This window comes from Mercenaria mercenaria, chromosome 12 (assembly GCF_021730395.1).
Source record: "Mercenaria mercenaria strain notata chromosome 12, MADL_Memer_1, whole genome shotgun sequence".
Classification (NCBI taxonomy): domain Eukaryota; kingdom Metazoa; phylum Mollusca; class Bivalvia; order Venerida; family Veneridae; genus Mercenaria; species Mercenaria mercenaria.
Window position 1 is genome coordinate 56,067,978 of NC_069372.1, and position 72,089 is coordinate 56,140,066.

At 36.1% G+C, this 72,089-nt stretch overlaps 2 protein-coding genes and 1 long non-coding RNA gene across 3 annotated transcripts; 1 reads left to right on the top strand and 2 right to left on the bottom strand.

The window, feature by feature from the left end:
* The first annotated feature begins 26,019 nt into the window (after window positions 1–26,019).
* LOC123534082 (uncharacterized) lies at window positions 26,020–42,008 on the top strand. Its single transcript, XR_008366504.1, has 3 exons — window positions 26,020–26,511; window positions 26,630–26,824; window positions 41,862–42,008. It is a non-coding gene; the product is annotated as an uncharacterized LOC123534082 (long non-coding RNA).
* On the bottom strand, window positions 26,820–45,091 carry LOC123534076 (Na(+)/citrate cotransporter-like). Its single transcript, XM_045316133.2, has 14 exons — window positions 44,795–45,091; window positions 41,988–42,137; window positions 40,990–41,105; window positions 40,396–40,517; window positions 37,519–37,653; window positions 35,346–35,523; window positions 34,810–34,941; window positions 33,570–33,653; window positions 33,061–33,171; window positions 32,090–32,184; window positions 31,473–31,582; window positions 30,760–30,921; window positions 29,996–30,133; window positions 26,820–28,622 (listed from the first exon to the last, which is right to left on the bottom strand). Exons 1-14 carry the CDS (start codon window positions 44,906–44,908, stop codon window positions 28,494–28,496), a joined length of 1,776 nt encoding a protein of 591 aa, XP_045172068.2. The 5' UTR covers window positions 44,909–45,091; the 3' UTR covers window positions 26,820–28,493.
* A 5,617-nt stretch (window positions 45,092–50,708) lies between these two features.
* LOC123534079 (uncharacterized) lies at window positions 50,709–53,759 on the bottom strand. Its single transcript, XM_045316136.2, has 3 exons — window positions 53,229–53,759; window positions 52,175–52,311; window positions 50,709–51,038 (listed from the first exon to the last, which is right to left on the bottom strand). The coding sequence occupies exons 1-3, from the start codon at window positions 53,729–53,731 to the stop codon at window positions 50,710–50,712; spliced, it is 969 nt and encodes a 322-aa protein (XP_045172071.2). The 5' UTR covers window positions 53,732–53,759; the 3' UTR covers window position 50,709.
* Between the last annotated feature and the right edge of the window lie 18,330 nt (window positions 53,760–72,089).

Genomic DNA, 72,089 nt, shown 5'->3' on the forward strand with positions numbered 1-72,089 from the left:
ATCCGTTTCGGTCACATTTAAATCTATAAATGCATGTCTTGCTACTTTTGCATAAATTATTTGTAAAATTTTAGTTTTGTCTTCCTTTAAATCATATTTATTTGATAACGGAGCTCTGAATTTATTTTCTTTTTGTTGGATTTAACGTCGCACCGACACAAGTTTAGGTCATACGGCGACTTTCCAGCTTTGATGTTGGAGGAAGACCCCTATGCATTATTTCATTACGAGCGGGCACCTGGGTAGAATCATTGACCTTCCGGATGCAAGTTGGATTGCTTCTTCACATGAACCCACATTGATGAGGAGCAAGTAATTTGAAGTCAGCGATCTTAACCACTCCGCCACGGAGGCCCTTACAAAGCGCTGAAGGGCTTTTCCTAATCAAAAATGGTACTTCAAGTCAATTTAATTTTTAAGGCAAACAAAACAAATTATATTCTACTCTATACAATTTTAACACCATGTGTAAGATAATATTAACAAAACACCAGTACACAGCAACCGCATTTATTCACACAAAATTGATTACAGAATATAAATTTCATATATACGAGCTGTGTGAGATGGGTATATTTTCTTCGCCAATACAATAAAATACGGCAATGGTTAACGTATAGTAAATTTGCTCAAGGCAATACTTTAATATAAGGAGTAACAAACACATCTGACAAAGCTTACAAGATAAAGAATAAAGCCTCACAAAACACATTTCATTTCTCACAAATTCTATATACAGTTTTACGTGACAAGCAATAACATTTTAACATTAATTTGATAACAAGATTGTGACATTAAGAATACAAATATATATCGCCGGATAGTCAAAATCTCGTATCTCAACTTTTGCAAATTTTACAGGAGAAAGAAAAAAACTTTTTTTTTTTTTTTTTTTTTTTTTTGTTTGTTTGTTTGTTGGAAATTGCAGACACATATGTTAATTTGAATGAAAATTAGAAACTGAGCTTTGTAATACTAGTGAAAAACCTGAATTCATTGATCTCTACCATTTTCTTTCATTTGCCGATATACGACCTTTTGACCAAACATTTTGCTTTAGATACGATTTTTTACTCCGTACAGGACCACATTAGACACATATTAATTGAACGCTTTTTGAGTTTCTTATTGTTTCTGTTGCTGTTTATACGATTAGCTTAACACCAGAGCTACTTGTAAATGTATGCTTATGGAAGAAAAAGTCATAAATGCGTGTGTATTTGTCACTTTCATTTCTTAAAACGTACATTTCAAGAAAATGGTTTAAATGACCGTCTTCCAAGCAGACTAGTGTTTATTCACTACTTTGCATCATCTTAGTACAATTGGAAATACAATTTACAAAATAATTTTAACAAGAATGAACTTGTAAAAAAACAGACTAAATAGTCCATGGTTCTATCCTTACTAAACTACATGGATTTAAAGACTGCATTATAAAAGTATTCTTAGACAACGTCTTATGTTAACTTTCTTAACAGATTGCCTTCTTAAAAGATCTAAGTTTTGAACAACTTAATGAAACATACATCAAATTTCAATGATTTGAACAATCACAAGATTAAAGTACACTTTGCTTCGAGTCAAACCACCTGGCACAAGACCAGAAAGAAAATGCTCCTGTACACATTATACCCTACCCCTAGGTATTCTATAAGAACCATGGTCATGAACGGGAAAATATACTTACCCATTTTAATCGCGCATTTCATACATAAAACGTGCAGTTCGATAAATATGTACTACGGATATCAAACAAGTGGTAATTTATGTACCATCGTGTACCGGTCACATTTCTTCAATACTTTTTATCTTAGAAAAACAACACGTAGTTTCTAGTTTTTTCAACGTTACACAAAAAACTTGCTTGAACTTCCCTGGTGAAGTTTCGGTCTAGATTATCAAATCATTCTGATTGGCTGATGTGAAAATGTATGTCAGTCGTCATTTTAGAACACGTGTACGATAAAATGTGTATATGCAGCATAAATGTGCAAAATGAATTAAATAAACAGAACAGATGTTTACCAATGTATGATTTCAAATTCAGAATCATATCCAAGATGAATTTCATTCATTATTTCGAATTGTATCTTAAAACTTTGAATATTTTGCATTCTGTTTTTGTTTGTTTACATTTCGCCTAACATGTGCACACTGCCGTGACCTCAAGACCGGATGTTCATTAGGGGAGTTCACGCAAGTTTTTTTCTGTAGCGTTGACGAAAGCATAAATATGTTGAGTATCTCTGTGATATGGAATGTTGAGATAATGTGACTGGTGCACAATGGAGGATAAATTATCACTTGTTCAATATACCAGGTACCCATTCACCGAACTGCCCGTTTTAGATGAGAAATTTACGATTGAATTGGATTACAATGTAGTGCACTTTCCCGTTCATAACCATGGTTCTTATAGAATACCTAGGGTACATGTACAGAGGCATTTTCTTTCTGTTCTGGTGCCAGTGAGTCAAACATACACTGAAACATTCATAGCCCTTAATAACAGTATAAGTTTAAGGTTACACGTGGTTTAAATTGTCATAAAATGAATGGTAGTCTTGTGGTATTACTGGCTTGAGTTCCATAAGATTTACGAATTTTGACTGTTTTATTGAAAGACTTCCACGGTGTAGCTGAGAAGTATCATTTTCTATGACATCTGACTTTCGGGCTCGTCTTGGCAAGTCAATGAATTCGTCGCCGAACATAAGCTTCACCTTAACTTCACCAGAAGGACTACAGCTGATGGCACGTATTTCAGTCACAACTGGCTCGCCAACTTTTGTTCCTGATCTTATAGGGGTGTAAAATGAAAGATCTGAGTACTTCTTAAAAATGTATGATCTACGTATCGGAAAGAATATGGATGTGTTGAGCAAGCGTCTTCAATTACCTCGACGTAATTTTGCGGCTCATGAATATTTTTTACGCTTTAGTTTTCGCTCAATTACATTGTGCACAGAATGTATTTCCATCTAAGTGTGCCCCTTTTCCAAATATTTCTGGGTTATGTGGATATTTCATTGCAATGTGACACAAGACATTGGTGAGAACAATATTTCGGTTTTGATAATTGCGCCTATCACTGAAGATTATAATGTGTTTCATAGAATTGTTATTCCTTTCCTGCAATACTGATTCTATATAATCAGTAATGCATGTTGCAAACGAATTTGCGTAAAGGTCAACTTAACCTTCATGCCAAAAGTAACACTTGACTTTTTTACTATTTGTATCCATTACGATAAAGTTATGACATGCTAATTTTGTCCTAAAATAGAGAGCGCTAGCTAGGACACAGTAGAACAGACTGCAAATCCATGGTTATGATTTTAAGACTGGAATCTGTGCCGGCGCTTTCGTTATCATTTTCCTTTTCTGCCCGTGCAGCATTTATATCATAACAGTTTTTATACGCCCGAAGGGACGTATTATGTTATGGTCCCGGTGTCCGTCTGTCCGTCCGTGCGTCCGTCCGTCCCTCCGTTAGCAATTTCGTGTCCGCTCTGTACCTTTTGAACCCCTTGGAGGATTCCAAAGAAACTTGACACAAATTCACTTAGGAGTGAAAGGTCATATATGACTTTGCTGTGTCCGCTCTGTAACTCTTGAACCCCTTGAAGGATTTCAAAGAAATTTGGCACAAATGTTCACCACACCAAGACGACATACAGAGCGCATGTTTTGAATGTCTCATTTCAAGATCAAGGTCACACTTAGGGGTGATGTCATATATTACTTTGCTGTGTCCACTCTGTAACTCTTGAACTGCTTGAAGGATTTCAAAGAAACTTGGCACAAATGTTCACCACACTGAGGCAACGTGCAGAGCGCATGTTTTGGATGATCCGCTTCAAGGTCAAGGTAACACTTAGGGGTCAAAGGTCATATATGACTTTGCTTTGTGTATATTGCTCTGCATTGCAGTGCTCTTGTTTTTATTTGGCAGATCCTTTTTTGTTCTCTTACAATATTTTTTTTAATTACTTCTCTTTTCTGTTACTATAAATGGCTTATTTTGAAACTTTTTTATTATTAGCCGTAGGGAACAACTGAGACCGCTTTTCTGTGGTACAACATGGATGGTACATCCAATTTTTAGATGTATTTTGACATAATTTTACCTGGTAAGATTTTTTTGTGGACTTAGATATTTTATTTTTTTTTGGAATTTCTTTTTTTTTTGTTGTTGTTCCTCTCCTTTGGGCTTTAACAGTCAAGTTCTTTAAAGTTTGCCCCCATCCTTTGATGTAACCCTTCGGGCGTATATTGCCCCGCTTGGCGGCGCTCTTGTCATATTTGTCACGAGATGTGTACAATCAAATGTATATAAAGGCTACCGCTACCATATCTACAAGCATCATCTTCGATATACAATATGTTTTATTAAAATATTTATTTCTGTTTCTGTAACACACCTTTTGCGCAAACCTAATACGCATATTAAGCAAAAAGGAATATTATGCAAGTGCTATAATAGATCTACACAAAACTCACGATATATCTTATGCTCTGGCATATTACACCTTGACTCTACTGTTTTATAAATAGTAGCTAAAATATACTTCATTATAATCAAACCTGCTGCTCACTGATCGCTGGCTACTTTGACACATTCAAATGCTGGAACAGTCTTAACATGTACAATGTTGCTTTAGAACAAACGTTACATTAACAAATGACAAAAACATAATTATGAATAAGATATAATGTAATGTTACGTATTTCAATGGCTTTCTAACATATATAGTTCTGATTTATTTCTGATGCATAAACATTTGGTAAATGTAAACATACTTAGTCTAGTTTTATAATAACATTTGATATATTTACGCCTAAATGACTCGCAAAGGAAACATTTAAATACAAAAAGAAATTCATCTTCTATATCATCGCTGTTACATATCTGACAAAATCTTAAATTTCTACCTACATCAGCCAATCCTTATTCTCAGACTATGGGCAGACAGACGAAGTTTTGTTTGTGCAATGCGCAGGTTGCGAGACATCCTATTATATATTAAATAACGTTCAATTTCTTATGGTTTTAATTTTTCAAGTTTATAAAGTCATTGATAAAAGTTTGCTTTTCCTGGATAAATTCGTCTATCAGACGTTGTTTAAACATAGAAATAAATGCTGATTCTCCACTCATTAGATGGTTATTGTTCATTTTACAATGTCATTCCATTTACACCAAATAAATGTATGTTGATCATGGTGGTTTTGCCACTGACCGTTCCTTGGCGGTGCCCCACTGTATTTGTTTGTTTTGTCCTTTTGTGTGTGTGTGTGTGTGTGTGTGTGTGTGTGTGTGTGTGTGTGTGCGCGCGCGTGTGTGTGTGTGTGTGTGTGTGGTGCGAGTGCTGTTTGTGTGTGCCTTTGGGGAGGCTGCGTTTTTGGAACGTGGCTTTCCCTGTTGGATATTCTTCCTTGTTTCTAACATGGGTAAACCAGTTTATTTTACCCTCGGTGGATTCATTAAGGTCGGAGTTTACAACACCTTTGTTTTTGTAATACCATTGCTCTGACATAGTTGTACATTATTTTACAATACGCACATACACATTAATGTATAAAAGGGTACCGTCCCAACTCCCAATATACAGAGCAATGCATGTGGATTGCCTTACACCCAAAACATGTCTTGAAAAATTAAATATGTAAAGTTTCAACTGTTTAGACTTATCAAATCTTCATATTTCTCAGCCGTATCTAGTTGTGGAACCAACAAAGGAATCAAATAGTTGCAATGCTAATTTTGGTAATGTTTCATTATTTTTTTTGGCAAACATCATATTCATAGCGTTCGGGCCTTGGTGTTTAATGTAAAATTACTGTATAATTCAGAGTAAACCCTAAATAATAAAATTCATTTACAGTTGGTTCCATAATATAAAGATTCTTCTCTAAGCCAACCTTCATGTTTTCTAAACACAACACATTCGCTTTTGGCAATATTTACATCGAGGTCCCAAGTGTTAAAATAATCATAAAGTGTGTCAATAAGTAACTGCAAATCAGCAAGTGTTTCAGATAAAATTACCATATCGTCAGCTTATAACAAGAAAATAAGACATATTTAGCAGTTTTATTAGGATTATATTGGTCTAAAAATCATCTAGATATAAACAAAAGCGTAGAAAAAGTAGAAAAGAAAAATTAAGTTTCGAGTTTTTGATTGCCTGCATTAAAACAAAAAATGATAAGTGTAATAAATTACCTATGATTCTAACATGACTCGGTTTAATTTCCAGTTAAACAAAAAAGAAATTCAAGCTCTGTATAATCTGCGATAAACAACGGTTGACGCGCGGACCGGTAAGAGAACGCAATGACGTCAATTATGACGTCAAATTGCCACATGACGTCCAACACATAAGTCCTCGCGTAAATGAAGTCCAGAATAATATTTATTAAAATATATCAATGAACATGTCAGAATGAAAACAATCAAGGCCTTCTTGTGATTTATCGTCTAATTCACCACGGTTCGTCGTTCAGATGCTTCAATATTTAACATATGAACTCTGAACCGTGGTAGATCAGACGATAAACTCCTCGAAGCCCTTGATTATTTGTTAAATATAACATATTTTCAGTCAGTTACTCGATTAAAGACTAATTAAATTCCCTAGATATATTCCAGTTTTCAACTAAGATAAGATAAGATAAGGTATGTTTATAATAGTCTCACTCTGCATGCATTGAATACAAATATTAAACACTATAAAATTTGACAGGTCGCTCGATACTGGGTAACCAAAATATACGGACATTTTATTTTCAATAAACTTCTGGACTTTTATCAAGGTCAAAGTTTAGATTCAAAATACGTAAAATGTCTTCGAAAGTGATTATCTTCAATAATATAAATCTTTGGTAAATTTAATTTGTACGCTATAAATAACACTACAAATAAAAAAGTTACTTACAAAATACATTATTTTCAATACATATACGGTATGTTCAACCGGTTAGCACGCCTTCAGACGTTTGTATATCTAAGTTTTAAGGACATTCGGTGTATTCAAAACATTCATTTTACAACGTACACTTGTGTAAACGTTGAAAGCTATTTCGAAAAGCGCTCTGAAGCGTAAGGCACGAAATTGAGATGCAATATAAGATAAAATATACTACTTAAGGAAAAGCTGTTCTTATGTCACAATGATTTTATGAGTGAGTTGTACATGCATTTTCTAGACATTTGAGAAATCACTTTAGAGCTGCATCGACTTGAAAACGACTAAGAAAACCACTGGCACCAGAACAAAAAGAAAATGCCTTTATACATGTTATACCATACCCCTAGCCTTAGGTATTCTAAAAGAACCATGGTCATGAACGGCACAATATATTTACCCATTTTAATTGCGAATTTCATACCTAAAACGCGTAGTTCGATAAAAGAGTACTATTGATATTGAACAAGAGGTAATTTATCTTTCATTGTGTACCGGTTACATTTTTTCCAATATTTCTAACTTAAGAGAAACAACGCGTAGTTTATACTTTTTCAACGTTACACAACAAAACTTCGATGAACTTTCCTAGCGAAGTTCCGGTCTAGATTACAAAACCATTCTGATTGGCTAATGTGAAAATGTATGTCAGTCGTTGTTTGACTACACGTGTACGTAAATAAATGTATATGCAGCATACATATGCAGTGTGAATTGAGTAAACAGTACAGATGTATGCAAATGTATGACTTCAAATTCAAAAATATACATAAGATGAATTTCATTCAGAAATTCATCATTTCGAGTTTTATTGTAAAACTGTGAATATTTTGCATTCTGTTTTTGTTTGTTTACATGTGCACATTGCTGTGACCTCTAGACCGGATGTTCATTAGGGAAGTTCACGGTTTTTCTGTAACGTGTCCGAAAGCATAAAATATGTGGAATATCTCTGCAATATGAAATATTGAGACAAAGTGACTGGAACGCGATGTAAGATAAATTACCGCTTGTTCAATATGCTGAGTACCTATTTACCGAACTGCCTGTTTTAGGTGAGAAATGTACGATTGAAATGGGTCAGTGCACTTTCCCGTTCATGACCATGGTTCTTATAGACTACTTAGGGTTAGGGTATTACATGTACAAGGGCATTTTCTTTCTGTTCTGTGCCAGTGAAGAAAACTACAAGGCAGGAAATCTGTTGATAAGAGTAAATATATCTGCTCCGGTTTTAGGACAAATTAAAAGCACTGACGTTTTGTATGAATCAAGGCATATAGTCATTTATTGATCAGTTTATCATTTTCAAAGATTTTATTCAACAAAAAAAAGTAGCAACTGATAAACAAAAATTTCAGGCAGTGGGAACCCACAATCAGCCTAATATGAATTAACTGTGGTTATTTGTTTAAATCTATTCCTATGTCGTCTTTATACATTCACTAATATTCAGTATACATGAAATTATTAGTACAGTAACTAGAATCATGCAATGTATCACAAATTTTTGTAATTCATATTTTTTATATTACAGGAGGAAGTGTTCTCTTCCACAAAAACGACGGATGAACACAAATTGCATCAATCGGCCCAGTTGAGGATATCGGGACATTCTATATTTACCTACGACTAAACTTCTATTTATAATATGACTACATATGCAATAGTAGCTAGATTTAAATCTATTTTTGAAGGGAATGAAATGAGAAAAACGCTTGAAACTGGCTCTCTGAGCATTGTAGAAACCTATCATACTAGGAGCTGAAAAATGAATGTTACAAGAGTCCAGAAATTATGATTTTAGATTTTCAATATCGTGTATGTATTGTAATCTGAACTGATAGACTACAGTCTATAAAAGGAGTTGATGATATTATTTCTGGTAATAAGCAGTTAGTCTGGAAGAAATGTGTTGCTCTTCAAGTTTAAGTAAGTCCTGATGACTAACGTGTCTATCTGACATGTTTACTTACAAAAGCTGTACTTACAACGAACCAGTATGTATAAGTTTAGTTGTACATTTGTTTTGTATAGCTATAGTGTCATGTTATTCATTAACCTAGGAAGGTTATGACCTGTGAAACGCATATAATTATATAAATGATATATAAATGAATGACCAAATAGGTCGTTCTCCCACCACTTCTGACGAAGCTTGGATCATAGTCTTCAGCGCATATGAAAAAGGTCGTTTTGTTCCAGTCCTTTTCTACAGGACCTCTATTCATGTTGAAAACAGGCAAATTTAATATGTACTCATTTGTCCCTAATGAAATGTTCTTTGCTAGGATATGTATCTCACCAAACTGAATATCCACGCCAGACAATGGAACACGTACCTGAAATATTGAGACATATTTCATATTTAAAAAACATTACTTATAATCGAAGGACTTTGTAAACAAAGATTCACATATTATATCTTCCATATGTTTAAGTAATATTTTTTCTACATGTTAATGTGTGTTTTAGGCCATAAATTCTAAGACAAACATATTGAATCAATGAAAATGCAATTAAGTAGTTGAGTTTTTTAGTTTCTACTTCGGTATGGAATCGATGGGTGTGTTAAAAGCGTGCTGGTGCAGGTCTTCATACGCACTACAAAACCAAACATGTATTTTAAATCCGTATAGAGATTACTCCGCGATTATTTCATGTACTGTCTATCTGTTCTTCTTTCATTTGCATCATCAAATTGTTAGACTATGTGTTACAAGTTTTCGAACTTACCATTTTTCTGATAAGAAAAAAATAGTGGTTGTGGAAGTAACAAACCTTAAATTTTACTGTCGTAATTCGTCCTCTTGGATTTAAAATATAATAATTTCAAGACACTTCTGCGAGATGGTATTTCAAAACCCGATTTTGTGGGGATATGGTTCACAGTAAGACTTTTGGTCATGACAATTTTCCAGTTGTAATTAGTAAAGTTGCTAAACGTTTTAATAAAAGAGATTATGACCCAACAGTTTTGAGACACATCGCATGTTTGGTGTCCTGTCCTTGTACAGTTTCCTTTTGACGGAGCAGGTAGAGGACTCTCTGACAGGTAGTTCTTACATCCGACGGGGACTGAGCTGTTTTGATTTCTGTCTTCTGGCCTGTTTTGTCAAAAACATCGCTTATTCTTACAGCAGTCAGATTGCATGATGTGGCAATAATTTTTATACTTTTTTTCATAACTGGACGACTTTCTAAGAGCTACGTCCCAATAACGATAAATGATTGGATGTTGTTATAAAATAGTGATACAAAAAATGTATGAATCGATTTTTTTTAATTAAACACTGGAGATCACTTTTCAACTGGTACTAGTAAAACTGTCAGTCTTAATACAGTTGTCATAAAGTAAAACTGTTTATTAAAATGCACCTCAGTTTAATGCATGTCTTGGGACTAAATCAGAGTTTCTTAAGTTAAAATCGTGCTTTATGCGGATATTTTGTTTGTTTTGTTTTGGGTTTAACGCCGTTTTTCAACAGTATTTCAGTCATGTAACGGCGGGCAGTTAACCTAACCAGTGTTCCTGGATTCTGTACCAGTACAAACCTGTTCTCCGCAAGTAACTGCCAACTTCCCCACATGAATCAGAGGTGGAGGACTAATGATTTCAGACACAATGTCGTTTATCAAATAGTCACGGAGAACATACGCCCCGCCCGAGGATCGATGTGGATATTGAAATAAATTGATACATTATTCTATATGCTCTATCAAATCTCTTACCTGCTGACAAAAGAAAGGTTTCTTCGGTGTAATTTCGTACTTCAGACGAAATCTGCTTACTTCATTTGGTCCTGTTGCGATATGCCTGTACAACGCCGGTCTTACAAAGCCTTCGTTCCGACTGTTGTCTCTAGGCCATTGTGGCAAAATCTTTTTCCCGTCCTGAACATAGTAGCTATATTTATCAAAATAGGCGTCGAATTTATATTTTTCATTTTGAATATTTGCAAGCCACTGTTCACAAGCACATCTATAAAACACAGGAATGATGTCATAAGGAGCTATTCCAGTCATTATGTCAACTTGTTTTGAAATACGAACAATAAATGATGTCACATATTCCCTGTATCATTTTCTCCTACACGACGGTGAATATCTACACTTGCAGTTGAATAATATACATCAACAGAAGTAAGTTTTAATTGCCGACATGGAATCTTTAACCATGTTAAGGGGTTGGTGCGCGCTATGGTGCCAAACATCCTCAGTCGTGAAGCTAACAGTTTGGTTTCTTTACTCGGAACTAGTTTTACTTGCATACTTATCAATGGAATATGCCACCTCAAAGCATAATAAGTGCAACCATCTTTTGTCATAAGCATTCCCTCCGGACAGTATATTGGTAAACACGTTCTCTGTAATAAGAGTGTTTTTCATTAAACATGTTTTATAACATTTAGATAGAATATCTCATGAAATCAAATTACTGTAAGGCAAAATCATATTCTACATTTGAATAAATGCCATTGTTAGGAAAAAACAGGATTTGTTTTAAACAAATAACATACCAAGATCATAGTGAAAATTCCATACTGGATTTAAGTGGAAATTCGATCATTTATTTTCCTTCTTCCCGGAAGGCATTCATTAATATTTATAGTTCAGTACTTAAATTATCCTTGTTTTTCAGAGGATGGTTATTTTCGACTAGAATTAAAACAGAAAAGCTAGCGCCATTTAAACAGAAATTTGTTGTTGGGGTGTTTTCAGTTCGTGTTGAAATATCCGCCCGCTTGGTCCGAATACAACATCACACAGTAATCTGTTGATAGTGTAAACCCACCTAATGTTTTCAATCTCCTCTAATAAAGTTTGGATCAAAGTCTCGTTACGAAAAGAAATATATTAAGAAAACATTTATTGTCAGAGAAAGTGTCCTTGAATAATACTGATTTTATTCATATTCCGAACACAAACACCCAATCAATTAATGCAAAGATACTTAAACAAAAAGTTTGCCAAAGAGAAAGAATATCAGATTTACTTAAAGTATATAGACGAGTTGATTTCAAGTAATATGAAATGCAGCAATTGTGTCTATAATTAGATATAATTTACTTGAAGCATTACGCTAGTTTACCTTCGACTTACGCTAGAATTCAGGACAGTATGTTTCTGATTTCGCCATGCCCGTGGCCTTAGCAACGTTAAACAATGTTGAGGTATCTATAATTGCTCCGTTTAAGAGAACAGTCAATGTGTTCGAATTCGGCGCCCTAAATATATTTGACTGACACGTTTTTTCTTCAATTCTTGTTTTGTCACAAAGTGCACAAAATATATTTTTATACATCCTGTTAAACGACTGAAATGGTGCACGAAGTTCCTGACATAAGTTTATCCAGTTCATATTGCAGCTGCGATTTTTCACGTCTACATATGTCTCGAAGCATCGCTTATCCGTCCAGTTTTCTCCAACGGGCGGAATGTAAACAAGTGTTCCAAGTTTGTTCTCGGCAAAGGTTTCAATTTCAGTTGTTACTGCTGATGTCCCTGTGCGAGCAATATTGGAAACACATAAGTAATTCCATTGTTTAATGCGATTAATATTCAATTTGTTACATGCAGCACATTTTTTGTTGACGTAAATTAAGTTTGTCTCTAGCGATGAAACAGGTGCTATCTAAGAATTCCCAGCCTCATCCGAAAGACGACATTTATCAGCTACTTCACGTTCTTTGTGCGTATTTGAACTACCATTGTCACAGGTCTGTACCATATACAATGTATTTAACTTTTATTTTCACCCACTCTGTCAACATGAAATGAACAATCATGTTGAAAAAATTCACCAAAACAGTGGGCGAGTAGCAATTCATATACAGCTGGAAGAAATTCATATAAAGTTAAAAAAGATCGCAAATGCAGATGGAAGAGTATACTGTTGCATTCATCTCATATATGGATGAAACGACTGTATACATAGTAAAAATCACCACAGATACAGTGAACGCACCCTATATAGTTTGTTAAGCTCTTTATATACATGTATAACCACTATATGTATTGGTAGAGGTACATAATAAATCTGTATAAGTAATGCATAAAATGCTACATAAACATCAGAAGACAACAGTGGCATTCCATAATTGACATAATAGTTGTTGATGCTATTTCAAGCGAACACAATCTACTCATTAAACTTTTCCTTGTTTGGTAAAATCTAATTAGTAAAGACATTGTAGCACTCCCTTTCATCCGATATCGTTAAAGTGCGGTGTTCCGTTTGGACAATCGTGACTTTTTATTGAATCTTAAACCGCGATGCACGATGGTACGATGACGAAAACGCGATGGTACGATGATGAAACAACGATGGTACGATGGTGAAAACGCGATGGCACGATGATGAAATCGCGATGGTACGATGGTGAAATTCGATGTAATATCGCGTTTTCATCATCGTACCATCGCGTTTTTACCATCGTATCATCGTACCATCGCGTTTTCATCATCGTACCATCGCGTTTTCATCATCGTACCATCGCATTATCACCATCGTACCATCGCGTTTTCACCATCGTGCCATCGCGTTATCACCATCGTACCATTGCGTTTTCACCATCGTACCATCGCGTTATCACCATCGTACCATCGCATTTTCACCATCGTACCATCGCCTTCCGGTGGTCATGCGCAGTGGTACAGTTATGTGTCAGTAATACAGGCTTGATACAATCTCATTTTCACACTGCATTATGTACCTTCTACATCCTAACAAGAATAAGCTCAGTTTGAATAATATCATGTGACTATTACACCCAGCTTTTTATTTACTTTCATGCATACATAAAATACAAAGGACGTGGCCTTGAAGATTTTACACAGTTTTAATGAGTTGAGCACTGAACATTTTGCAAAACAGCAGAATCTAAATGGTAACTTTCTTCTCACAAAATAAATTAGGATACATTCATCTATTGTTGACAAAAATTCAAGTGCACGGAACTACGCATTTCTTACCGGAAGGCGATGGTACGATGGTGAAAACGCGATGGTACGATGGTGATAACGCGATGGCACGATGATGAAAACGCGATGGTACGATGGTAAAAACGCGATGGTACTATGGTGATGACGCGATGGCACGATGGTGAAAACGCGATGTTACGATGGTGATAACGCGATGGCATGAAGGTGAAAACTCGATGGTACGATGATGAAAACGCAATGGCACGATGGTACAATGATGAAAACGCGATGGCACGATGGTGCGTTGGTGAAAACGCGATGGTACGATGATGAAAACGTGATATTACATCGACATTTCACCATCGTACCATCGCACCATCGCGATTTCATCATCGTGCCATCGTTGTTTCATCATCGTGCCATCGCGCCATCGCGTTTTTGTCATCGTACCATCGTACCATCGTGCATCGCGGTTAAGTATTAAACAAAAAGTCACGATTGTCCAATCGGAACACCGTATTAAAGCGATATCTAATGTATACAACAATATTTTCCACTGCTCATATCCCATTAAAACTTTACAAAACACGACATATCTTAACGTATAGAGTTAATCTATTTTTTAATGAGAATACACGTGGTATCAAAGCCTACGTTTTTTTCTGATTTTAATGAGAATGGTCGACTATAAACTACCTATTTGACATGATATCCGCCTCATTTGCCTCATTAGATTAAAATGTATGAAATATCACGGAGACTTCTTTCACAAATAGATATAATGAACAGCTCGCTAGTTTGGTGTTCTGGCATCGTTAGTATAATTACAACAGAAACCACCTGTTATTTATTGATCGCGGCCGATCATTTTGAATAGGACAAGTATATACGTGCTGGGGAAAATATTTCATGATGGACCTGTGAATTCTTTATTTGTGGGTGAAACAGGTCTCATAAGCGTAAATACGACTAGCTTCTACTGATTATAAAACATACCGTACGATTTTTGTCGTGAATTAACTGTTGTTGTACTTTTAGTAGTTCAACCGCCACCCTTGTTTAAGAGCAACATTTAAAAAACACGTTTTTTTTCATCCTCAAGTAATAAGTAAGTAGACTCGCCCAGTTTAATCAATCTAGACGCATACATAGAGCGCTTTACTTCACCCGATTTACATTCGGAACATTTTCACGCGTTTCGGGCTTTATCGTATGTTTAACATGGGATTTTTGAACCGTCCAAAGATGTTGGAAATGTTTGTCTCATTGTTTATTTTTTTTTTCAATAAAAATGTTACTGCTTTCATTTTCTACCATTTTTTTCCACCCTTGCCTGAAAAAACAGTAATGAGTTTGTTGAAATTTAACCAAACACAAGTTTACCTGCATAAACAGAAAGCGTGATATGTCACCATGCGCGGATCCAGGGGGGGGGGGGGGCGGGAATCCGGACTCTCTCTGGAAAATCTTTAAAAAAAATAAAGAAGACAAGAAGGAAAGAACATGTTTTTCGAAAAAGGCAACATTAGGACTGCATGTAAAGTATATGGGGCTGCTGCTACATACGACCCCGATATAATTCATATTATTTATCTAAAAGAAACTAAGAATTTTACCTTCAAGAAAGCTTGATTTTTTATGTCATTTTTCCCAAATTTAACAGGTTAGTCCATAATACTGCCCCAGAATGCAAAAAATGAAGTGCTAAATTTCAAAATTTCCAGGGTTGGGGCGGGGGGTGGGGGGCAGGGGATCGGACCCCTCTGAGAAAATTGGCTGTATCCGTGCATGGTCACTATACCTGTCCAGTACTGGACATTATGGTAAACGCTTCTTTCCTGCACAAATGACAATTTCGCAACTTCTGTCCGGTTTGTACAAATTTCTGGCCGCGATAAACCATTTGACTTGTATTTACCATTGGATTCAGTGTTATTAAATTTTCTGGTCCTGTGGAATCATATCTATGCAGTAGAATTCCGCTTTTGTAATAGATTCCACTTTATCCGGTGCTAGTGAGCGAGACGGATGTTGCACTACCTATTAACTCGATGAAACCGGGTCTGTTTTTATTTTGCTTCATTGTATTATCTTATTAAAGACCCAATTATACATCAAAACCCTATCAAATCTTGTAAGCAATCTCAGGCCTATTGTTACATAGAATATGTATAGCTGTTTCTGTGCACAGTTAAGAATTTGGCCAATGGCACGTTTGATCTCTTTAACTAAGTTTAATTATCTTGACTTTAAAGATGAAAGTTTTTGTATATTTACAAACGAAGGACGATCATTGTGTTTCAGGACTATTAATCTTAAAACAACAGTATAAAAGTTTGGCAGTCTACGTCAGCTTGGTAACTTTCATGCTTCCTTTCTTGACTATAATACTTAGTGACTTTGGTAATGTTGCTGATAGAGCGTCACGTAGCTTTATGGAAATACGTTTGATATTTTTTTTTTTTGCTTTTTTATTTCGATAGGGGTTAGTTTCTTCCTTTGGTATGAAAACGTTAAATATTTCTGATGAAGTAAGGTTAACATACGGTTCATGATGTCTATCCGAAATTTGACGTCATGCACAGACAGTAAGGTTGCAGTTGCTATTTTCAGGCCCTTGATGCGCAAACTCTCAAGGTGTCAAAAGTAAAAGCCAAGTTTTATTCAATGCGGATATTTTCGTTGATGCTCTACCATGAAAAAATTTAAAGCTTATATTTATGATATGCATTTAGCTGACCTTAACTGAATTAGTGTCCTGAAATCGCTCATATGCGAAACTGCAAATGTCGAGGGCTAGCTGAGCATGCAAATGAACTTGAAATAAAACAGGCCTAATTCTGCCTTGAGTACTGTAAGTATAATCTTGAATTGTGTAATGCTGAACAGGTAGGGATGAGGCCTGTGTGCAAGGCATCGTCCATTGCTCTACTCCTGCATATCCCGTAAGTCTTTGTGACTAGGCCAAATGTAGTGATATTTGGAAAATCTATATTTTCGTGGAGTGATGTTTCACTGTTAATTGTGTATGAATTTTGCAGCACAATTTCATCGAGAAGTGTTTATATTCAATAATCATGTATCTTCTATTGTATGACTAATTCAAAAGCTGATTTCTTAGCAAGGAAAATTAATAATCACATATTCAACAAGACTTTTCTGTTTAATTTTTATGTAATCCCGAGCCATAATTGTTTGTCAATTGGAATGAAGTATTTAAGGTGTCATATGCCACTCACATTAATAAACAGCCTTAAGATTAACTATGTTAAAGCCACCAAGAAATTCACTTACTGGCCAGTCAGTTTCCCAGTTGGTGAACCAATGATATGAGCCGTGCCATGAGAAAATCAACATAGTGGCTTTGCGACCAGCATGGATCCAGCCCAGCCTGCATCCCCGCAGTCTGGTCAGGATCCATGCTGTTCGCTGTCAAAGCCTATTGCAATTAGAGAAACCGTTAACGAACAGCATGGAACTTTACCAGACCGCACGGACGCGCAGGTTGGTCTGGATCCATGCTGGTTGCAAAGCCACTATGTTGGTTTTCTCATGGCGCGGCTCATATTATATCTTTTTAGTACTCATTGTAAAGATGCATTTATATTTCAATCTTTTATATATTTCTTAATTTAATTCATTGATATGGCATGTGTTGAAAATTATTCCTTCGCTGTTGTTTTAGAAATAATAAATATATTCCCATATTTTATCAGTTTATTAGAAATAGGTGGGAGTTCTAATACGTAATAATTAAAATTATTAATTTGAGCCGCGCAATGGGAAAACCAACATAGTGTCTTTACGAACAGCATGGATCAAGACCAGCCTGGCCAGGATCCATGCTGTTTACTAACTGTTTCTCTAATTGCAATAGACTTTGAAAGCGAACAGCACGGATCCTGACCAGACTGCGCGCGGATGCGCAGGCTGACCTGGATCCATGCAGGTCGCAAAGCCACTATGTTGGTTTTCTCATGGCGCGGCTCATTGTAATACAAGTATCCATATAGACTCACATGAGAAAAAACAAGGAAGAATATCCAACTGGGAAAGCCACGTTCTAAAAACGCAGCCTCCCATTTCTTACCATTCCGAGGCAATAGATCTGAGTAAATCCTTTAAAGCTAAAATGGCCAACCCCAGTAGCTCATTTCTTATGTTTCTAATACTCAGTTTCAAGAACAAGAAACTGAGAATCGCATTATTCTGTCCTACATCATAAGGGCTGTACTCTTTTGTGTTAGACAATGTATTGGACTACGAGGAAAGCAAGAGGAATATTCCAGACGACAATATCCAGTCCCATTTCCGAAAAGCTTTATCTTTATATTTGTCAAAAAGACCATTTGCTATACAATTCTTGCAGACGAGGTTACCTTCCATAGCAAAGAAATCATTCCTCTGTGTGTCCGATATGTCGATGAAAAGGATGAAGTGAAGGTGGATTTTCTTGAGTTCATACCAATTAAAAGGATAACTGGAAAATACCTTGCTAACGCAATTACAATTAGCCTCGAAATTAAACATTTGCCGTTGGAAAATATGCGTAGGTGCCACAAACATGTTGAGTAAGAGATGCGGCGTTCAAAGGCATGGAATGGAAGTGGCAAAAAAGGCTCCATATAAACGTTGCAATTGTAACGCACTAAATCTTGGGATATTGCATGCTTGCAAAGATACATTAGACAGAGTTAAAGCAATTTATATATTTTTCAAATCAAGTGTAAAACGTGAAGGATTATTAATCCACAACGTGCAACAGAGTGCTCCTTCCGACGAAAGAGGAAACCATTGATCGACCTGTGCAAAACGTGGTGGGCTTATAGGTTAGTTGCCATTTCACATTTTTACGGCAGCTGCCTCTTTCTAGTGGAGTCGCTTGAGTTTATAGTATATGGTATAAACAAGAGCCAGCATGACTTGCAGCTGTATGATGGATCGATCTGAAGCTGCATCTTTCCTTCGCTCAATAACGAACTTGACTTAATTGTGATCTTCATGATTCTGTATCAAGGTTTTTCTGCTTTATCTGGGATCAGCGTACAGGTACAAGAAAAGGCAATCGATGTGTATCATGCTTTTAAAAAGGTATTTCATACTTCGTATTATTTCTGTATTGTTTGTATACATACACATTATAGTCCGTAATGCATGTACATGTATGTTATGAAATACAATAAGAGTAGTGTAAAGTATCTTGTGTTATATCGTCGTTTTTCACCAGTAACGGCAGGCAATTAACTCAACAGTGTTGCTGGATACATTTGTATGGTGGCTGATTTCTGCCATCTCGTTCTGGCGTGTTGGCGCGTTTGCAGGGCGCCAGAACGCCAGGACGCCAGGACGACAATTATACGCGCCAAGACGACAAACAAGGCATTTGTCGTTCTGGCGGGGGCGCCAACACGCTAAATTGGGAAGTTGTCGTCCTGGCGTTCTGGCGTCTTAGCGCGTTTGCAGGGCGCCAAGACGCCAACACGCCAGGACGACAATTATACGCGCCAAGACGATAAAATCCATATTTGTCGTTTTGGCGCGTTCATTTGTCGTCTTGGCGTGTTGGCGCGTCGGCGTTTGCAGGGCGCCAAGACGCCAACACGCCAGGACGACAATAATATGCGCCAAGACGACAAAATCCGTATTTGTCGTTTTGGCGCGTTCATTTGTCGTCTTGGCGTGTTGGCGCGTTGGCGGGGGCGCCAAGACGCCAACACGACAAATGAACGCGCCAAGACGACAAAATCCATATTTGTCGTTTTGGCGCGTTCATTTGTCGTCTTGGCTTGCTGGCGCGTTGGCGGGGGCGGGGGCGCCAAGACGCCAACACGCCAAGACGACAAATGAACGCGCCAAAACGACAAATATGAATTTTGTCGTCTTGGCGCGTATAATTGTCGTCCTAGCGTGTTGGCGACTTGGCGCCCTGCAAACGCCAACGCGCCAACACGCCAAGACGACAAATGAACGCGCCAAAACGACAAATATGGATTTTGTCGTCTTGGCGCGTATAATTGTCGTCCTGGCGCGTTGGCGTCTTGGCGCTCTGCAAACGCGCCAACACGCCAGAACGAGATGGCAGAAATCAGCCACCATACATTTGGTAGTAATTCCCCGGATATGTCTCGGTTGTCAACTCGAATGTAGTCTGCATCAGCATATAGTGCCATTTTTCCGCCTAGTACATTTTGTATTTTATACATGCTTGGTTGTAAAGATTATCTAAGACACTTTACTTGCTTCAAACCGCCTCTGTAGCCTAGTGGTTTATAGAGCGTCCGCTTCGAGTGCGGGAGGTCGAGGATTCGATCCACGGCCGCGTCATACCAAAGACTAAAGAAATGGTACTAGCAACTTCCTCGCTTGGCGCTCAGCACACTATTTGGGAAAGCTAAAACACTCCAGTGGAACCTGTTTTTGAAAATAGAATACTCGGAGGAAGTAAAGAGCGTGTTAGTGTACGGCACATGCGCAGATTCCTTCCAGCCACTAACATTATAAAGCTTTCCGATTCAGAATACAATTTTCAGTAAGATATCTCGTTTCACAATGTTTCTTATCATGTGTATTCTTGTTCTTCAATGGAATTTCATGTCTTTATTACAGGTTTATTGCTTTATATGATGCTTTAATGTATTAGGACATTTAATGCTAATAAAGTTTTGTTATGTTATGTTGAATTAGGTGCTAATACGATAAATGGGTTACTGTATTATATTGTATAAGTGTTTGTTTTCAATATGGATTTTGTACGAGTATTAGATCTAGCCTTGGGAGGAATTAATCTAACATTATGTACTTTTATTTGAGTCGCATATCTATTCATCACTAAGCTTTCAGTTACACGCCAAATCGCACGAAATGACTTCTTGATAATATATTTGTTTTATTTTTTATTTTATTTATGTCTCATTCATTTACAAACTTATCAAATTCTATACAGACAAAAACAATTGTAAATTGCCGTTCTAAAAAGAACTATAATAGACAATATACATACTCAAATTTAAAAAAAATATACCATATATCTTACAAATTCATATTAAGGATTAGAATATAAAATCATGTGTACTATATTCAATATCATTTATAAATAAAATACCTGGTATGACATCTTATAAATGTTGACATTGACCAAATGACTACATGAATACATCAACGGATGTTGAGTGAGTACATGGATGCACGAATTTTGAGAAACTGACCGAGTGCGTACATGAATGTACGGATGTTGAGGTAAAATTTCCGAGTGGGTACATAGATACATGTAAAGATCTTGAGTAGATGACCGAATGAGTACATGAGTGTACGGATGTTGAGAAAGTACATGGATGCAGGAATGTTGAGTACCTGACCGAGTGCGTACATGAATGTTCGGATTTTGAGTAAGTGCCCGATGTTTTGGTAGGTGACCGAGTAAGTACATGTACAGATGTTGAGTAGGTGACCGAGTGATTACATGAGTGTGCGGATAATGAGTGAGTACATAAATGCACGAATGTTGAGTACCTGACCGAGTGATAACATGAACGTACGGATTTTGAGTAAGTGCCCGAGGGGGTACATGAATATATGTACGGATGGTGAGTAAGCGACTGAGACAGTAACACTTAAGAAATATAATAACAATGTTAATCTTATAGAGAGTAATTGTTACATATTCTGAAGAAAACAGCAAAATACTGTCTAAGCAAAGGCCGTTATAATTATTAAATATATAGCTTAAAACACTTTAATATCCAACTCATATCAGATATGAGAAGAACTGATTAACATTGTTTTTATGCATTTACCTAAGATATTTTCTAACCTTTAAAAAATGTTATATTACATAAATAACAAAAGACATTATTTATATATAAATTCGTTCTTGATTTAAAAAAAAAATCTACGCGAAGGGGAAACCCCCTCCCACACCTACCCCAACTCGTCTTTTCATAACTCGTATTCGCACCCGCCCCCTCCAAGAATTACTGGTTACGCCTACGAAAAGACCCATAATTTTGTTCAAAATTATGGTCATAATTATTCATTTGACAGAAGTAAAAGTTCCTCGGAGAATTTTCAATATATTAAGAAGGAGCGTAGTTTTATCAATACTGATAAACAGCAGAAAATGTTTTATTTTGTTTATTTTGAACTATTTAATGCATCATATGATTTATTATGGCCTCAGGTGAATTAAATGAGTTTAATTATCTTCGATGATGACAATACTCTAATCAGTACATTAAACCTACTATATGAGCTGCACTATGCGAAAACCGACATAGTGTGTTTGCGTCCAGCATGGATCCAGACCAGCCTGCGCATTCGCGCACTCTGGTCAGGATCCATGCTGTTCGCTTTCAAACCCTATTGCAATTAAAGAAACCGTTAGCGAACAGTATGAATCCTGACCAGACTGTGCGGATGCGCAGGCTGATCCGGATCCATGCTGGTCGCAAATGCACTATGTTGGTTTTCTCATGGTGCGGCTCATATTTTTTTTATAATTTTCACAATATATTTCTGCTTCGTACATAATGATTTGCTAATATCCACCTATCCCTTGATAAAGAATTACTGTATACTGACATCATATTCTGTGTTACATATGGTTTCATAGTAGACATGACTGACAATAGGGTGTAAAACATCACAGATTTGACCACACTCCAAAATACATGTATTTAAATGTATTTTCATTGTGTACATAATGTTTCTACAAATACCCCAACCCTTATCATAACTAAAACTAATAACCTTTTTATCAATGTTTTTTTTTTCATCCATTCAACTAAATCTTGACCAATGTTTAAATAAGGACTGTCAGTGCATTACGACAGGATTTTTCCATTAATGGCTACAGTATGTATCTGCTTACATTAAGATAGGACTACATGGCGCGATGAAGCGCCGCATTAACCTTTAGCCTGCTAGCAACAAGTGATTCTGCCTTTGCGACCAGTGCAGACCAAGATCAGCATACACCGTGCAGGCTGGTCATTGTCTACACTGTTCGCTATTCAGCCAGTAAATTTTCAGTGAACACCCCTTTGAATAATACGTGGTGCTGCCCAAATTGAATATTGGACCAAACCATTTTAGACATTTAGCAGGGTAAAGGTTAAAACATGACAAGGACAGTGTTCCCCAAACAGAGGCAACATACGTAAACACCAGCCACACGTCAAAGTCTTATAGTTTTGTAAATGCATTCAGCATCCTTGTCAAAAGTAGCAATTAGCAAACTCTGTGCTCTTCCAGCAGACTGTGACATTATCCTCGCAGTAATGTTAAAGTCAGGAAACTCGGTCAAAACAAGTATCTATCCGCTCTATCTAGCCTTCTGGTCCACGTGTGAACTCGGCCATACATACTGTACATACATGTAAGTATGATACGAACCACCTAGTTTTACTTATTCTATGTGTCCATTTTCGTCAATAGGCATGTCAACAATTCTTGTCGGGTTTTTGTAACTTGCAGAACGAAACGAAAAACTGACAGAACACCCCCAATAGCCTTCTCTGGCTCTTCTCATGCTAAAGCGGGCCAAGGGTCAGCACATCAAGGCAATAAATGATGAAGCATGGTAGTAAATAAAACCGTGTTTAGCAAAAGCTGAAATAACTGTCATTTTAACCAAAGATGAAATTATGTTTAAAAACGGAAAATTAAGAAGCCTAATGTATCGTCATCGAGATGGCAAGGGTATACATGTCTCCGATGTGGGAGCGGAAGAAATGTACTACAACTTCCTCGCTTTCTTCCTCGGAGGCGACTTAGACGAACTGACTGACAGTACCCCTAGTACTAGAAAGCGGTATTTTAAATAGATATCTATTTGTAAACGTGTAGTTAATCTCTTTTGTGAATGCGCATTGGCAAAATCAACCTGGAAAAAATGTTGTTTTGACAATCTTGCTAATAACTTAGAAAATGACAAAGTTACTTTCTCAAGCAGTGAAAAACAATAATGTGCAGTACGGTGTCGTGTGAACGCGAAGCGCGAAGGTACTTCGATACTATAGCGAAGCTCGACAGTCAGAGGGCGAAGGGCGAACCGCAACAGTACACTGGCGAAGCGCAACAGTACGATGGACCTAATAGAACACCGTAGAGCAAGTATTTTAAACACACAAATTTTTGGTGCAAATGGCAAATATTGAAATCCAGGAATAACATAGGGCCAGTTTAGTTACTCCGAACTTAATCTTCAAGCAAACAATCTGTAATGTTCATATTAAAATATTTCAATCTACGACTGTTAACTTAATTACTTAATTTTGATTCTTCATACACACACGATATAAACATACAATATCCAACCAGTAATAATTTTATTACAAATTTTTTCACCCATTAACTCGCTCTATAGTCATACACTTATTTAGTACAGACAGGCGAACAATCATATTCGGTTGCAAGCTAAGGAAGATAATTCTATGTAATTGAACACATTTGAATTGTAGGTATTGCTTCCCTTTATATACCGTTGTTTTTTGCTAGTTAAAACGTGTTGACATGATCTTGTAAATAACATAAAAACAATATCAAATTTCAACAAAATCAAATTGTGCAATGACACTATTACATTTATTTATGACCTTATCCTATTAATACATTCTAAAAAGTCGCACAAAATACACATAAAATTAGTGTATTTATAAAACGAGCAAAATATATTTATACAGAGGTATATATATTGACTTTGGTGAAATATCAAAAGAAATTTGAATTTATTCCCAATACATGACTGGATAAAGAAGTCATTTTGTGTTTTATCAAACTGAAACTGTATGTTGAAGATATATATAATTATTTGTGACTTTTTTAATCAGGACAAGACCGAAGTATAAACAAGTTTTATATCATAGCACCAGTCTAATCTGTTTGAATATTCACACGTTTTGGTCAAAATTCAAACACTTTTATTAATAATTAAATACGAAATATATTGATAAAAATATCGCGATAGGTTAGAAGTGTCGTGAAGTGTATAATGCCGGTTTTTTTTTAACCTAACACAATACTGTCAAGACATGTGTGGAAATAAATATCATTCAAAACTAAATAATGCCTTTGGTCATTATGTGTTATACGAGAAACTTATCCACTACAGAATTTATTCATATTCCAAACACCACATACCGTTATACATTTGATTTAAATCTATTTAAAGATATCAGTGATTGTTGATTTATATTCTTACAAATCGTTTCACATTATACGAGTCTATTTTCTAGATAGTCGGTGGATATAAAAAACGCAACTACACGCAAACACACAAAATCGTACATTGTTAAGTGTCACCATTTAATGTTACACCATAAATATATACAGTTCGTTTTGTTGTTACCAATAGGGATAATTATCTGTATTACAAAAATGTACCTACTACTGTTCCATTCACCTCATCCGTAACAGTTTTTTGTGTGTGAATAATGGCATCTTTAACAAGATCTATATATAATCTGTAATTCTGAAGGTTTCCAAGGGTGGTAGTAGGACTTTTTTTTTATTTTTTAGGTATCTTTTCTGTCAATTTTACAGACAACATGTATTTTCCTTTTGTGAAAATCGAGCAAAATCATATTATTATAATTTAAAAAAGAAATGATTTTTTAAATATTAAATGTAACACGGACATCTTTTTTATGCTAACTATGAAATCCTGAAAGTTTTATACAAATCCATATACACGGATTTAAAAAAGTGGCTGAAAATTACCCACCGAAATGGCTTTTAACAATCAATTAGAAAATTTAAAAAGTATCTATTACCATCCTGGAGTATTTTAGAGTGATGTAAGAGATCAATGGTTTTATCTTATATATAAAGATTAGTCAATAAAAAATCTTGTTACGAAAAAGCTGGATTTAACAGTTACTCTATTTGCTATATAAACATTTGTATCTGGGCTAAACAAGATTTAACAGGTTTTATGCTGACTATAGTATTATGACTTAATACCTAAATATAGACAAACTTAAACGGATATTGGTTTCAATGTTTCCCGGTTTTATCAGAGCAGTATTACGTTGTTAATGAAAGCCGAAATCCAGCTTATGTGTAATCAATGAATGCATACGTGTATAAATAGAGATTATTTTTCGCATACATTTCATTATTAGGGAGCATTTCATACAGGTAAAACGTCGTACAGAACGGTGTTTTACGACAGGGTGTTTCCATGTCAACCGCTTACTTCGTTCAACCCAACTCGCATGCATGAAGACGTGGATTAACGAAGATGGGGTCTGATCCTTTTCTTTGGGTCAGACCCTAAGGGTCTGCGGACCCTTCCTGCATTCGGGCAGTGAATTACGCCCACCTGGACCTTTTGTTTGGATTTGAATGTCTGAGTTCAAGTCCTAGGCTAGCTGGACTCGATACTAACTCCCATAGCGGTCGCGCCATCTTTCTCGCCGGAGAAAGCGAAGCAGGGGAGTGGTTGAGGGTTCCGGCGGGCCCCAGAGGAACACTTTCATGTCTTTGGTGATATTTACACAGGCCATGATCGTGGAGTCCCCTGGGGATAACATTTCGACGGTGGATAAAACCAGCATGGATATGGAGGAATCTGGAATTTGTAAACTGCACTTCATTAATTAAGATTGACATAAAGGTAATTCTTTTTCATTAAATAAATGATTCATTCATTCATTCTTTTTTACAACTTGTTAAAACCTTTTTACACAATTAAAGTCTTTTTTTCCTCGCATTGATCAGATATAAATGTGCAGGTATTTGGAGCGCTTATCTGGTAAAGGTGGTAGCGGGCGAGGATGACTGGATGATTCATTCACCTCTTCTTCATGCGGAGGACCTGGCAGTTACTTGCGGAGATCTGATGAGCGTATATACATATCTGAAATACTGTTGGTCACTGCTGTAATATGGCGCTAAAGTCAAACACAAAACAAAACACCCAGCTACAGGTAAGAATTTTATTATTATTTCACAAGAAAGTATAGGATGTTTTGACACCACAGTCGGCCGCAGAATACTGGTCAGGCATCTACCATATTGCAAAACAGGATCAGCCAGTCGCATATGATTATATGATGGCCTGTTCAAATTGTTATCTGACTGGCATAAACATTGGTAAACATTACAGACCTGCATGAATTAAGAGCCGATCAGTACTGTATACTTATTTATTTATTCGGTGGTTTTGAAAACGGATAAAGTATCTTGATACGATTGATCATAATGGGGATCGATGTAAAAAAAGTAAGAGTTAAACAAACAAAAAAATGTCACTAGTCAGTGAATGCGGTAAATACGTACTTAACTACTTATATCTTAAGACAATTATAATATGACTTAATATCAGAGGCACTCTGAATAAGTACTGCTTATTTTAAACGAATATTTAGTATTTCACAAGTTCAATCTATTCATAAAATTATGGCTCACCACTTCTTGTACGTTTTGGAAGTTGTTATCTAAACACCTTCACTGATTTTAACAAGGGCAAGATACGATAATTTCAACAGGTCTTTAAATTCAGCCTAAATAGGATTAAGCAAAGATCTTTGGTAAACAAAGGAACTGTAGTTAACCAGCATAAGGCTGATTTAATTTAAAACAGACATGAATAAATACAAGAAGAAAAAGCAGAGGCAAATATCAGTTAGAAACTGCTTTATATTACAGCGTTGAATGGACTATTTGATCTTCAAGAAACTTGGTCAACACTGTAATATCCTTCCATTTGTCTAAATTGTGCCACTTTGCCCGTTTTAGGGGACGCTAAGTTATACTTTACACAGGTTTTACCGTTCATGATTCGGTGTCAGTTTGATCTTTATTGCTTTTACTTTGTCAAAATCATACCACTTATTTAACTTAGAACTTCGGGTTTAAAGTTGCACGTAAGCAGGTTCCTAAAAAATAACAAGGTCAAATGCTTTCAACTTACACATGTCTTCGGTATCATGAGATGACCTCACAAGGCAAGCAATATAAATTTCGTCAAAATTATGACCCTGCGTCACATAGAAAGTTTCGCGTGTAGGTATGGCATTATGGGTAGACCTAACACAGCAACTCAGGCTTACATTTTGGCAAAATTATTCCCCATTTTCAGCTTAGAACATTTTGCTAAAGTTTTTGTATGTTGGCAGGTTTTACGCGGAATGATTTCGAATAGTCTAGTCTTGTTTAGTTCAGGCTTATTTCTTCAAAACGAAGTATTTCCTGTCAGTTATCTTAATATGTCAACTTCCAAGTAAGAGCAGAAGAGTTGTCAGATGGTAACACTGTCTGAATACGAAACCAGGAGCGTGAGTAAGATCCCCCGCTACTCCTACTAAGATAACTAACATTTTGATAGCACTTCTAGATTTGGGTTTTGTACACCTGACACATTAATGAACCAGGGACTGATACTGTTTTAGCACGGTATGGGTTACCGACTGCGACTATATAAACTTTTAATACAATAAAACACACTCGCCGTATGGTACACAATGATGCTAAATAGTGCAATAATAAATACAACTGAAGGTTTTTTTCATGTTCAAAATGATGATCCATTAACTTGCGCAATTACTATAGCACGGCTTCTGATATCAATGGTATATCCTGGTCATGTCAAGATGCTTATACAGTAATGTTCGTCTTAAACACCTCTGGGAAAACGTCTAACTCAAACATTGACATCCCCCATGTGTTGATGGCGAGAGTAAGACAAAATACTGCTACTATATTTATTGGAAGCCCCGCAAGAACCTGTAAAATACAATTAAAAGTATACTATAGCGTCGAAATACATTTTAGATACATGCAGAGTTGAGAAATAAACATTTATAATTTTATTACATCTCCTATCATTTTTTAGCTCGACTATTCGAAGAATAAGTAGAGCTATCCTACTCACCACGGCGTCGGCGTCGGCGTCACACCTTGGGTTAAGTTTTTCGTACCAGTCCACATTTTGACAAAGTCTTTTTAGATAAAGCTTTGAAACTTTCAACACTTGTTAACCATCATCATGGCCAGTTATAGGCAAGAGCACATAACTCCATCAAGGATTTTGGCTGAATTATGGCCCCTTTTGACTTAGAAATCATGGTTAAGTTTTTCATACCAGTTCATATTTTGACAAAGTCTTTTGAGATAAAGCTTTGAAACTTTCAACACTTGTTTACCATCACCATGTCCAGTTATAGGCAAGAGTACATAACTCCATCAAGAATTTTGGCTGAATTATGGCCCCTTTTGACTTAGAAATCTTGGTTAAGTTTTTCGTACCAGTTCATATTTTTTGTAAAGTGTTTGACATATGGCTTTGAAACTTTTATCACTTGTTTAGTATAATAGTCTCTATCTGTAGGAAAGAGAACATAACTCTGTCATCTATTTTGGCTGAATTATGGCCCTTTTTGGACTTTGAAATTGGTTCTGTTTTCATACAAGTTTATGTTTTGTCAAAACTATTTGACATATGGCTTTTAAACTTTGAACACTTGTTTATCATTATGATTTCCATCTGTAGGCAAGAGTACATAATTATTTTGACTGAATTATGGCCCTTTTTGGACTTTGAAATTGGCTCATATATTGCCATTTAGTGCAAGACTTATCGAAATCAAAGTAATACAGGAACATTGTTTGTCTAATCTATTTATTTCTTTTGTCTGAATATCCGTGGAAATATTTTGACCCCATTCTTCAATCAATTCTTCGAATAGTCGAGCGCGCTGTCATCAGACAGCTCTTGTTCACGTAGCAGTTACTCTGAAAACACTTATGGCCAAGACATCAGACAAGATAATACATTCATATAATAAATTAACCGTTTACAGTGAATCTTTAATTGAAATCAAAGTATGCACGGCCTTTTGCATGTCTACCAAGGTTCATGTAAGTTTAAAAAAAACATCGGAATACGACATCAAACATATTGCTGCACTGTAACATTAAAAAACCTAGCTGATATCACAAGTGCTTACCGCTGCTTTATTTTTGTTAGCCAAAAACTAATGTTTTATGGGCATTTTGGCGATTCAAATCTTAAGACTTTCATCGAGTGTCTTCGAACTTAGCCTAACTAAAGCAAGAGGCTCTGACGAGCTCCTTACTAACAAAGTTTAATAACTTACCATGTCAGGAATAGTGAGATATCCCGTTGAAAACACTATGGCGTTTGGAGGTGTGGCAACCGGAAGCATGAAAGCAAATGAGCACGCAACAGACACTGACATCATGAGGTAGATTGGATGAATTTCAGTTTGTAGAGCCTAGATGATACATGAATATATACAGTACAGATCAATTTCGATAACATAAACAGTACTTACAGTCCATAAAATAAACAAACGTGTTTGTAAACATGGACGGATCCAAACGGAAGGGGAAGAAGCATTTTACAGACATATTTTGATGGCAAAATACAATACATATCGTAGTCCTAACCAACCTATAAACCGGGCCAGTCTATTTTATAAGTGCAACAACACGGTTGACCCATTTAAACGAGCTGTAGTTACCCTGTTACTCGTATTTTCCCCTGTTTCATTACATTTATTCTGGAGGTAAGATAAATGGTTCAGGACTTGTGCTACCTGATTGTGGCAAAACATTTTATCAACAAATCAGATTGTCGCCGTATACTATTAAAACTGTTGCGTTATGTTTACTTTGTAGATAAAGTGTCAATATGCAGTTGGGTTATCACATTTTCAGTTGCCATCATTTGATATGCTAAATACGTGAACGTCATAACATGTATGATAACTGCAAATTGAAATGACAGTTGTCTAATTACGGGTAAGTTGAAATAAATACGCAAAGGAAATATAATACATGTATCTCTGTATAAGGTCATACAGTGCAACCGCGTTTATAGAGGTTCAACTGTACTTACAAGCTGAGCAAGAATTGGCATCAGCAAGGTTGCACTTGCTGTATTACTGGTCACATTGGTGACCCCGGCTACAATCAGACATATTACTAGGTTCATCACCCACATGTCCATATTGGCAAAAACTTTCAGTTCATTACCAACCCAGAGTGAAAGGCCTGAATCCTAAAACGAGAGGAAACATTTCATAACAGTTCTATTCCGATTTGATATTAACGTGCTTGTAACTTAAACATGCCATTACTTAGCACATGGTCTGGTTTTTCATAAACAAAACAGAATACCGTATGAGCCGCGCCATGAGAAAACCAACATAGTGGTTTTGCGACCAGCATGGATCCAGACAAGCCTACGCATCCGCACAGTCTGGTCAGGATCCATGCTATTTGCTAACGGTTTTTCTGATTGCAATAGGCTTTGAAAGCGAACATTATGGATCCCGACTAAACTGCACGGAAGCGCAGGCTGGTCTTGATCCATGCTGGTCGCAAACGCACTATGTTGGTTTTCTCATGGCACGGCTCATATAATGAAAGATATAAAGAACAACTATGTATACGTCAAATTTTACTGTGTGACTCACGATTTCATGTTATCGGTCTTATATAGCATGAAACAAAATTTATAATGATTTATATTTTTTCAGTTTAAAATTGGTTAGTACAAAATTATTTTATTTTGTCCGAGGCAGACTAACTTTCTTAACAAACAGCTACCTCACTTGCTTGAGCTATAGCAAATCCTCCACCGAGCAGCACTATAACACCCCAGGGAAGTTTTTCAGTCACTGACTTCCAGTGTAATATTGGTTTATAAGACGGCTTTTCTGAAGTTAAAAAGACACTAATTGCCATGAAGCCTGATCAGTCTTGATTTTTGTGTGGCATAATAACCCAAATCTGCATAATAAACGGAAAATGTTTTATTTAAAAACAAAAAACGTTCACTTCGGTTATTGAGATAAGAACAAAAAGGGAATGAATTGGGAAGCATCCAGAAAAGAGAAAATTCTCTTTTGATCAAATGAAACATTTGTTTCTTACAAATACGGATTCGAGGCTTTCCATATTAGGAAGATGTTTAGCTGAGTCGCATACGGTCGATGGTTCTTACAAAGGTGTTCTCCAGTCCAGATGTTCACCTAGATCCTTTCTGCAATATCAAAGCCAGAAAATCGCCAAATGACCAAAACTCTGTCAATGTGTTTTAAACTTCAACAAAACAGAAGCTTTGAAGCTACCATTATTTTCTTCCTTCAAGGGATAAGACAATTTTCACATATATCATTTCTTCTTTGATATAGCTTTTTCAGAGAACTATAGAGGCTATTTACCGCCTTTGGCAAGCTTGAAGACCTTCGGAACTTCGGCAGGCAAGAGAAACAATAGAACACTAAGTAATATACATGGTGTGGAGTCAGATACATATCTGAAAAAAAAAGCGTAATAATGAACGGGTCGTAAAATTATGATGGCTGCTTAAGGACATTATGTTGTGTTGCGCTGGCGTGCACGAAGTTTATATAGCATATTTCGTTGTGTCGTAAAGACGCGCAAGCCAAAAGGACATAAAAGATTTGGAAGTTTACGGTGTCATCTAGTAGGTCAGGTATGCTCAACATATCGGATCTGTCAACGCGCCTTAACAAAATATTGTAAGCAACAAATGAAAAACTAAATTTTGCCACGCACCATTAACAAAAATTTGGTCCGAGATGAAATGAAATTCAGTTAATATAGTTCAGTCGTGAAATGAGGCCACAAAGTAAGCCTATGCAGATCACAGTAACCCAAAGATCACAGTAGCCCAAAGATCACAGTAGCCCAAATATAAAGAGTATTCTCATTAGTAGCGTGTATCGTGTTTTCTTTCAGTCTCTTGCGTTTAGTATTTATTTCTATCGCATGCAAGATAATGATGGCAGCTAAAGAATTTTATGTTCCAAGAATGACACTGGAAACAAAAAAAAAATGAGTTCAGTTGTGAGGCAATTTTACCTAATGAAGTGTAATGTTCTTACACAAAAAAAACTTTTTCATTAATTTTACTTTTCCTTAGTGCATTCTGCAAAAATTAAAGAACATCCTGATTTAGTGGTGTTTCACATATAGCGATGATGTAATTTGCGTGTTTGTTTGAAATGTAAAAAATGCATTTCTAACATTAAAATATATGGCCAGGAAAAAGGCTGAGAAAAGCCAAGGGTATATATAGTATGACTGCAAAGAAAAAAATATATTATTTATGGCATAGAAAATTGGTAAGAGTCTCAAGTGATGCCTTTTAACAACCGGAGACACATACCCTTTTTTCAGAGTTGCGGCTGTACCCCATCCATCGATGTTTGGTGGTGCTCGAAAAAGCCATAAAAACACCAGGAAAATAAATACGACTAACACTTGGATTTCACAAAATCTGAAACAATGAAGTTTACAAATACAAAAAAAAATCACATGTAATCTAATGTTGATGACACAACATTCAAGCTGCTTGAGAATCTTATTTCACTTCCTGAAATTTGGACAAGAATAAATAAAATGAATAAGGAAATAGGGGCTGCAATCGCCACCATTGATATGTTTCCTGGTCCAGATAAATACTTCAAAAATCACTTATTTCTAAACTTGCAAGATTGCAGCCAATTGTTTGACCGACTGTTATGCATAGTGATAAAGTATGCCAAGTTATTCATTGATATGAATATTGTTCGCAGAAAAACTACTTTTTTTCGAATTTAAATTTTAAACTTTATGATTGTGCTCTAGAATTTTGATTGAAGTGTTTAGTAAATGAGGCTTTAAATGCATACGTACGATAATTTCCCAAGTTCTTTGAAATGGTGTTGTATGGACGCATTTATCGCCCGTTTATGTTCGGAATCAATTTTTTTGCAGCACCTGTGAAGTAAACACATCAAAATGGTTTACACCATAGTTTCAAATTAAAGAGGTGTTTTTTTTTTGTTTTGTTTTTTGTTGTTGTTGTTTTTTCTAGGCAATAGTTAATGACCAGTCCTTTGACTTTTCAGGGACACATTATGTAGTTCAAACCATGAAATATTTTCTACAGTATGGGTGTGTTATTTTGCACAACACTACACTCAGTTCCAAAAGAAAGTGTGCGCTTAGTTTTCTGTTATTCTTTCTCGATTTTTTTCATGAAAACTTATAATGTTTGGTACCAAAATTTAAATCAGTTCGTAAACAAATTGGTGTGCATTTTAGATTTGGAGTTATACCTGAGAGTTAGTGTATGAAAAATGAAACAAAAACGTCGGGGAATTTTTTGAAATATTTAAACTTAAAAAGTGCACACTTTCTTTTGGAACTGAGTATATGAGCCAAAAATACCGAACGAAGGAAGTAGTCAGGTCAGTGTCGCTCCGTGACCTATCCAGTCCACATTTGTACGCGTACAAATACTTCTCTCACTTTAAAGAATCATCCTAAAACTGACATAAAATGAAGAGGGGATATATATCTTCCAAGACACAATTTGTTTCTGCAAAATTACATTAAAATCTTGTATTACTACCCATACTAAAATTGGATTTTACTTCTAGAAGAGCAACCTTATCTCCCATTTTTCTTCTTCATTTAGAACTCGCGAACCATTTATTTGTATTCAGTAATATGTCCACCGTTACGCGACTTGACCAGTTGGCTTCTGTGCTAGTTTCTTTAGCACTGTTAGGTCTCAGACTGTTTAATAGCCTGCACAAACAGTCTTGTTTGATTAGAATTCTTATTCCGATTCTTAAAATTTTATGTCTAGGAAAAAATAATTCTAGATTACAACACAGAATTTCGTGGACATACACTGCAGCCACTCTCAAGACAATAAAAAGTCACGCTTCAAGACCAAAGTATTTTAAGGTAATGATATCCGGCAGTTTCCGCGTGATTACGTATTCCGTTAGGCAAATGTACGGTAACTAGAGCTCGACGTGCTCGTGGCTTTCCGTATGAACCGGAAAGAAAAGGTATCAACCTGCTTATCAAAGAAAAACGCACAACAATTAAATAAGGTAACATAATACAGAAACATTCCTACCCGCAGCGGATGAATACGAGAACCAACCATAACCATCCGAGTACAGCCGTCAGTAGAGACAGAGGGAAGGCGAACCCCATCCATTTTGCAAACGATATGTCCGACTCTGACCCTGTATAAAATTCATACAGTCTGAAATGGAACATGTGTTCGTGTTATTTTTTATACACGGAGCAAAAATTCCATTTAACTGAACATGCACATGAACAGTGTGACTATGGTTTCTGTGATCTAGACATCTGACTTACATAGACCAAATATATGCCTAGTGCGGCTTGAGTGATTAGCTATTTTAGTGAGTAAATTCTAATGTAATTTGGAAATATTATCTTTTTGACAGAAGTCTCATCTTCTACCGACTGACAACTCTTTTCTTCTTCAAAAACATTGCGTAATGTGGTGACAGACGCCTTAGGTTGCATTTCTTTTCAAGTTTGATATTCATTTGAATTGTATACACATATGCGACAAAACAGTGCCAAAACATTCAGGAATAAACCAGCTGAATACGTATTAGAATAATGATCATAACATACTTATCTGCCTGTTGCTTGAAGACTAAATTTGGTGGGGAACCAGTTAGTGTAGCGGTTCCCCCAATATTTGCACCGTATGCTACACTAAGTGCAAACGCTTTCGCGAGACGTCGAAGTTCTGGAGTCAGAGGATGTGTCCTTACCTGGCCCGCATTATGATGTGCATGGTTTGATATGCCTTAAAGAGAAATCATATACATTTATTGTATGGGTTGCCGTCAATAATCAAAACTATTGCCCGAGGTTCGTAGGATCGGTTATGATCTGACTTTAGCACAGCAAAACTTGGTGTTGAATTACAGGTGAGTCAATAGCCCAAACTATGGACTTGCGATCTAAATAAGGAATCATGTACTAATTGTCTTTGCCGATGCTTTTATATACCATAGGTCTTCACACGTTTGCGGGCCAACATATGTGTAGCTATACAAAGTGTTTAAAAGGAGGAACAAACAGGCAGAATGGCGATCTCATAAAAAGAACTTTAAAATTATTTATAAACCAAAAATTGCATTCCGCCCTGAACACCCTTTTTCATTTTCTTGATGTACAGTATTAGATATGAAGGAAGTTAGGAAGATAGAAACCCGTCAAAACACCATGTTCCTGTAAACTGTGTAGGGAAATATTTGTAGATAAAAGACTCAAATTTACAGTACAATTAATCATGAGTGGAGGGGATAGGTAATTTGAAAATTTCGAAAAAACTGTATTACCGGTTACAGAAAAATCTTAAACATACAATTTTGATAAATGCCGACGGAGAGTGGAGCGAATGTATAATAATTACTTTGCACTTTCCGCCTGCAAATTAGTTGTTTTGTGCCCCCTCCGTTTTTTGTTTGTTTGTTTTTGTTGTTGTTGTTGCTGTTGTTGTTTGAATGGATATTCTCTTGACTGTCCCTCTGTCCGTCCGTACATCTGTCCGTCGGTTTGAATTTGTGTCGTGCATATCTCAAAAGGTATATGACCTTGAATTATCAAAGTCACGGGATTGTTGATCATCATGTGAATGTGAGCACCTGGGGTTTTGTGTGTATATACATTTTTTACATATATGTTTTAGAATGCTTTACAGTTTACGTTTTCAATGCAACTTTTCCCGGCGATATATGGCCTTTTGTGTCGATTCACCGTTAAATCAAACTCCCTCACTGACCTCATTCCACAGGACTAGTTATGGCTATGGACTTAGTCAAAATATGCACTAGGGGCCTAAAAGTTTTTTTTATCGCACGTATCCCAAGTTTGAAGTATTTGGCATGCAGTCATAAAAACTTTAAAGGGAAGTTGTTAAGCAAGTGAAGTTGTGCAGATTTATCCCCTACCCCACCACGCTTTCCCCTCCAATCCTCACCTCCATTAACGCAAGACTCTTTCAACTTTTTTTGTGTTGTATTTCTTGACGATGTTTTGTAGCATCTAAACCCCACCCCGCCACACGTGCGCGCGAGCGCGCGCGCGCACACACACACATCTTGCAATACATGACCGTACACAAATTACCCTATACGTCTTATTAATGACAGGTAACTCAAATCATAAATATATGTTGTCCATGTATGTATTAGTTACATCCCTTTATTTTAAAGTAAACATGAACTTAGTAGTCATTTTTGCAATACGCGTTTTTTATTTGCAGACCAAACTTAGTTACATACAATTTTAAAGTCATCTAAATTTTGATATCGAGTTCATGGGTTTCTGGTAGTTGAATGACAGTGTAATTTTTCTGCGGATTTCTCAGAAACCGACAATTTTTTTTAATATCCATCTTTTCAACAACAAAATATTATAGCCAGAAGGTTTTCAACATGTTTTGTAAATTGTCTGACATTTTATTCATTTTATAACAGTAAATAATTATACCCGCGCTGTCTTTTTTGACCAATCAGAAGATCAATTACGCAAAATAACCTAGACTGGCCATTAGACTGATAATAAAGACTTTTTTCCTTTATTTTACAACATAGTGACAAATGCCAGTCTATTTTAGAGATTTTCTCAGAGAGCTGATTGTTATATTGTCTTGGACATAGGATATAGATTGGCTATATCCACAAAACTGAAAATTAAACAATAATATATCATAGTCTAGGAGTTAGTCTAGAAAGTTCTCCTACCGGAACCTTTGTAGTCAAATACATGTGTATACGTTTGAATTTCGCCTTACCCTCCTCACTGGATTTCTCATGAGATGCCTCTCTCAGTAGACGCTTTTCGCTGTTATCACTACTTTCTAAGCTAGAAACTTTAGAGACACTGCTATCGTCTGCATGTCTGTGTGCTTCGGCATCTTCATACTCCTCTGCAAACAAAAATACACTGGATTTCTTAATGCCGTAAAACAGTAACGGAATAGCGGCTAGCGATAGAGTGAACGGTATGAGACGTGCTAAATTTTCTAGTCTGGCTACCGACTTGAAAATCTTTTTAATTTTCTTAATCATTTCTCAAATGTATTCTGGCTCTGATTATCCAGTGGTTTGAGAAGAAAAGGGACATAATTATACAAAATTTGAATAGCCTCAGGAGTTATCTCCTGTGAACAAAACACAGGGTCTGAACACAAGACTATAAGTTTGCGTAACGGCGCATACGTAATGAAGTCGCGACCTATTTTCAGTTTAAACAGAGATAAATTATTATACATGAAATATTTCATCAGATGAGAAGTAAGTCACGATTAAAATGGCCTGACACGTTAATTGTGATTTTGTATACATAACATCTAACCATATTTTAAGAGAAATAAATATCAGAAGTATACGTTCAGAACCTAGTTAGAAGAATGGCTGCTTGTTAGCATTGTAAATTACAGACATGTTTTTAGCAGTGGGTTTAGTACAATTTCGGAAGGCGGGTGGTTCTAATCTGTTGTCATATTTGTTATTAATTCCAAACTAAAAAGTTATGACGAAGATATATCACACTGATAACAAAATAAAAAAAGCCGTTTTATGAGAATCCGGTTAATACAATTTATTATTTTATGGATGATGTTCAGAAAATTAGACATGCTAATTAGAAACACATATCTTTGTCTTATGGTTAATTTGGTCTTGAATACGTTCCATTTGTATATGCATATACGCAACTCAGAAAGAAACATACAGAGGCAATTGTTACGGAAGACGTAATCTGATTTAATATATATATGCATTTTAGCCGTGCCATGAGAAAACCAACATAGTGGGTATGCGACCAGCATGGATCCAGACCAGCCTGCGCATCCGCGCAGTCTGGTCAGGCTCCATGCTGTTCGCTTTTAAAGCTTATTGGAATTGGAGAAACTATTAGCGAACAGCATGGATCCTGACTAGACTGCGCGGATGCGCAGGCTGGTCTGGATCCGTGCTGGTCGCATACCCACTATGTTGGTTTTCCCATGGCACGGCTCATTTGTGCATTTTTCCGAAATACAGAGAGTTTGAAACGTATAGGTAGACTTTAAAATGCTAAATGTTAAGTTCTCTGTGTCTTACATTGTACGGATATGCATTTTGCAACTACAGCCAGCTGTAAACTATCTTTTTTATGCCCCCGAAGGTGGGCATATTAAAATCGCACTGTCCGTCCGTGTGTGCGTGCGTGAGTGAGTGCGTCCGTGTAAATTCTTGTCCGGGCTGTAACTCTGCCATCCATAAATGGACCATAATGAGACATGTGCAAGACCCAGACCCCTAGCTCTAAAGTCAAGTTCACACTTAGAGGTCAAATGTTAACAGGGTCTGTTTCGTGTCCGGTCCATAACTCCGCCATCCATGAAGAGATTTTGAAATAACTTGGCGTAAATGTTTACCATAACGAGACGACGTGTCATGCGCAAGACCCAGACCCTTAGCTTCAAGGTCAAGGTCACACTTAGAAGTTGAAGGTTAACAGGGTCTGTTTTGTGTCTGGTCAATAACTCTGCCATTGATGAAGGGATTTTAAAATTACTTGGCATAAATGTTCCCCACGATGAGTTGACGTGTCATGCGCAAGATCCAGTCCCCTATCTCTAAGGTGAAGGTCACACTTGAGCGGTTAAAGGTTAACATTGTCTGTTTTTGTCCGGTCCATAACTCTGCTATTAATGAAGGGATTTCAAACTTACTTGGCATAAATGTTCACTATATTGAGACGACATGTCAGGCGCAAGACCCAGACCCCTAGGTCAAGGTCACACTTAGAAGTCAAAGGAGTTTCTTGTCTGGTCAATAACTCTGCCATTTATCAAGGGATTTGAAAATAATTTGACACTAATGTTGACCATATTAAGAAGGTGCGTCAAGCTTATGACCCGGGTCTCTTGGTCAAGGTCACGAAATGATGTGTGATAACTGAAGCATTCTTGGGCATGCTTCGGGAGCATTTGTCACCAATAGTGACAGCTCTTGTTTTTTATTTATTTTTATTGCAATTTGAATTGTTACTGAATCTGAATTTTAGTCTTCAAACACTGATCGATACGGACCAGGTACTTTATGAATGTAAATAAAGAGTATACACTGATTTATCCAGGGATTTCACTTGGTAACAGATAGCGTGTTGCCTTAATTAGAACATTTTATATAAAAAAAAGCTTTGAAGTAAAATATCACTATTATGATGGTATTTTGAAGTTAATCCAAGCTAAAATGCTCTCAATAAATGCTTAAGGCACACATGATGTTGAAAAATTACTGGGCCACAGATTACACGCGCTTAATTAGTTAATTTGCACGTGGTCTCACAGATAGCGGTACTGTTACATCAGCCTACGTTTACCCAATGCTGCTTCTAACGCATGACCCATGCCGGAATGCCATTGCGTAACTAATTGAATCATTTGAATAAGTAGGCCTCAAAGTGATCCACACGTTTTGTTTTAAATTTTGCGCATTTTTTTTTTCAATATATGCATTGCCTCCACGTCACTACTATTTCTTTATAAGATAGTAAGACCGTGTTCATAGAATCGACTTACATTGACCAAAGATTCATCAGGCGTTACATAACTTTCATGGTCATGTTCAGTTAGATGCCTAGTCGTCTCAGTCTTTTAATACACTAGTTATGTGTTTACCTTCGGCTTCCTCTATGTTGTTAATGACAGCTTCTATAATTGGAATCATCATAGACGTCGCTGCTGTGTTACTTATCCACATGGACAGGAACCACGTGGTTGCCAATAATCCCGCCATTAATCTAAAAAGGACGTTTGTTTATTTCGTTATTTACTGATATACTAGTACACTAAAATGAATTGTAAACATATTGGGTAGGTCGTGAACGGTTATTCACGTTCACGTTATCTCACTTATAAAGATTTACAAGCTTTCGAGTTGTTTTAATTTCATCGAGCCCATGCATAGACAAGGTTTCACAAGCATTTGAGTTATTTTGTAATAGCAAAGGACTGTCCAAAAACTCATTCAGAGTCTTGCTCTTGAATATTCAAACTATTAGGGGTGAGGATCCGCGTCCGTGTTCCAACGCTATATTCTTATTATATTTTTATGTATTTCCGTTCGAGTTTTTGAAAGTTAACTCACAAACAAAGTATGCAAGGATAACTGAGAAGAAAGTATATACACAATGTATAATGCTTCCAAATACTGCAAAGAGTCATTTTTCAGTCAGTATAAATATTTTAACATATAACAAACCAGTAACGTACAACATCGGTTGCGCACCAACGATCTTCATAACATACAGTGATATACGTATATGCAGGCCACTCTCCTCGAGGGCCCCGGCGATAATAAGTCCTCCGAGAAATAACATTGTCGCGTCCTGTAAGAGAAAATATCAGTGCATGACTAACAATCAATACCAGAAATAATCATTACTGCGAGAATCGATAATGTCGTATCCTATAAAGAGAAAAAATAAATGCCAGAGATAATTATTACTGCGAGAAACGATATTGCCGTATCCTGTTTGAGAAACGATCAATGCCAGAGATAATCACCACTGCGAGAAACGATATTGTCGTGTCCTGTTAGAGAAACAATCAATACCAGAGATAATCACCACTGCGAGAAACGATATTGTCGTCTCCTGTTAGAGAAACAATCAATGCCAGAGATAATCACCACTGCGAGAAACGATATTGTCGAATCCTGTTAGAGAAAAAGTCAATACCAGAGATAATCATTACTGCGAGAAACGGTATTGTCGTATTCTGTTAGAGAAACAATTAATGCCAGAAATAATCATCACTGCGAGAAAAGATATTGTCGTATCATGTGAGAGAAAATTCAATGCCAGACATAATTATCATTGTGAGAAACGAAAAGCAGTTGTTGTGATGAATCCAGGAATAATTGTTAACCAACTCCCTTCGCATATAATCAATAATTGAAATGCTGTTGAAAAATTTATTTAGAGAAAGCGTGGTTAGTTATGCCGCTTCACTGGCTATAATCTTTTTAAAATATATTTATTTTTGTTTCGATGCGATATTTTGATGAAATCTGTAGGCATGCCCTCTAAAATATGCTTCATTGTGTGACAATGAGAAATGGTTTTTATTTTATTTTTTTAAAGAAAACGACATCAATCAAACGCGCGCTCCTTTGGCGGAAAATGTACACATATGCGCTTAAAGAACAAAATTTTGAAAGGAATATACTCAAAGGGTCCTTTTTAGCATGAAGAGTAGCAATAGTTTACCTTGACGTAGACCCCGCTGATAACCGAGGCTTTAACTACCCCAAGTAGCGGGAAGAGGAAGACTGGCATGAGGGCAGTGACAGGGATTGGAATAGCCTCTGTGAGCCACAGCAGCGCCATTACAACAATGACGTAAGCACATTTTGATTCCTGAAAAAGAAATATTTTTTTTTTCTCAATATGATTGCCAAGATCCTACATGTCTGTCTGTGTAAGACAGGGTTTTCATGGAAGGGACGGATGGATTGAAACATTGGCCCTACGAGTTTTGTTTTACCCTCGTTGTCCCCGAGGGGTTGGAAAAGCACCGGCTTACTCATTCAGACATGTTGGAGTATTTGTTTTGCCTACCGTAATAAATGTTGCATCTCTCATACACAATGTTGACGTAAATATACGCACACGTAAAGCAGTCTACCGCCTTTCCCTAATAAACTTTCTAACACAGTTAAACTTTTAACCCTATTTAACTTACATTATTACATGACTCCTTATATATGACCAGTCCATAGCTTTCGTTATCTGTCGGTCTATATTTTCAACACTTAATTTTGGCGGGCTGCAGTCAACACTCGGAGAAAAAATATTAAAAATTATTTTTGATGTTGAAACAAATATTAATGGCTTGCCGGTAAATAGTTAAAACTATAGACCTCGGTCCAAACCGTATAGGCCTTCCCAAGTTATTCAATGATGCGCGCAACATCATATACGTAAGTCAAACGCTACAGTACATTTCTATATCCTATCTTCATATACATTTATATTTACGCATTATTTTAATAAATTATTATTTAAAGTGGGGGCCTCCGTGGTCGCTGACTTCGAACCACTTGCCCCTCACCGATGTGGGTTCGAGCCTCACTCCGAGCGTTGATTTTTTTCCTATGAGGAAGCCATCTGGCTGGCTAACGAAAGGTCGGTGCATGATTCTATCCAGGTGCCCGCTCGTGATGAAATAATGTATGGAGGGGTACCTGGGATCTTCTGGGATCTTGAAAGTCGCCAAATGACCTGTAACTGTGTCGGTGCAAACAAACGTGATTTAGAGTGTATGAATAATGTTTTTAGTCAAATTTACCATAGTCTTTATATTTACAATTGTATATCATTATTGTGATTAAATTTTTTATATATTTGTTTTATTTGATAATTGGTGTTGTTTAAATTGTCATTTGTGTTCTAAAACACTGAAACTGATCTTAAAATGTCCTTTGTTATCATACATGGTAAAGTACAAATAAAAAATACACATCTCAAATCTTGCATAAATCACAAGAGTATAGAATATAAGATATGTAATACAAAACATTAATTTTGAATGCATAGTATAGATTAGAAAGTTTTCTACATTGTTTTGATCATTCAACAGTGCATATCTTGTTGCAACCTTTCATAACAATATAAATCTAATTGCATGTACACAAAATGCTCAGGAAAAGGGAATCAGGTAAGTTACCTTGTAACTTTTTTCCTTATCATATCTGTATTTGTTACAATGCTGTTTATTTTTATGTTTACTTGATTAAAATAAATACTGCTTAAAATAAACATAATAAATTTCATTAAAGGGAGGTAATACTGGACAATTTCTATTAAACTTACTGTAAGTTAAGTTACTTAGTTACTTGAAGCAGTATCGAAGTCTGATTTTCTTCAATAATCTTGTTCGTAATTTTATCCTCTATTTTTGAGAGTGTCATCTTTTAAACTGGTAGACAGGTCTAAAAATGTAGCTACGTCTTCAGATTCTATTTCAGTTGAAGGTCACTTTAAAAAATTTAACCCGACATATCTACAAAAACTAATTCGAAATGTAAACCAATGTATTAATATCATACTTGTAATGTAAATTTACAGTTTTATGTTGAAATAAATCTATCTATCTGTATGGAAAAAAAAATAGATGTTTAAACCTCATTGATACGTGTTATTTAGCAAACAATATTCGTATAGATACTGCATTACTTTATCGGTGCAATTTAAAAGGGAGGTAATTTAAAAAGCTATTTTATTAGAATTTATTGTATTATGAGATGAAATATTTAAAAATTTAGCAATTTACGTAAAGTTATTTAATATATGCGAAAATTATTAATGAAATTTTATTCAATTATTTCTCAAAAGCTTTCTTGAATATTTTCCGATTTCAGTATATATCTGTTCTTAAGGGGTCGTTCGTTACCAGTACTAACTTGTAAAATGCGTGATTGAGCGTAATTCGCTATTCATACCCAGTCTTTTGAGGCACGGGCGATACGCCTGGCTAACATAACAGATTCGTGCACATTATTGGTTTTAAGGAGACAGTGTGCTAAACTTTTTCTGTATTTTTTAAATAATTTATTTGTAAATTATTACTTCGGTGGCACTTGTAGAAGATACAACCTGTCTTTGAGATAATCACGTGGTAGATAATGAGGCCGTTTTCTTCAGCACTTTACATTTAATTTATTCAATTTGTCATTAATTTGCACATCAGTTTCTTATTGTAACGAAATTTGCTGTATAAAAGATATATTCCGTCGTTTATATGACTGAAAAATTGTTGAAAAAGACGTTAAACCCAAAACACACACACACACAAAAGATATATTCGTGCAAAGTTCTTATTCTTATTTGATGCGTTTTCTTAAACTTTTGTTATCATCGCACTTGTGCAGATGTAACATAAATTACTTAAAAATTGCCTCAGAGAAAAAATTGGTCATAATGCTATCCGTCAATTAGTTTTAGCATATTTTCTACATTCAAACATGTTGCAGCTATTTTTCTTATGAATATTAATGGAATGAAATCATACTTACGCTCTCAAAGTCCGGGGAGTAGTGTATAGCTAGACTAATGGGTATTATGAATGCAAACACTGTCGCGAATAACGGCTTTAACGTCCATAAGTTGTGCAGGAAGTTCAGCGTCATAGTGTAATCGTTGTATTTTGCACAGGTACTTGCAAAATAAAATTATACCTTGCAATTTGCATATAATTGATGTTTTATACTCCAAGAATTTTGTGCGTTCAGCTATAATAGCATACTACTCACAGTCGACTTGATTGATACAATATTTATGTTTTATCAGCTGATGATTGTAGGCGAGAATGACCGATCGACTGTACCAGTTCGCGTGACCTTTCTGAATGCCCTATATCATAAATGACGTTACAGATTATTGTTCTGTTCCAGAGCGTTTTGTCAATTTCTTTAACACCTTGGTGAACATATTAATATTATACATCATTCTAAAGAGTTTGGAGACTGCTTATAGGAATTTATTATTATATTAATTCGTTTTGAATTTTTCATGAACATCAATTTGAATGAAATATTTTACATTTTAGAGGGATAACGCATGTTGTTTTTTTTTCGTGTAATTACATCTGCAAAATTCCGAGGGACTGCCTGATGCCCGAGTCCAGAAGAGCTAAGGTACCAAAGTATCCCGAAGGAATTTGCAGAATCTTAAAAAAAACCTTTTTTGTTCGAGTATTAATTTGAACATTTTCGGAAACGAAGAGTATTCTGAACTACAAAATTAACTAATTCTAACAGAAACGTCTTCCGCATCTTCTTATTGTATACAAGCATCTTAATTTGGTATAATGACAAAAATGATGAAGACAATTTTACACTGGGAGTTCTCGCGCAATGCAATTTTGGCAATTAAGATTTCTACTTCAAAAGTAAAAAAAAAATATCCTATTCACTTCCCTTAGCACATATAAAATGATGCATAGCTTGTTCTTGGTTATTGCAAATGAGGAAGAAACTTTCGGGGGGAAAATACCTGTTACAGAATTTGAGGAACACACAATAATCGGTACAAGAGGAAGTAGGATAAAGACCTCCACATTAAACTTGGTCATAAGATAACAGAACAGAGTGGAATAGAGCAGAACAGAACCGAACAGAACATTTATGTTGACTTAAGCGGCTTTTCATGTATTTATGAACCTATCTTACTATGTCATGTAAATGAATAGGCAAAATATAGCAAACTACATACTAGACATAATACATCAACAATAATCATGTTATTTTTATTTTAAGTGTTTGTAATAAAGGCTGCCGGATAGTCTACATAATATTTTATGATTAATTGCTTTTTAACAGACGTGTAAAACTTAAAACATAATTGTTCGATTTCAGGCAAAGGATTTTGTCTTTATCAAACTTTAATGTTTTAACGGTGAGTTTTTTTCCTGATACATGGCATGTCACGAGATAAACTGAACGCAAATATGTCTTCATAACATTGCCACGAGAAGAAATAAATATTTCACATGTCCCCTCTATGCTTCCATAATATATTGCGACTTCACGTTGTCACAATTTAATATAAATATAAACATAGTACTTAGATAAGCTACCTCTCCTAAGGGCCGCAGCGAAGAAAAGGGAATTGATCTTTATTATGTACGAAAGCTGTCACCTCTTAAAATGATAAGAGCTGACCGGTGTTTGACCTTGTCCTTTTATAGAGAATATACTAAATATATTGTTATATTTTTGATAAGACAATCTGTTTGTTTATTTTCTTGTTTTAACATCAAAATGGCGCGAGGTTAATTATCAGTGACTGACCCGCTGACCTTGGGACATAAATAGTCATAATGTTCTGCAGTTTTTACAGTGCATGTAACTGACCTGCCTTAATTTATTTATTCGTATATTTAGTAGAGAAGATACTATGTAATTATTGAAAGTGCCTTTTTAGGACCCCATAATACTTCCTCCCCACCTCGCCCTCATCCCTCTGTTTTTGATATTTTCTCGGAACGGAAAAAAAGTCCTACTTAATCAGCTGGTTCGAAACCCCGTTTTGGATGTAGAATTATTTTATGCTGTGGAAGGTAGGTGGATCAACCAACATGCTCGTCCGAGCTTGAAGTAATGGTAGACGGAGCACCAGATGTCTACACGCCGTAAATAGTAGTTTTGTTTTATTTGTAGCGTAACATTATGTTTTTTTTTTCAGCATAATAACCTGTTCCTCGCCAGACGCATTCACCTCCGTCCAGCCCCGATTTCATGTTGCAAGCATTTTGAGTGGTGAAATATCTAAGCATCTGAATGATGAACCGTGGTAAATTACACCATATACCATCGGGAGACGCTGATTGTTTTTATTGAATTATTTTGAAAAAAATATTCTGGGCTTCAATTACCCGAGTAGAAATGAAGCGGACGTCATGCGGCAATTTAACGTCCTAATTGACGTCTTAAGGTGATGTCACTTTTTGAATTTCCGGTGAATAACAAAAAACCAAAGAACATTCAGTTCTTTCCAAAAACTGTTATATTATGATTCAACCAAATAGTTTCCATTGTCTACCAGAAAGGAACAATTCTTATATCTTAATATTGAGATTTGATACCTTTATAACAGACAGTAAACTAAAAAATAGACATTCATATGTGACGTCGGTGAGCTCAACAAAGCAATTTCAAGCACAAATATTAATGTGGAATGTAAGGTAAGTTACACACTACAATATCCGTCCAAGATACTTTCAAAAACAATGCATTTGCAGAATAGAGAGATAAAAGTAATTTTGACAGCTCGTGAAAATTAATGACAAATTTTGACAGGTATATGATGACTCATGACCTAATTAATTTTTTTCTGTTATTTCTAACTCCCAGTTTGATTTTCATAAAATGGGTATTCTTTATTGTAGCTTACAACTCGTACATTAACACAATAAAAGAATATATGATTACCTCACTGTCGTTTTGTCTATCCATCTCTCGTACGAATTCCTATTGTTTCAGTCATTTGTCAGTAATTAGAGCAACTCACAGTGTTGCAATCATACAAAACACATCCCTTATTTTCACATAGATATTGAGGATTTATCTAATGAGCACATGTATTGGAAACACAATTTCAACACCAAATGTGTATTGTAATAATGCTAAACTATCTCAGCCGTGACATCTCCTTAATGCTCTATAACCGCTCCACGCATCAATCGTTGTTTATCAAAGAATACACAGTGCTTCATCTTCGTCTTTGTTTAACTTGCAATCAAATCAAGTCAAGTAAAAATAACAATTACCAACTAATACCCTATGGTTCAATCCTGCGCATGGTTGTAGGTGGACATGGGAATATCCGGCTCGCGGTAAACGAGACTTCGTTACCATGTTAACAGTTATTCGAGAATCGACCGGATATTCACGTCTGTTAACATTATAGTGTATTTAATACATCTAGTGATACAACCTTTTTTTCTTGCATGCTTTATTCAACATGTTCCTTTATGTATCACCAGTGCAAATAAACTGGAGCCTGCTGGTGATGTCCTCCTATATCCATTACCGAAAGGTTAGAATCCAATGGCACTGGTCTGCGACGCCTGCAGGAACACTCGCAGACTTATTCAGGAGGTGTTGTCAAACAAGTTCCTCCTCCTGTTGACATCACCAGTTTATTTGTACTGGTCTGTGATACATAAACCTTCAGGAGGTGGTGCCAAACTGTTTCAACGTTAATAGGTTCATATTCATTTGCACTGGTCAGCAACATTTTCAGGAACATTCGCAGACTTTTAGCAGTCAGTGCCAAACGACTTCATCCTCTCATAGACATCCCTTAGAGGTTCATTTTCATTTGCAGTTGTCTGCAACATTTTAGGAATACTCGCAGATCTTCAGGAGGGTTGCCAAACGTGTTCTTCCTCCTTTGAGGTCGGCGCAAAAACATCACAACAATACGACACGACGTCGCGACACTATATTATTAAAATGTTGCATCGCATTGTCGAGTATTGCTTCGCGTCGTCTCGCATTGTCGTGTGTCGCGATTCCGGCACAGTCACGACTCGGGACATTTCAAGACAACAATGCGAAATATTGCTTCGCATTGTCAAGTGTTGCGTCGCGTTGTGGCGTGTCGTGTCGCATTGTCGCGCGTCGCGAGCAGCAGAGGAAAGGCAGACCGCGACGCATTACAATGCGACACAACATCGCAACAATGCGACACGACATCGCGACAATGTGACACGACAATGCGACGCGACAGCTTGACATGACACACGACAATGCGATCGACAATGAAAACTATCGCGCTTTTGAAAGGCGACCATGTGACACTACAATGTTATTGTCATATGTCGTGTCGTGTCACATTGTCGTGCGTCGGCCTCAAAGCGCGACGGACGACATACGACATAGTCCAAACAGGAGTCCGTAACAAATAACAGTAAACAAATAACTTCTTATTATAACACGTTTTTCTTACGCTGGCGTATTTAAACAAAGCACGGGGAAAATTGACGTGTTGCTTCTCTTTTTTTTTTATAAAATGATGCTCTTAATTGGGAAATAACCTATTAGAAACAAATAGTAATATTCAAAGTATTTAATTTTTTTATCCTGTCTGAAGTACAGTTGAAACTGTAGGATAAAACACATTGAACCAAAGATGTATAAAATACATTTTTTATAGCTCTTTGATCGTAGCTGTGGGCGGGGATTAATGAAAGCAATCAAATGACATTGTGGTAACACGCTTTTCTTACACTGACGTATTTAAACGAAGTAGTCCAAATATAAATAGTGCTAATACTGTTTACTTTCCTAGTGCCTTTTCTCAATAGCAACGTGTTTACTTTTACTCTACCGCGTTTCAGTATGTATCACTTTGCATTCTGTTGAAATCGGCATGTCCCTATCGCAGGTAAAATGGCGGCGTAAGAATTTAATGTCTCGAAAAGAGAAGCTGAAAGAAGCGAAAAGGAGTAAATTCAGCGGGTTGTATCTAACGAACTGTAGTTTTCTTATATAAAAGTTAACACCCTCTTTTCTTTTTTTTCTAAAGTAGCGATATAGTTCTTTATGGGAAAATTAGTCTCTGAAAATTGGATATGCTAGAAAATGTCGAAAACCGTTAAAAAGTAGGTAGATTTTATATATGAAATAAGGAATAGCCGGATTTAGTGGTGTTCAGCCTATAAGTGAAGTGCCTTTGAAGATTTTTAGTTGCTTCCATGTGTATCTAGGTCTAGGAAGCTGTAAATACACGACAGTACTAAAAACTGCCATGAATTACTTTGCACTAAGAAAATCTGCCACACATTTTTTCCTCAAATCGATAATTATTTCAAAAGGTTAAAGGTTCAGGAGAAAATCAGCTGGCTAATACCGTAATGGTTTGATTATACAAAAGTTTATACATTATAGAAAAAAACTATTGATATTTCTCTTTGATACCGGCCATGGGGATTTATACAGCGATATTCCAGCATTAAATGGTGGGAAAAGACCACGAGCGTCTTTAAGGGTTTTAGAGGAGGTATGGGTTGGCACATGGGTAGGCCGACCTACATTCCGCAAGCTCAATAGATGGCCTCCTGAATTACGATTCAAACGGAGCTAGAGTCCATAAAGGTGAGGGTTAATAGATTCAAAAAGATGCTCATGGAAGCCCCGCATTATGAAAGTATCACGTAACTAAAGGGATAAACTGCTCTTTTTTACAAATATTTATCAACATGAATCTTCTTTAATGATAAACTATGACTACACACGCTTTAAATCAGACTGTTTTTACTTTTTTATATACCCGGTGCACTTTCCAGAATAGAAATTATGTAAATCTTAAAGCATGCTGATTTTAAGGGTCATGCATATCTCTCCCATCTCAAGGTGTATTTCAGTTATGAGCTGACTTACAGATCTGAAAGTAACTCTCGGGATAATATGAATTCAGAACACATTCAAGTTGGAAATAATTTACTAGATTTCAACACAGCAACACACTTTTCCTCTCTTTCACGACAAAGTCCAAGAAATGATGAAACACAAACGTCCCGGATGTCGAAGTCAAAACATTTCATTTTCACCAAATTGAAGAAAATCTTGCCGATCATTTTCGATGTAGGTGAGTTTACCCTGAGTAGACACTTGTAGAACTGATTGTCGCAACCGCAATGGCTTATGGGTAGAACACTTGGATTGGAGTAGTAATATCGAGTCTCGAATGCTTTTATCATTGGTTTACACAAGTCATGTGATCTACAACAGTCGTCTGTCTCAGAATGTTCTCCTGAAATTATCAGCAGTAATTCAATTGACCCATGCTTCGATTTTGGGGATAACACCACGTTCTTTTCGTGTAAAAACGACCTCTGCAGACTCCTGAGAGATTGTTTAGCGTGATTATTTACCGTGAATACTTGCTTAATAATTTGGCTTACTGCGCCGTTTGGAGAAATACTGTCTTCATGTTTTATGGCTTAGTAACGCCAAACTTATGATTACTTTAATATATGATATGATAATTAACAAACATGATTTTTAAAAAAAACAATTAAACTATTTACATGTACTTTTTTGTAAATAAAGCATTGCATGGAACATGTGTAGCAAAAAACAAAAACAAAGAGATCTTTAAAGGGAGCACTTGCACTTTAGAGGTCCCTAAAATAATAGTAGTTTAAAATGTCTTAAAAATTAAGTTATAAGGGGTAACGTTATTTTTAGATGAATATGTTTTAGTTTAAACATATTTATTGCATGAATTCCACAAATAACAATAGTACAGTAACCACTTCGCATGCAAAGAATATTGACGAAAGCACATTGTACTTATAAGGTCAATCTTCTCTTATAAAATATACACCAAAAACATGGCTTAAATTTACAAAACAAAATAATATTTCTTGTGCAATACATCCAATTTTAGAAGAAAATATATGATAAGAGATGTTTCTGAAAATCGTAGACACTTAACATATAAGGCTGTTTTATTCCTATAATTTCCAAGAACAAAACAAAATATTAACAGCCTGTTCGTACATATTTCAGAAGTCACAAATAAGTTAAGTGCTAGTAAGAAAATCGTAGACACTTAACATCATACGAGGCTCTTTTATTCCTATAGTTTCCAAGAACAAAACAAAATATTATCAGCCTGTTCGTACATATTTCAGAAGTCACAAATAAGTTAAGTGCTAGTAAGAGAAGTAAATAATTTCAAATCGTGATAGTTATAACAAAATAATATGTAGAGAAAGAAAGGATTAAATCAGTAAATGAATATGTTTTGGGCCAGGAAGTAAGTCATAGACTGCTCAGTATGGCCGACCTTATGACCTAGTGATGTAGCATACCATATGACATAATCCAAATGATAATTTAATTATTAACGAATTTAGGGCTTGAACCCTAGCTTTTTCTTACCGACTTGTCCGTACATATCCTCCGCCATATTTCCGAAGCCACACCAAAGAGTTCCCGGGAATATGCCGCTGGCTAGCGTATTGTATGACCACGCCTCTGTGTTGTTTTTGAAGTTCGATAATGTCGCTGGTTCTGGTCTGAAATAAAGAAGGGTCTGTCAGTGTGGATACATGTACATGTATATGTAACAATGTATAACGTCGTGGTTTCGAATCCCTAATACACCTGTTTCAATAACCGTACTCATTTGATGAAAACATTTACTAATCCTACATATATAAAAAATAACGTTTAACTGATCTGTTTGTCTGTCTGTCAGGACTAAATGCACTCTGAAATATTAGTTTAGAGAGTTAGAGTAATGAAGAGAATATAGCTATGAATATAGTCCAGTACATCGAGATTTGAATGAAAGTAATCCAGTTCGTTTGTAAAATGTTACGTAACAGGTGGATCCGATGAAAAAGTAAAGACATCGGGCACCGGAATAATATTGAACCTATACCACAGCCTGCTTGACTGGTCAAAGTTAGGTAGGATTGCGATGTTGCTATAAAAAGTTAGTTCCAAAGGATGATACCATGTATGGAGATAAATGATGGTAGATATATCGTTTGTTCTCTAAAAGATCATTTACGGGCTCTTGTTACATCAGCAAGAAAAATGGAACGTTTATTATTTATGACTGGTGTTTTTTTTTTACAAATATATTTTAGCTTATTTATAAATGCAAGCGTTCAGATGAAAACTTAATCAAATCATAACACAATGAATCAACTTTTTCATAAATGAAATTTCGTGGCACTCCGATGGTTTAGCGAGCATGGCTGTAGGACAAATACCCTAAAATCTATAGCAGATATGTGAAGTTACGATGATAATAGTGGAGGTAATTTAATGTTGACAGAGGCTGATGTCCCAGTCCTCCAACATCCGCTTCCGGATAATCAAAAGTTCTTCTCAAGTAAAATACATTTATAATGATTAGTGTCTCTATTCTTACAATAATCAGAACGACAATAGTTTTTTTTTAAAATAAAGTTTCAAAATTTACCCTTTCACCACTTGCAATAAATAAGTCAGAAATGGATTTGACATCACTGAATTTGGCGTCTCTCCATCCAAAAATGATCCAAGACCATCTGGTTCAGTTTCTGATATATCGCATGTTTCTTTTAAAAGGTAGGATGTATCCGGATTAACATCATTGTAATAGCCAATACTTTTGTCGAATTCGCCCTGACCAAGTTCATAACGCTCATATTGTAAAATTTTTGTTCTTCCTGAATCATCCCCGGATATCGGAAGTTTTTCACATTTTCTGAGTAAACTCGTCTTCTCAAAAATATTGTGAGGCAATTTGTTCTGGACTTGAATCCTGTATAATACACTGCCGGATTTAAGTCGATACAACGTGATTCCAGCTGGACATTCGACTGAAGAAAACGAGCCCAAAGCATCTATTAGTTCCTTTTCAGGTTTCACGGCAAACTTTGTTAAAAATTTAAAAGATACGCAGCAAAATAAAAAGAAAATTAGAAATATTTGTTTCGCCATGTCTCACTGTCCGCCATGTTTGTTTTCATTCCGGAAATGACGTAACGTCGGAATGCGCGTTTTCCCGCTCCACATTCCGTTCATTAAGAAAAAATATTAAAAAGTAACTTATCTGAATCATTTTCTAAAAACATTTTATGTACGTAATGCTATGTTTAGACTTCTAATGTGACGGCAGGTTGCCAAAAAATGCACTGTGTTTTGAAAAACCAAAAATCGAAGAAAGTTAGTTTGAAGTACATCTTAAATCAAAAAAAGGAATTAATAATAAATCTATGAAGTAAGGTAGGCAGATTTCAAAAAACAACAACAACAGAATACAGGACCATAATTGGAAAAGAAAAGAACGTAAAAATATATAATAACGTCAATCATGGTATTGCTGAATTAATTTATACACAACTAACTTCGGGAAATAACGTGAATATTTCAATAGAATTATGACGCTACCCACGGCATTAATTTGAATAATCTCCCGCAAGTAGTACTGTTATGATGTAAATATAATATAATACCAAGTGATGCCCTTATCCAGATTTACTGTGTATCATACAGAAATTGACATAAAGTTGAGACAATATAAATTACTCATGTTACACAAATGCTTAGAATGTATATATAATTAAACACGTGAAAACAGAAGAAAAAGTGTCCCAGATTAAAAAAAAAACAATTGCGTGAAATAACGTGGAATAACATGGAATAAAGGATTACAGCTCAGAAAATTTTGTTCTATAGACAAATACTACCAATGTATTGACAATTTTTTTTTGCTGGATTTAACGTCGCACCGACACATGATAGGTCATATGGCGACTTTCCAGCTTTAATGGTGGAGGAAGACCCCAGGTGCCCCTCCGTGCATTATTTCATCACAAGCGGGCACCTGGGTAGAACTACCGACCTTCCGTAAGCCAGCTGGTTGGCTTCCTCACATGAAAAATTCAACGCCCCGAGTGAGGCTCGAACCTACATCGATGAGGGGCAAGTGATTTGAAGTCAGAGACCTTAGCCACTCGGCCTCGGAGGCCCCTTGATTTTACTGTGAAGTTTTCAGTTTCAAATGGATAGAAATATGTACAGTCAGCAGTATTTGACTTATTGCGTCGTTTGGAGAAATATTGTCCTGTGTGTTATGATTTACTAACGCCACACTTATGAATACTTGAAGTTGAAGATAGGATATTAACAAAATATAATTCTAAATAATCAGTCAGACTATATACATAAATAAAGCATTGTATGAAAATGTGTTATAACCCGTAGAGATGTTTAAAGGCTGTAAGTCATGTCGCCGAAGTAAGTCATAGGCTGCTTAGTATGACCTTTTTGTTTGTTTTGGGTTTAACACCGTTTTTCAACAGTATTTCATTTATGTAACGGCGGGCAGTTAACCTAACCGGTGTTCCTGGATTCTGTAGCAGTACAAACATGTTCTCCGCAAGTAACTGCCAACTTGCCCACATGAATCAGAGGTGGAGAACGAATGACGTCAGACACACTGTCTTTTATCAAATCGTCACGGAGAACATACGCCCCGCCCGGGGATCGAACTCGCGACCCCGAGGTCCGTAGATCTGCTCTCTCCTTATTGAGCTAAGCGGGCGGACGCTCAGTATGACCTACTACAAATCATTTCTGATGACCTAGTGCTGTAGCATAGAATATGGCTTAATAAAAAAAAGAACTGAATAATTGACTGTTGTGAAAATGAATTTAGTTCTTGAAATCTAACTATTTCTTACCGACTTGGCCGTACATATCCTCCGCCATACTTCCGAAGCTTAGCAATCAACATTTTCTAAGTATTTCTCACTTTTGACTTAAAATCAGTCTTAGAAACATTTTTGCCTATGAATTGTTCTAAGAACAAAATTTGGCTTAGAAATTATCTTAATTTTTTTGTTGGATTTAACGTCGCACCGACACATGATAGGTCATATGGCGACTTTCCAGCTTTAATGGTGGAGGAAGACCCCAGGTGCCCCTCCGTGCATTATTTCATCACGAGCGGGCACCTGGGTAGAACCACCGACCTTCCGTAAGCCAGCAGGATGGCTTCCTCACATGAAGAATTCAACGCCCCGAGTGAGGCTCGAACCCGATTGAGGCTCGAACCCCTTCGATGAGGGGCAAGTGATTAGAAGTCAGCGACCTTAACCACTCGGCCACGGAGGCCCCTAGAAATTATCTTAAGTACGTGGATTTTCTCTTAAAATTTAAGACATGTGGCCACTTATCTTAACTCCTAAGAATGATCTTAGAAAAGTACAAACAAAATGGACGCCAATGACCACATTTAAATTTAAGCAGTAAGTATAACTGTATCTTCCTCTCAAACAGTATTTTCGGTAATTTTCGTTTTTTTTTTTCACTTTCCGCATAAAGTGACGATGATTCAAAGGATGTAAAAGTGATATAACTTACGTTTAGAAGGTTGAATACAAGACAATTTTTTCCATCGAAATAATTCGTAATAAAATGTCGTCAGATTTAACAAGAGTGCCTGTGATATACAAAGAATATTGTCTTTTCTCCACAAGGAATCTGCGTTGCTTAACTAGATGGACCCAACACTTCCGGATGCACACGTAATTAGTTTGAAATTACGTTCAGTGATCGAAGTGTTCATGTCAGAATTTTATTATGTGTGCAGTCTGTGTCGTTATTAAAGATAAATAGCTTCACAACTGTTGATAGGCTGGGAAGGCTCAATTTCTTAAGCAGGAGAATTCTGTTGGATCCATGCCCAAAATAGTGAATGGGCAAATGTTCCTTTATTGGCAATGGCTAGAGAACCGGAACTGGTTCCCTAGACAGCGGACTTCTTCGTCCGGAATCGGTTCCCTAGACAGAGAACTTATTCGTCCGGAATCGGTTCTCTAGGTAAAGTACCTGCATAGGCTAGGGAACCGGAATTTTATTTCTATGCATGAAGCTGCTGAAATTCATTGTTTCTTAATTTATTATTATTATACCAAATTTATATAGCGCCCTTTTCATGATAAACCGTTCACATATCGCTTTACATGTAGCAAACGCAGCCACGTAGGGCGCGAAATTCACCATATAGTTTATATCGTTCCAATATGGCGAACAGTAGGCGGCGAGTACACTTTTGGAAACACAGTAAACGCAGGTAAATGCAAGGTTATGGCTTTGTAGGACCACATTCGTAACAGATCGCATTTGTAACAGGTGTTACAAATGCGATCGCATATGTAACAGAAATCAAGCACATATGTAACAATTTTTGAGACGAATGTGATCGATGCCGATTTTTGATGTGACATCTGATCACATTTGTCACATATCATTTTCAATCGGAAAAATGAACAAAAAAAGTGCATTTTTACATCTGAAACACATTTATAACATGTTTTAGCTCACTTGTACGAAGTGACAAATTAAGCTGTTGTGACCATCCTTTGGACGTCGTCCGTCGTCCGACCGTTCACATTTTTCTTGTGAATATGACAGAGACAACATTTGTTATTTGATTTTGACAAAACTTGCACAGAACTTAATATAGATCTATGATATCTCGGTCCTTCAAAAACCAGCCATATCACCTTATTCGTCTTGGAGTTATGGCCTCGGAGATGGCAATAATTTCTGGCTTTAGCCTTGTGAACCCGATTAAGACCACATTTTTTGTTATTTTGACTCAACTTGCATACAACTTATATATCTATAAGATCTCGGTTCCTTTCAAAAAACAACCGTATTGCACCATTTGACTTGGAGTTACGGCCCCTGAATTGGCAAAACAATGATGATTTTATCCTTGTCAACACAATGGAGACTAAATTTATTATTTGATTTTTATTAAACTTATATAGGAGCTCACTTCCTTTTAAAACAGCCATATCGCACCATTTGTCTCGGAGTTATGGCTGAAATGGCAAAATTTGCTTATTTTAGTCTTGTGAATACAATAGAGGCCATATTTATTATTTCATTTTGACCAAACTTGTATAGAAGTGAAATACATGTATCTATAACATTTCGGTTCCTTACGAAAACCAGCTATATCGCAAAAACTCGTACTGGAGTTATGGGCTCTTAAATGACAAAAATTGCTGATTTTAGCATTGTGAACATGACAGAGATCACATTTATTATTTGATTTTGACCAAGCTTGCATAGAAATTGTATACAAAAATGTATCATTAAGGTCTTGCTTCTTTTCCTCGATGAGTAGCCATATCACGCTATTTGTCTTAGAGTTATGACCCCTAAAATGGCAAAAATCGCACATTTAATAATATGTATAGTGCAGTATTACTCAGGTGAGCGATAGTGGGCCATGGCGGCCTTCTTGTTGATTAGAGGGATATTTCCGGTTATCTTAATGGTGTCACCCCGGCATAGAAGTACTTCTGGGTCGTTGTATCCTAGAAAGTAGTTCTTTGAAATTTTGAAGTTCCCAATTTAACGCTATCCCTACTTTGACATGTTATATTCCAAATGTATTTATTGATACTGTGTACATTTTTTGTCATTTCTGATGTCTTTAACAGTTGTTTTATGTGTGTTTTTCAGGATTACATTTCTGTGCGGAAGGATTAAAAAACTACACCAGACTACTGGTGGCCATGACAGATGTCAGTGGGAAATTTAAACATGGACTAGATACTTTGATGTGTAGCAAAAAAGTTCATCGTTGATGTTGGTGTTTTTCTGTGATATATTGACTGGGATAGTATTACTCTTCAGAAATACAGAGCTGTCAATGCTGCAATTTTGTTGTGAAATTCACAATCCATGTCCAAAAGTGCTTGTTTTACTATACAGCAAAGAAGGAGAAATTGTACCGGGCCGACACCTATATGGCAAATTCAGAAAGTGGAATATCTCAGCAACCATAGGGTTTACAGTCATGAAACTTCACACACTAGTAGCTGATAACAATACAAATCAGTGGCTAAAAGGATATTTCCAAGGTTTGTGAAATTTTAATTTTATTCAAATTTTAAAAATTCAGTAGTTGAATTTTCTTTGAAATTTGAGTAATAGTTGTCTCCTCTTGATTTGTCAGTCTTCTACTATAGTGCAAAGACACTGAACAAGCAGGAAGCTTTAAAAAGGCTATATAAAAAGAAGACACATAGCTTTTCACTTTAATTTTAAGAAAAAAAATATAAATTTAAATTTCTTAATTTTTAAAAAAAAAAATTCTATTTCGCATAGCGTCTCTTTTCCGAAGAATTTATAAGTATATATATGTGAACATGTTACAAAGTGCCGCAGTAGACCGTGGATAAACAGTGTCGTATGTGTGGAAGCTGTACATTTTGGACCGGATGGGTTTATAAATGAGGCTATAGTCGGTTTCGTAACAGAAGTCGGAGAGACTGATTGCTTGTCGGGGCTGGATCTCGAACCGGTCACGGTGTTATTACACTGATGTTAAAGCCAGTCAGCAGGCGTCTGATATATGATATAAAGAAATTGCGTGAATGTTCGTTCCCTTGCGCATGAGACGCATAACTAATATTACACGAAATAATTATTTTTCTCATTTCAGTCAAATCCAATGTGCTACCGGCATTTTGGCATTGAAGGACATTGCTTACCGGTGTGCCGAGTGCATTTGTCGGCATTATTAATGTTTATTACATGAGTACCTATAAATAGTAACAAATTTGTGCTGAAAATTCTCACATTATCGCAGTGCGTCATGCATTATCACATTATCATAATAAGCCTTGGGGCCATTATCGATAATGGCCCTGCCGAATTTGACTGGATTAGGTTTTCGTTTTAACAGTACATATGCATGGGACGTAAAGTCTAGAACCAGACTTAAAGCACGAATGCACGTGCTTATGTGACGTGTTTTTGCGGTCAAGATGGCTGCCGAGAGGACTCTGGAGTCATTGGCAAATAGATTGATTGAGTTAGATAGTACAATAGAACGAAAGAAAAAGAATTATACAGCCGAAGAAGCAGACGAATTCATTGAAAGCAAGAAAAACAAGAACACGAAATTAAAAACTACAAGTGACATGAAAAAATTCAAATGTTTCCTGTCAGAGGATGGCGAGGACAGACCAGTAGAAATGAGACCTGCGAAAGAACTTGATGCTTATATTTCCAGGTTTTTATTAAGTATTAGAAGAACGAAGGATGATTCCGACATGGAACCTTCGACTTTAAATAAAATTATTCGCGTTTCGAAATTACTTTTCTTGGTAGTTTATCCCAGTACTAGTTTGGTCTGAAGTTTATGCTAGTATATTTGGGCGCTCTTTGTCACGTGAATTTCGTGAAATATTTCGGCGTATATGTATAGGATAGACAACTCGTGCCGTTGTCTACGGGATATATACAACGAGCAAAGCGAGTTGTATATATCCCGTAGACAACGGCACGAGTTGTCTATCCGACTTAGACCACGTGACATAAAAACTGCAATTATTGAAAACTGTCCCACGCGTTCTATAGAAATTAGGATTAACGTGTTTTTATAAGAGTGATATTATCTTTGTACCGTTAGAGCTTATTTGTCAGTAGGGCATGTGAAAGAATGCAGGTTACTTTGTATAAATTCAGTTTTACTCAAATACCGGATTTACTAAAATTTGACGTTCATTAACACTTTGAGTCATTTGCAATCGCAAATGCTGAACAGTTAAATATGGATTTCTCAAAAATACTCAAAATTGAACTTCTGAACAATTAGTTTTTGTGAGGAGTTTGCATGCTGGCGAAACACGATGACAGATACGTTGATTCAAGAAAATAGCCAGGTTCCGAAACTACAAAAAAGGCTGACAGCAAATCGGAGGTAAACATGTTGGATAAAAAAATACTGTTTTTGAAGTAATCTGGTATTTTAAGTATGGACTAGTGCTTACTGGTAATATACATAATCACGTACAAATTATCAGATTCTATTAGAAATCACTTTTCAACAATCGGTATAAAGTGACAAAATAATTATGGTTATATTCATTTTTGTTCTTATAAAAACAGGAACCAGTGTCGGTGTTTATTTATTTATTTATTTATTTATCAGGATATAGTTAGTTCGTAGGACTACGAACACGACTACGAACACTTTTAACTATATCGTGCCCTTCTTGTAAGAATGATGTAGTTATTCTACTTTCTAACAGGGCCCATTTGTTCGAAACTTTAACGGGCTGTTAGTTTAGTTTATAGTAATTTATTTTAGCTCGATTGTGATGAAAGCTTCAAGCTTATTGTGACCACTCTCGAGTCCGTTACCTGGGAAAACCAGTACTGGTGCCATATGAGAAGTCATGGTCGTGACCCCAATGATGCTTGAACCCACGACTCCTGCATTAAGCTGTTAAACTAACCGCATGTTAAATGTCTATTCAAGATACTAGATACTTCTTGGTGGGTGGGAACACTAGTATGCTGTTTTAATTTTACTGTAAAGATGTTTTAGTGTTTATATTATATAATACTTAAAAAGTACATTTGTTTTTCTAAGTTGTCTAAACTGTCGAAATATACTAATAAAGTTAATCGACCGTTAGCTCAATCGCCTGATAAAGTTTCGGACAACTGGATCCAGTTGTTTGCAATTTATGAAAGGATCGTGCTGACATGTCTTTTTTTATAACAAGTGAATATAAAAAGTTACAACTGTTGGAAACGTTTCAGTGAATATGTAAATTACGTATTTACCCAGTTGGTTCTACACTGCAAGTATCGAGTTTCTTGTAATTCAATTTGATTTTTATATAATTATAACTATTACTCAATTCATAGATTTGCGCGTTTCTGGATATGTTTATATTCGGTCTCTGTCACAAACAATCCCGCGGGCTTCTGTAGACGTTAATACACACACACACACACAAAAGAATACTGCAAGGCGATTTAACTCCGGCATTAGCCTGTATTGTTAGATGGTAAATTAACACGAAATTCACGCTTTTTTTGCCCAAGTTTCCCCCGATATATATACAACGCTACTGTTGTATATGAAATATAGACGGGTACAAGTCTGCTTTCCGATGGGCTATTTACGGATTATCGTGGTCTAAAAGTGTGAACTGATATTGTTCTCACCACTCGAGGTTTATGATTGGCAGCAAACAGTCTGTAATTCATTATGAACGATTCAGAAAATACAAACAAGGATTCATTATGGGGCCTGAATGACTTCTTCGACGAAAATCAACATAATTGAGAAGATGATAAGTATTGCTTTTATTCATATTATGCAGACGTTAAATGCCAAGCGAATTTCTGCAAATCTAACTTTGTGTTTCCGTAGCAGAAAACTCAGTGAAAGGCAGACTGAAAATAGTATTTCACATTTTGGAATTAATGCCGATACAGATATCCTTTCTGTAATTCACTATGGATATGTTACTCTTTTTATCAAAAAAGCCGCCGTCATTTGTTTTTAAAGAATAACAGGTCTGATCTAGAAAATTTAGTGATTTTATTTTTCTGCTGTTAAAGATTTTGTCAAAAAGGCCTTCAAATGCGAGTCCTTTGTCGGTGGAGATTCATCTTAAAAGAAAAGTTTGATTCTAGATTTTAGTGTATTTTAAACAGAGTAGTTTAATTTTATAATGTTAGTGAATTGTATGGACCGCTTTTCTAGTGAGTGCAATAAAAAGTTGCCTCTATACAATTAATGGTTTAGGACCTCAGACACGGAGGCTTTCGACGCTTGTTCCGTTTCCTGGAAAATTGGAAACGATTGGTTAGTTCCGCCGGTATTTCTTATACTCAAGTGTTTAAATTTCTTCTTGTTTTGTAAAGCTAGAGGTACATTGGTTGCTCCTTACCGGCCATCTAACCCCCAACCCTGCGTTTTGCGCACGTTTTGTTTTCAAAAGGTTTTAATCTTTGATTAACCAGAAACATATATATGCATGGGTATTACAAGAATTCTATATTTGGTACAGTAAAGTTTAAAACATTGTGGCAAGGATTTTTGACAGTTTGACAGTTAAAGTCTAGTTTGAGATATCCCCCTTGTTAAGTACCGTGGGAATTTTAGATGATTTCATTTTAGCAGATGTAATATCAATTAAAATTTATGTATCATCCTTGTGTAAACAATGGTTGAAATACTATTGGTGTGTATATAGAGACGTTATTGACATTTATATTAAAAAGGTCTGTTACAAGTTATAAATCTGATTTAAAGAGACAGTTGATCTATGTGTGTTTCTTACATTACATGCAATATTTACCCGCTGTTGATAATAGATTAATCCATTTGTACAGGTGTATCACTAGTGGTATGCAGTTTTTACAGTTACATAAACATCGTTATAAAGAGTGACAATTTAGTTTCACTTGTCTGCGTCTGTGACAGTGTATATCATATTGAAATAATGCCATTTGTTTGCAGATTTGTTTAACACACAGAAGATGAGAAACTGTTAAAAGATGGGCATATATGATTTCACCGTAACTGTTTGCTTGTTGGAGGCAAAGAAACGTTTACATCTCTTGAATTTAAGAAGTTCCGTGACTGGTGTGAGAAAGTGACGTTACCTGGTTCGCCATTCACTGTGGCATTGTACTTGGTGTCTATAAGTGATAGCTGTTGCAGTAAGTCAATGTTAAACATGGTTTTTTACTCTATTAATTGGTAATACGTTCTGTCAAATGTACAAAATCCTTGTAACGATGATTGTTTGAAACTGTTTAAATGACTGTAAAAGAATAACTGCCAGAACGGTGGTAAAGAATTCTAATATTATGAAACAGTTTATTGAACATTTCTGAAAGCAGTTCCCTATCTGATTTAAGATTAGATTTATTGTTTATTTATTTATATATAATTAATTTTTCATTTGCCGGAATTTTAAGAATCAATGAATCACTAAGGATTTCAGAATGTCATTGTTAGATATAGTAACTGAAAGTCAGACACTGTTGTTCTTAGAACGAAAACGTATACCGGACATTCCTCCTGCCTTGTCGCTATCTTAGAAAGATATATACGAAAACCACTTAAATCATTTTCTTCAGAATATTTTTTCGTTCAGACATTTTCAAGAAAAAGCTTAATAAACGTATGTTTTGCGACGTGATTCAGACAGCCGCTTTCTTATTCTTCTGTTCATCTTGGCTTAAAACAAAAACTTCAGTTAGATGTTTGGACTTCATCCTTTTCGGTCGGGGGCTGATACTATGATTGCTAACAGAAGTACTTGTGAGAGGCTGTTGCAGAGACATGGCAGGTGGAAATGTGTCATCAAGAGATGGCTATGTGAAAGACTCTTTGAAAGATCGTCTTTTTGTCTCTCATAATTAAGACTTTTAAACATATCAGGTTTAATTTATTGCGTAAATTATTGTGTATTTTATTTTTCTATATGTTACACTCTTAAAAGGTGCTTGAGACTAATCACTTGAGGTTAAATAAATATGGTAATGTCACACTGGGTTTTATTTACATCGGAATACTGTACTTAGTGTTTTACATGTAACAGAATTATCTATATTGTTTAACTTACAGTTGCTGGTAGCGGAATGCTGCAATGTATGCATTACAAGCAGTTGAATGCTGTGTTATGTGCTCTTCTTACAGTGGTATGCTACGTTAGGTTATTTTCAAAAAGCGGAATGCTGCATTAGGTTATCTGCAAGCCGTGGAAGGCTGCGTTATGTGCTCTTCTTACAGTGAAATGCTGTGTTATGTGCTCTTCTTACAGTGGTATGCTGCCTAAGGTTATTTTCAGGTGCGGAATGCTGTTTGCAGCGGAATGCCCGTTAGGTTATGTGCAATAATGCTGCGTTTCGTGTTTTTCTTGCAGTGGAATACTGTGTTAGGTTATTTTCAGGCAGCGGATGGCTGCGTTATGTGTTTTTCTTGCAGTGGAATGCTGCGTTATGTACTGTTCTTGAAGTGGAATGCTGCGTTATGTTATCTGCAAGCAGCGGATTACTGCGTTATGTGCTGTTTTTGCAGTGGAATGCTGTATTTGTTTATCTGCAAGCAGCGGTATGCTGTGTTATGTGTTCTTCTTGCAGTGGAATACTCCGTTAGGCTATTTTCAAGCAGTGGAATGCTGCGTTATGTGTTCTTCTTGCAGTGGAATGTTGCGTTAGGTTTTTTTCAAGCACTGGAATGTTGCGTTATGTGTTCTTCTTGCAGTCGAATGCTGCGTTATGTTATTTTCAAGCAGTGGAATGCTATGTTATGTTATTTTCAAGCAGCGGAATGCTGCGTGATGTGTTCTTTTTGCAGTGGAATGCTGTGTTAGGTTATTTTCAAGCAGCGGAATGCTGCGTTATGTGTTCTTCTTGCAGTCGAATGCTGCGTTATGTTATTTTCAAGCAGTGGAATGCTATGTTATGTTATTTTCAAGCAGCGGAATGCTGCGTTATGTGTTCTTTTTGCAGTGGAATACTGTGTTAGGTTATTTTCAAGCAGCGGAATGCTGCGTTATGTTATTTTCAAGCAGAGGAATGCTGTGTAATGTGTTCTTCTTGCAGCGGAATGCTGCGTTAGATTATTTGCAAGCAGTCGAATGCTACTTTATTTGCTCCTTCTGCAGTGGATTGCTGCGTTAGGTGCTCTTCTTGCGGTGGAGTTTTAAGAAGTGATATGCTGATTTTTGTGCTCTTCCTGCAGTGGAATGCTGCGTTATGTTATCTGCAAGCAGCGGAATGCTGTGATATGTTATCTTCAAGCAGTGGAATGCTGCGTTATGTGTTATTAATGCTGCTTTAGGTTATTTTCATGCAGCGGAATGCTGCGTTATATGTTTTCTTGCAAAGGAAGGCTGCGTTAGGTTATCTGCAAGCAGTGGAATGTTGCGTTATGTTTTTTTTGTAAGCAGCGGAATGCTGCGTAATGTTGCTTTATGTGCTCTGCAAGCAGCGGAATGCTGCATTAAGTAATCTGCAAGCAGCGGAATGCTGCGTTATGTGCTCTGCAAGCAGCGGAATGCTGCATTAAGTAATCTGCAAGCAGCGGAATGCTGCGTTATGTGCTCTGCAAGCAGCGGAATGCTGCGTTATGTGCTCTGCAAGCAGCGGAATGCTGCATTAAGTAATCTGCAAGCAGCGAAACGCTGTGTTATGTGCTCTGCAAGCAGCGGAATGCTGCATGATGTTTTCTGAAGGCAATGTATTCCTGCTGATGGGTTTGAGACGATTGGGCTTTGGTGATCTGATCGATGGTCTTTCATAGAAGTGGGATATTAATGTACAAGGTAACCACGGTAATTAAGTATCGTTAGTAAGTATTTCTTTGTTTTCCATTTACTGCGTCAATAATTTTGATACAGAAGATTGTTAGCATTTTCTCTCTTTGCTATCTCGATATGCTGCCAATTATATACCTTATTCCTACTTTTATTGTTTCTTTTTTGTCTTGTTGAAGGTAATTGAGATTAGAGAATAATTGATTTACTCACAGCTTTAGCGTGAGTAAATAAAATTAGACCACGATAATCCGTAAATAGCCAATCGCAAAGCAGACTTGTATCCGTCTATATTTCATATACAACAGTAGCGTTGTATATATATCGGGGGAAACTTGGGCAAAAACGCGTGAATTTCGTGTCAATTTACTATCTAACAATACAGGCTAACGCCGGAGTTAAATGACCTTGCAATATATCAATGGGATAAAAAATAAGACTGGCATGGAGGTAAATTCAGTTGACAACGTCTAAATATTAATGTTGTAAAAATGACCCCATGTTATTAGATATCAATAAAAATGAATTACAATAAACTACATATTTGTAGTGTAGAACCAACTGGGTAAAAATGTAATTTACACATTCACTGAAACGTTTCCAACAGTTGTAACTTTTTATGTTCACTTGTTATAAAAAAGACGTGTCAGCACGATCCTTACATTTGCAAACAACTGGATCCAGTTGTTCGAAACTTTAACAGGCGATTGAGTTAAAGGTCGATTAACTTTATTAGTAGATTTCGACAGTTTAGAAAACTTAGAAAATCAAATGTACTTGTTGAGGATTATAAACACTAAACCATCTTTACAGTAAAATTAAAACATCATACTAGTGTTTCCCACCCACCAAGACTAGTATCTTGAATAGAAATTTAACAGACGGTTAGTTTAACAGCTTAATGCAGTGCTCGTGGGTTCCAGCATAATTGGGGTCACGACCATGACTTCTCATATGACCCCAGTAATAGTTTTCATAGGAAACGGACTCGAGAGTGGTTACAATAAGCTTAAACAGTTAAAGCTTTCATCACAATCGAGCTAAAACAAATTAGTATAAACTAAACTAAACTAAATTACAGCCCGTTAAAGTTTCCAACAACTTGGCCCAGTTAGAAAGTAAAACAACTACATCATTCTTACAAGAAGGGCACGACATAGTAAAAGGTATTCGTAGTCCTACGAGCATCTACGCACTAACTATATCCTGATAAACAAAGTAAACAAATAAAAAAAATAACTAACTAACTAAATAGATAAATAAATAACCTGGTTATCTTCTTGAATCAACGTATCCGTCATCGTGTTTCGCCAACATGCAAACTCCTCACAAAAATAATTGTTCAGCATGCAGTCCAATTATGAGTATTTTTGAGAAATCCATATTTAACTGTTTAGCATTAATTGTGTGATTGCAAATGACTCAGTGTTAATGAACGTTAAATCTTAGTAAATCCGGTATTTGAGTAAAACTGAATTTATACAAATAACCTGCATTCTTTCATATGCCCTACTGACAATTAAGCGCTAACGGTACAAAGATAATAATACTCTTATAAAAACACGTTAATCCTAATTTCTATAGAACGCGTAGGAGAGTTTTCAATAATTGCAGTTTTTATGTCACGTGGTCTAAGTCGGATAGACAACTCGTGCCGTTGTCTATCCTATACTTATTCGCGTTTCGAAATTACTTTTCTTGGTAGTTTATCCCAGTACTAGTTTGGTCTGAAGTTTATGCTAGTATATTTGGGCGCTCTTTGTCACGTGAATTTCGTGAAATATTTCGGCGTATATAAGTGTGAACTGATATTGTTCTCACCACTCGAGGTTTATGATTGGCAGCAAACAGTCTGTACCCGCCTTCCCTCCCATGATGTATGTTGGTGCTTGTATTTCAGTTATAGCTTGCTTCAATGAAACAAACTGGCCTGAAAATTTCTTGTCTAGAATATTAAGTTTATTTTATTATAAAATAAATGTTGTTTTTGGTTTATGTTTACTATTCTACACAGGATATGTTAAGTTTTGAATATATATAATGTGTGTTTGTTTTTTAAGTAAATCACTCAGATTGTTAGTGGTAAAGCTACAATTTTGGTTGTATCTGTTTGGTTCTGGTGATGTTTTTTCTAATAAAATCTTAAACACCAGATAAAATTAGAGATTTTATTAATTATTCACACCTGTGTTTTACGCAAACTCGAAACATTTATCTTAACAACATGATTAAATTTACTTTTAGTCTCGTTTCAGTTCAAATTTACCCGGATACTAGATCGCTTGGAACTATACGAAGAACATTAAATCGATTGTTGAAATATGAATTTACTTCGCGAACAATTGTACATTTTTATGCTGCCAATTATATACATTATTCCTACTTTTATTGTTTCTTTTTTGTCTTGTTGATTAGAGAATAATTGATTTACTCACAGCTTTAGCGTGAGTAAGGGGTATTTTTGCCAGCATAGGCCGGTATCTCAGCGATAAAAGCTATGGAACCGACCTGAAGGAAAAGGAGTTTAGAAGAAGCAGAGAAGTTTTGAAGGCTAAATGTAAAGACCTAAAAGAAAAGGGGAAGGGGAACAAGCCAAACCGATCAGAGCCTTTTACTAAATCGGAGATTGAAATTCTTCACAAGAAACAGATTCTTGGAGATCGTAAGTGACATGGATGTCTTTTGTCAAACATTGTTTACATTTCACCTTAGTAACGCTATAAATAGGCAATATCAAGGGAAGTAAATCGTGTACGCTTTAGTAATTCATTGAACGTACCTTTCCGACTGAAGTTTGTTTGTTTATTTCTTGTGAAGTCACACGTATACAGTTTGTGCATATGTTTTAATTTCTAACTGCTAATAAATTGCACCACATATCAAATACACAATGAACTCTCAAATCAATTAAACAATAAAATAAGGGCGCAGCTTTTAAATAATAAGTAGATCTACCAAATTATAACCAGTCGTATACTTAAAAAAGGGAGGTAATATTTAAGCTATTGTTGAAAATTATTTATACAAACAACATTCAAATATTTATGCGCTACGCTGAATGTTGTACTTCATATAACAATAAGGAAATCTGTTAATTTGATTCTTTTAAGTTTGATATTTAAAGCTCACTTTATGCATTTACCTTCCTCATATATAAGCAACAACTTCCAATTCGTGGATCTAAATTTCCTGATGGATATCAGAAATGTTACTCTGTTACAGTTGTATATAGTTGAGGGCCTACCATACAAATGCTTGGGACTGTTGTACTCTGTGCTTCCGAGAATTATACCATTACATATTATCTTTTATTCATTGCAATGCAAAATTTTGTTAATTTTAAAATGTAACATCGGTCCGCTCCCTTTCAGATTCTCCTCAAGCTTTGCTAAACTCGATGTGGTTAAATAACACAATGCATTTCGGTTTGAGAGGTCGCCAGGAACATCTGACAATGCTTTGGGGAGACTTAGATGTAGGTGTTACTGCAGACGGCACTGAATATGTAGCATTCACGGAAAGAGCAGCAAAAACGAGGAATGGGTCAGAGAGAGATCCCAGGCATTTTACTCCGAAAATGTTCGCACAGCCAGGTAAATTGAATCTTATATGCCTTTACTTTTTCTAAGCATGCATTTCCTATTATCATTATTATTATTATTTTCTAAAAATTGGAAAATGCATTGTCAAACAATTTCAGCTAACAATGTTTTAAGCATTATGATTATACTTATTTTAGGTGATGATGCTTGTCCAGTGAGATTGTTTAAACTGTATGGAGAATTGAGACCAGTGAAGATGTGCTCCCCAGACTCCAAGTTTTATCTCTCGTTGAAGCCTAATTTTGGAAAAGAGTGTGCTACAGGTATTTAATATTTCACTTGTTTGATAAATGCAATAAATATGTGTTATCTGATTCTATTATATTTACTATTTATCAAAATAATTTCACCTGAAAACAAAGAAAATGAACATTAGATATTTATGATTTATTTTTTTGACTGTCTAATATTCTTGTATGCTGTGTTATTTCGGTTTAAATACGGGTGAAATAAAAATGTAAAATATATGTTATAGGGCACTTGTGGTATATATCTGCACCGATGGGCAAAAACAAGCTTGGATGCATAGCGAAGACTATGAGCAAGGAGGCTAACTTCCATTCCCGGCACTCAAATCACTCAGGCAGGAAAACAACTATTTCCAATCTGTTAAATGCTGGCTGTCATCCTACCGAGGTGGCCCAGTTGTCAGGACATAAAAATTTGTCACTTAATCAGTATCATACAGTTTCATTGGTTAAACAGCAAGAAATGTCGGCCATAATCCACCAGAATGCACCTTCTACATCAGTTGCGCATGTCCTGCATGAAGGTCAGCAGCAGCCCACTGACATACAGATGGATGTAGATAACACTATGTCAGACGAAGAGTTACTTGCCGCATCACAAGACATTGAAAATGCATTGTCAGCAATTAACAATTACGAAGAAGTTGTAACATCTAAAGCAAATACTGTAATAAATCTCCCCCTTATGCAGAGTCCTGGTGGTAACCTTCACATGACAAATCAAAAATTCAACCCAATGGGTTTTTTTCAGAGGATGCACTTTTAATGGTGCTGTAAACATTGTTTTGATGTAAATACAGATTTGTGATGTCTATATGTAAAACGCTTATGTGAAGTATGTGAATAGAAGTTCATTGTTGATGTTGGATACTGTGACATTCATTGAAAATGTAAAAAATCACTAGTTAAAATGATGTTGAAATGCTACTGGTGCACAAAAATATAATGCTTTAGTTTCATTAAATTTGAACTTTGGACTACAAATAAAAATAAAAATTATAAACTTTATATTCTTGCTTTATTTACTATATAAATAGCCTCGGGCTATTATCACCTTGCCAGGGCCATTATCACTCAAAGGCACCGCTCTCCCATATATTAACCTATACTTATTACATGAGTACCTATAAATAGTAACACATTTGTGCTGAAAATTCTCCCATTATCGCATTGTGTCATGCATTATCACATTATCATAATAAGCCCCGGGGCCATTATCGATAATGGCCCTGGCGTTAGCGCGGGAAATTAACGTCCGTAAACAGAAATGACGTCATGGCGTTTCATGGAGGTAAAACAGCGAATATTTCCGTTTTATTTTATCATCTTGAGCGTAACATCGTGTATTCTTCGTGAAATAACGTATTTTTATCCCTAAATTATGCAATAAGCAAGAAAGTACAACTATCCAGGTATTTGATTTTATACAGTAAATACACTCTTATACAAATAATATAGAAACTGAAAAGCTGAAATTTATTGTGCCAGAAGATGCAAGTACCCATAAAAATGACACAAAAAACATTTCTTACTATATTATAGGTAAACATGCAATAAACAGGTAAATACATGGGAGAGCGGTGCCTTTGAGTGATAATGGCCCTGGAAGAAGATAATAGCCCTCGGGCTATTATCACCTTGCCAGGGCCATTATCACTCAAAGGCACCGCCCTCCCATATATTAACCTATACATAACAAGTTTTCTTTACACTGACAGGACATTGGTTGTATTACACAGGGAATTACATGGAGGTTGCTTCAGTGTGATAAAATAGTTGTTGTTGTTGTTGTTTGTGTATTATTTTATTTATTCATTTGTTTTTTCAGTTTAGAACATATTCCGAGCTTTCAGCTTCAGCCCGCATCAGGCCGTCGTCAGATACATTCTGCCTTGAATGGGATGCTTCTATTCTGATTTGCTTTTCAGGTTTACAACGCAGGTCTGTGTTACTAAGAAAATATTTAACGGGGCTGATTTCCTGGGTCGGCCTCGTGCAGTTTCCTTAATATGTATTTGTCCTGGTACCGACTGGAAACACAACTTGACGGTATTTGTATTTCAGTTTTGCTCGATTCATTCTACTTCATTCGAATTCTTTAGATAGGACCTTTCCTGTTGGGACTTTTATTCATGTTTTTCTGTATGTTGTTTTTTCATAGCATTTATGTGTTTCAATTCTTTTAAATGTGCATTTCAGATACTTTGTTGTCTGTGCTGAAAGAGGTTGTGTCTGGTAATAGTTATTTTAATATTCTTTTCACTGTTTCAGCTAACATATATGTAGAAAATTATTCAGTTGCAGTGTTTTAATGACTGACTTCCTGTAAAGTTCCTGAACCAGT

What these genes read in the sequence shown, in the direction of transcription:
- LOC123534079 (XM_045316136.2), bottom strand. Translation starts at nt 53,731, where the DNA reads ATGGCGAAACAAATATTTCTAATTTTCTTTTTATTTTGCTGCGTATCT. An exon ending in TTATTGCAAGTGGTGAAAGG is followed by an intron (nt 52,312 to 53,228) that starts GTAAATTTTGAA and finishes TCTTTATTTCAG; the next exon opens with ACCAGAACCAGCGACATTAT. An exon ending in GGATATGTACGGACAAGTCG is followed by an intron (nt 51,039 to 52,174) that starts GTAAGAAAAAGC and finishes TGATAATTTCAG; the next exon opens with GAGAACATTCTGAGACAGAC.
- LOC123534076 (XM_045316133.2), bottom strand. Translation starts at nt 44,908, where the DNA reads ATGACGCTGAACTTCCTGCACAACTTATGGACGTTAAAGCCGTTATTC. An exon ending in TCAGCGGGGTCTACGTCAAG is followed by an intron (nt 41,106 to 41,987) that starts GTAAACTATTGC and finishes TTTCTCTTACAG; the next exon opens with GACGCGACAATGTTATTTCT. An exon ending in GTTGGTGCGCAACCGATGTT is followed by an intron (nt 40,518 to 40,989) that starts GTACGTTACTGG and finishes CGTCCTTTTTAG; the next exon opens with ATTAATGGCGGGATTATTGG.